The following is a 72,089-nucleotide window of genomic DNA, read 5'->3' as shown; positions in this document are numbered from 1 at the left end:
TCTAGATGTAGGCCAGCTGGCAAAGCACACAAGAGCTTTTACGAAAATGTATATGAATAGATAATGCACAGATCTATGGGGGAGTACAAACACAAAGGAAAGAAAACACAAAGAAAGAAAAAAAGCGCAAGATTTTTAATACGGTCACATTATCATTGCGTTCGTTTTATATTACGATGTATCCTTGTGCCCCCCCAGAAAAAAATCTAGAATACGGCCTTGCTTGTTACCCCCCCCCCCCCCCCCCCAAGAAAGAAATCCTGGATCCGCCCCTGAGATAATGCAATCACAAAGACCATGTGCTATGAGATGCAGCCAACCTGTTGTAGGTACTTAATGGCATATATTAGAAAAACGGAAAATTATAACGTGACATTTGTAGATGAGTTAAGGACACATTCACAGTATCGTAAGCCACTGCCAAAGGCCAGAATTTCGCGAATCCTAGAACCTCATTTCAAGTAGGGCCACGCCAAAGGAAGAAATATGTAAAGTATTTAAATCTCGATGTCAACTGTATATGCGAATATAATATTCTCCATTTATTTCGTATATTATGTTCGTTAGTAAAGAAATATGATTTTTATTGGCACTAATCCATCACTCACATGAGTGTCCATTTCAAATCTGCGCTTGTCTCTCTACTTCCCTGGAAAAGTAACTTAAGCGTGTGCGGGGAAATGAACAGTGCGAGACTCCCAAATAAGGCTCGCAACACTCTCAAACGCCCCAATAACTCATCCGTTCCCAAGCGCTCATGTCATTTTTCGACGGTCCACAGCCACATTTACGCCAAAGGTCAGAAAATAAGCTAATACATGGTTCGAATACGTAATTAATCATTAGATTGGCGGGAATGCGAAGCAAACCATCATTTTTTTCTTCCATTATTTCATTCATTTTCTAGTTTCGAAAGTTAGAACTCCAGTCTGAGCGGTCAGTTTTCGGGAGGGAGCCGTTCATTCAGAGGGCCATGGAAAGCGACCCTTCCAAGGTTGGACCCCACCCAACTTTGGACTACCAGAGACATGGGCCCAGATATTGCACTTTAACCTACAAGACTCCTCAAATTGCGTATTTGCATGCCAATTAACACTCCTCAAAAAATATGCAAAGACCCAAAAGAACAAAATGAAGATAAAGACCAATTTTCTGACTATCCACTTTCAAAGAAGGAGCACTCCCCTGTACTATAACATCCGCGCCCCGACCCGAGTTTTCCCTGTTAGCTTCATCGATTTGTTTATAAGCATGAAGTTCAACTAATTTCATATTATTAATGTTGAAAATTAAACCATATAGACAAATTTATTGAGCATGCAGTGTCCTCTCCATCCCGTGTCCGTATTGCCTACAATTCTCCATCCGTGTTAATCTGTATGTACAGAGAATCATTACAGATCAAACAACTCTCTCCACTTTTGTTGGGTATGAGGGAAAAGCTTAATATTGTAGAGAATGCAAATTGAAGGCATGCAGGTCATCATGATCCTCTTAAGGTACATCGCAAAAATAAAGCTACAAAACTCATTTAACTTCATACTTATTGATGTTATGTTACTACGAAAATATATATGGTGTCGACAAAAATTCTATCAGTATAATGATTAAATCTTACTTAGAATAATCAGTCGGTCCAAGACTACCACACTTAAGCGTTTAACATGGGTGACTGTCGTAAATGAAATTTGAGTACCACATTTAATTAATAAGAGAACAATTTATAACTACTAATTTGCGACATCTGATGAGTAAATTCTTCTAAAGTATATTATAGTTAACTGATCCTTAAATTTCCCATTTAATATTCTTTCATGGTCGTTTTTCATTCTCGTCTGCGGGAAATTTAATTTTTTTGTATCTTTAAATATCTAGACGCAAAAACAGTCAATTGAGTTATTTCCGAAAAAAATGAGAAAATTAATTATTCCAGGAAGGGAAAGAAAACAGCTGAAAAAATAAGTCGAGCCACCGCCGCAGCAGGCACGAGGCACTCTGTCAAATGTCGAACCCCTTCTCCTCCGTCTCCCCGTCTCCTGCCGTTGTCGGCGTGGCTGCAGCTCGTTTGAAGGGCATTTCCCCCAACGAGGACACAACGTCTCGTGGAGCACACGCCTTCCAAGGATCCCTACCCTTCATGGGACCATCGCGGACCAACGGAAGGATGACAAAATTCGACGATCATTAGTCAATTTTATGACAGGCACAAACAAAAACGAAAAATTAATAGCAAGTACGACCGTTTTAGCAGCAAAATATTATTTCATTCCACCCTCTTTCTGCCAATTCTTTGCTTACAGGAACATTTGACCACATTTGCTCAAGGAACACAAAGCATCAAGGATGCGAGCACATATGAATAAAGATTAAAAGCTGAAGTACCGTATAAATCATTGTGATATGCTTATATTTGAACAGGGTGTCCCTTCGGTACCCATCAAAAGCTCTTCCCCCGGAAATTTTGTAGAGGCTCGTACAAAATAATACGATCTTTATACACATGTACTATGGGGGAAAAAAGTATCCCAACAAAGTTTGTGCCGCCAATATCGCTCCGCGAAATAGTGGGTTTCCTTTCCAGTGGGTTGTTATTCTTTGGTCAGTGAGGGAAATTCAAACAAGGCAAACCATTTCCTATCTCCGTCGTCCAGATACGCGACCGACTACTGAGTCTCCCGCAACCCAGAGCATGATTCGCGATGAACTCCGTAGAATTGAGGCGCCTTCGACCGCATCATGTGCGCACAATGGGAACGCTCCTCTGAATTTTCCTTCGCCTATCTCAACGGAACGACAAACATCACTACCCACGTATTTGAATGCAGTTGGTTTCGAAGGAGTTTTAGCTTTTCCGGAAGGACTGACGAGCACATTGCCAGAACGCGTTTTTCTTTCGATCGAGAAGAATATGTTCCCATCTTGATTTGAGATGCCTTTGTCAGCAGGCGAAAGGGGGAAAAGTAGTCAGCTGGTTGGAGGCAGGCTTAACAGTTGCGGAAACATAGCGAAGGATAAAAATTGAAGTACCGTGTGCTACTCGGAGAAACGCAACAGGGAGGGTAATGAGGTATTGAAAAATCGGAGAAGACCTCCACCTGATTTCCATCTGAGAAGTGACCGATTAGGACCGAGGTGTACAACCGCAGATGTTGATACTGACATATAATACATCGAAGTGCTGCTGAGATTTCGAATTTTATAGCAGGAGAGATATTGTCTCAAGTGAAGTGTGAATTCATTGGAGTATATTTTTCGTCCTTTTTTCCTCCATTATTTTTGTTCACATTAATTTAGATATCTATTTGATCCTTACATATTGTTACAAGTAAGCGAAATGTCATGCATTGTTTTGATTTAAAAATATTGGTTTTCAAATAAATTGGAAAGAAAGTGAGGTATCAAACTGCAGAAAATAAATGTTTTTTCCACTGGCTAGGGAAAAATAAAATGTAAGTTTTGTTTTACGATTTATGGAATTTACCTAGAAAAATTGTGTGTCGTCAATTAAATTTGTAGCAATCATGTGCATGTGATTGAGAAAATTTTCAGTCGCAATTGACTTACTAAAACCTTTTAAAGTGATAATTGTTTAGGTATCAGTGGTCACCATAGATTTAGTTCTGTGTACCGTGTAGCATATTGAGCCCTGAAGGTCTTTTTTTAGAGTAGAGAGTAGGGAAGGGTGTAGATATAATGGTGGGTTGATAAATAAAAGGGTAAATTCAGATGTTCTCACAGGTAAAAGTTCTTCAAGAAATGAGAACAGAGTGAAAGAAAGAAAAATCAGCCTGTCATAATCAGCATTACCAATTTACAATAATAGAGGTTATAACATTAAGCATGAGAAACGTCAGTTGAATCATAACATCAAAGGCAGTCAAGGTTAAAGTATGGTGAAACAATAAAATCTGCAGAACCATAAAGCAGGGATATAGAGCCTAAAAATAGTCTAATCGACAGGAGCGAATCAAAAACAGTCCCGAATCGCAATAATACTATTTTCAAAGTAATAACCTTGACATTAATTAATGGCCGTAGTTTAAGGCATTAAATTCCCGAATTCTACCATTTAATTCATAGGACGAATTAAAATGCTATTACGGGAACAAATAGTTGACTAACAGATGAAGATTTAGACGGAAAAATCTTCCCAAAATCGTTCATTGTTCATCGAAAAGATAGAATTAATCGAACTGGAGGCGGAGTATTTATAGCTGTAAATAATTCAATCGTCAGATAACCGGAAACCATAACTGAGACCAGCGTTTAATCTGTGTGGTGTTCAATTAAATATCTTAAATCTAAAAATGTATTAGTAGCTAGTACTACAGAGCACCAAACACAGATTTAACATCAAAGTTAGACTTTGAAACCCAAATAAACAGCATAGCATCCAAGTATCCTGAAATAAACTTGATTTTTGATGAAGATTTCAACACACCTTCTAAGGATTAGAAGACGTGTAGCTTCATTCCTGGTGGGGGGGATTAATTGATTTACGAGGCGTCATTACACATTTTTACATAAAATTCATTGTTTCAAATAGTTTCCGCACCCAACAGAGGAGACAGTATTCTTGATTTATTAGCGACAAGTATACCTCATCAGGTAATAAACGTGAGAACCGCCGAAGGAATAAGTGACCATAGGGTAGTAACTGCAAAGGTTTCTCTAAATGCCACTGAAATATTCAAGAAAGAATGTTAAGTTTTCCTTTTTAAGAGCTGATTCTGATGGGTTTAAGAGTCATCTGAAAAATGCTTTCCCCGCGTTATAAATAATTACTCGAACCTAAGATTATTGCAATTATAAAATTTTACGATTTCATTGGTAGCTTTCTTTACAGCGTTAAAATATAATGTGAAAATAAATGAAGGTATTAGAGAACCTGATGATTTTGTGAAAAAGTTAATCGTAAGGTTATTTTTGAGCCTTTTTTTTTAATTTCAGTGCAGCGTCAAGGAAAGCATTTTCTATATATATGAGAGAACTTTACTACACTTTAAAATTTACTAGCTTTACACCTGAAATTATCACTTTTCACAGTATTTTTTAATGCGAAAATCTAATTTTCATTAACTTTTATCTTGTTTTTAAAAGAGAGAATCGAGAAAAAATCTTTTTCGTGCATGCAGTTTCCTTAAATTTTCCGAAGAGGACTACCGAATTCCCCGGCAAGGAGTAAGGAGTGCCCCACCATAAGCCCTTCTCAAGGGCTCCCAATATACCCAAAACGCCCCTGGATTCGTCAAGCTTTCTTGGAAAAATTTGTGATTGACATAGCAAGAGAGAGGTACTACTCCGCATACGAAATGCCATACCCTTAATATGTAACGAGTATATAAGATTCAGCGCAGAAATACTGTGTACGTTAAATTAATAGAATACAAAGAAAATCCGCGCAGTTAAAAAAATACTGCTAAATCCGTAGAGAAAGCGATACACAAATTATCAGAAATAAATTAAAATTGAAGACGTTAGCCGAAGGATACGCTAATGGCTTATATTGCTTGAGCAATTAAAAATAAATATCATTCAAAGTAACATAAAGAACATAAAAAGAGAATCTGTTTGCCATTTCATGACCAATAGAAATCATTAACGAAGAAAGATGTTTTGCCTAACGGAAAGGTGTAGTAAGTAATTAGTTTTTTTTCCTAGTTAAAAAGGACTAAAATAGGTGATAGGTGGTACTTTGTACACGCATTTGGGGTTATCTATTAATTACGGGTGGCATTTAGGGGGGCAGTGGGTCAAGGCGATTTTCACCCCATCTCATGTGGGGTACAGGGTGGTACTGGCAAATATCACAATATTTTTCCGCGAGAAACAGTGCAAAATTGCGATCTAAGTAATCGAAAATAACAGTGTATAACTAATATTAAATAAAATTGTGTTTTAATAAATCCAACGCAATGAAGCATAATGTAACGTATTGCTATGAAAATTTCCAGATGCCACCAATGTGAAGCAAACATTTAGGCCGTAAATTCATTATTTCGTATTTAGATATTTACAGTAATATTATTATGAGTCTATCAGGTGAAAGATACTCCAAGAATTGGCGTATTCATTTAGTTAAAATACTTAAATTTACTTAATATATTGTTTGGGATGATTCTGGATCAGATGCGTCTGGTCTTTTCAATTCCGCTGTCCTGGTGCAAGTGACTTGGAAATGCTGTGGGCCTCTGCTTACATGGCATTGTGAGCTACCGTGGACCCACCAAAGAGGGGAAATCGGAAGACATCATCCCTCACGGATGTTAGTATCACCCAGGTATCACCCATGTGTCACGTGTTCCATGATGACTTGCGCCAATAAATATTTATAAAATAACCTCTAGAACGAGCATAATATTTATTATTAATAATTATTATTTCGTGTCACTCCGAAAAAGACCGGACGAATAAAAGATATACGATTCTCAACACTGCGAAAACATTTTCTTCTATTTAATCAACGGTGAAATCGTACTCCACTACAAGTTATTGATTGACGTAATAGATCTTTTTCAAGAAAAAAATCTTATTTTCAACAGGAAGTTTAGTTGTTTGCATACTTTTATATATCTCCCATTGCAGTATTTACGGTCTTTTGAGAAAAAAACGTCGTGTCATCGCTAAGATTGATGTGGGTGTTTGTTGAAAATCGGGCGGTACTGCATCCGCTGTGACTACAATTGCTGTTGACGCTTTTTTGTTCCCGTGAAAATTCTTTATTTGCGCAAATCCACTGCCGACGCATGTATGGTTGGATAAACATTCAGAGGCTAAGACTTCCGGTCTCCGGTCGTCGGCGTTTCCTAATGCGTGCTCCCCTGTTAAACACCCTAGACGTGGCTCGCAGGTTATTATGTAGATGCAGCTGTAGCTGTAATGTAATCGGCGCGGCGCCCGTGAGCCTCTCTCTGGCGCAGACTGTAGTCCAGCAGGACTGAACTTACGCGGCACATCCTACCCCCTATATTTTTGGGGAATCGTGAGTTTCTCTTGATTAAAAATGATCTCTTGAGTTGTTTCAGAATAGTTTGAGAATTTTGTTGATCGCAGGAAATTATAGCTTATTATAATGTAATCGCTGAGAAGTGGCTTAGCTTTATTCAAGCCTAGATAGTGCGTCAAACATCCAGATGACTTTTGTTATGTATACGTTGAAATTGCTTTTAAGGCTCAAAGGTGGAAAATTACTCCCTTTTTCAGACACAAGCTTTTTTTGACTGCCTGTTGGGTGGCCAAGATAAAGGATGGGCTCCCCATGAGTTGTGTAGGGCTTCTTACTGGTTGGACTAAGGGAAAAGGTCATAAGGAATTTGCCATTCCCATGATTTGGCGGGTCCTTCTTCAGACTGTTATTTTTGTTGAAAAAATGAAACGAATTACACTGAAGTCAAAACACACAGTAAAATATCCAGACAACTTTGAATCAGCGATACTAATGTTCCCTCACTCTGAAAATGTACAAGAGCCGGAACCAATGGAGTATGTTAGTCTTAGCGAAGATTCAGAAAGTAAATAAGAATAAGGAAGGATTCGGAAACTCGGAGGACCCAAATTTTGGAGCGAGTACATCTGATGGACCTCATTTTGTAGCGCAAGAGAATTTAAATGATCAAGTGCACGGTTTAAATTTGATCAAAAAAGTAGGGTGAAATATTAGGAACACGATTGGTCCTAAGATTGGTTGGAAATTGCTGAATCCACATACGAAACTTTTAATGTCTCGATCTCGCCATGACGAATTAGAATTGATTTTTTCTCCAGAAAACCATTTGATTTTTGCAATGATGTTCTCTCCATTATGTATACTCTTAATTTTGAATTCAACACAGACGATTACGTTTGTTCATTTACTCCTCCTAGGTTATATTAAAGACTAATCTCTTACATAATGGCAATGAGCTCCCATTAATACTGTTAACTCATTAAACTGAAATGAAAGAATGTTACGAGAATATGCAGTTACTTTTAGAAAAAAATCACTACCAAAAATATAAATGGAAAATTTGAGGCCACTTAAAAGTAATTGGAATTTGACTAGGGTTACAGCTTGGTTATACGAAATGTTGTTGCTTCATCTGCGAGTGGGATATAAGAGACAGAAAAGAATTATTACTTGAAAGAAAAATTGTCCGGATCATAAAGAACTCGTTCCTGGATCCAAAAATGTCCTTTGTCAGCCTTTGGTCGATCCAAAAAATATTCTTTTTCCACCTCTGCATATGAAATAAGGACTTTTTCAATTTTGTGAAAGCAATGGACAAAAATAGTGCTGATTTTTCTTATTTGAAACAAAAAGTCCTTCAATTAAGTGAGGCAAAGATCAAAGAAGGGATTTGTATTGGGCCACAGGTTAGGGAAGCGCTGAAGGATTCGGAATTTCAACAGCATTTGAGGTCAACGGAAAAAAGCGCGTGGAACGCATTCAGAAATGTATCTGGACATTCTTTAGGAAATATCATGGCTGAAAATTATCATGATCTGGTGGCTAATATAATTAATTTTACCAAAAAATGAGCTGCAATATGATTTTAAAAAATATTTTCTCGACTCACACCTTGCCTTTTTCCACCAAAACTCGGCGCTGAACACAGTGAGCGTTTCAACCAAGATGTTTTACATTTGGAAAAATAGTACCTAGGAAATTTCAGCAACATCTTAGCAGATTACTGATAGACACTTAGTAGGGACTTATCAGATGCTAAATATTCGAGAAAATCCTATGAAAGTACCATTTTTTCACATTTTTTAAAATCACGATTTATTTGCTTAAACATCCATGAACCCTTATTTAATTCGGTTGTACTAATGAAACTAGACGTGATAGAAAACATCTGAGCCCAGATTTGGAATCAGGACGAAAAGAACCTCTAGGGTGACCAAGCAAAATCTCTAGGACAGAAAAAAAAAGTTTTTTTGACTAGTGAATTTAGAGTAATTCCTGATATTCAAAACCGCTCCTCGCCATTGCTGCCTTTCAGGTTACGTCTAGCGAATTTTTTTAATCCGTAAATTTTCAGAGGCGAGAAAATGAGGCAGTGGAGATGGTATTTAAGTGAATTTTATTACGAGTGCCAGTGTAGGTGCGAAGAAGGAACGGAAAGGAGGGTTAGAGGGATATAGCGGGTAAAAGGAAGGCAAAATTCCTATGGATATCGAATGCACCAACACTCTAGATAGGAGTACGAAATACGTTCGAACCTCGGTCCGAGGCAGGAAAATTCACCGCCACGACCATGGTGGCTGAAAAAAGACCGTATTTGAATTTCCCTCGTCTCATTCCAAGGATTATATACCGTTAGAAAGGGAATCCATTCTCCCGCGAAGCGATGGTGGCGGCACAAACTCTGTTGGGATCCTTATTTCCCCCTTAGTAAGTACATTTCCGCAACCTTCCGCGAGTGGCAAATAATTTCAAATTTTTTAAGTCTTATTACACCGACGGGAGGTAACTTTGATAAATCATGAAAAGTAACGAAATCTCATACAATTGTTCCAACGCATTTACATAGTGAAAATGATAGTTTTCCTCTCCCGTTTTATCTTCAAGTGTACTTGTAGTAAAATGCATTAACCAATGGATCATATTTTTCCCAGCTTGTCCTCATTACTCACTCCAGATCTACTCTGCCAGCATGTAAGGGAAGGGGCGAAGTTTTATTTTCATTAGAAAAATCCACGTTTTCATTAGTTTTTCTTTCTTGCAACATACTCACTGTAAAAGGATAATATAAAACAATAAGTTACGCATCAGAAGATAGAAAAAAACATGATGGTTTTTTTGGAAGGGTTATTCGCAAAGTTTAAAGGTTTTTTTTAAATGTTAGTGCTGTTTCAAGGAAATATTTGTTAAATTTAAAATCGAGCCATAATAAAATATAAAGTTTATAAGTTGCATAAATCTCACTTGTCATAGTATTTTTTCTTACGAAATTGCTATTTTTCTATTAACTTTTATATAGGTTTTAAGAGCCAGAATAGCGACAATATAAATATCTGGGCATGCAATTTCTCAAAACTTTCGGGGGGAGGAACGCCGTATTTCCCCGTATGGAGAGCTCCAGCAGAGGGCCCCCGATCACTCCAGACCCCCCTTGCCCTCTCAGCGTCTCCCCAACTCGCCAGTCCACAAAAGGTCGTCTAAAGCTAATGCTGAAGCCACAAGTCTCTGTTGATCGTGTTGTCGAAACTTTTGGAAGGAGATATGGGGGAACTTAGCCTCAGAAATCTTCACTGCCATTGTTCACCGGGAAATAACTCGACATTACATCACGTCATCAAATTACCTGTGAAAGGAATAAGGCCTTGGATTTTTCGCCATGACTGCAGTTCCATAAGTAGGCAACAGATATAGAAATGGAAAAATAGAGGTCTCTTTATTTTCCAAACTCTGGCATAGTCGACGAAATAGGTGAACCAGTATATTTCGAAATCGTCTTGCGAACTACGAGCCAATAGATCTTGCCGTCAATACCGTTTGATATACATGTTAAATAGTAGTTATTTGAGGCAGATGTGGAAAAGAGGCCTGGTAGGTAGCAGCAGCTCAGAGAAGTTGGCCTAAGATTCTCCTGCTTCAAATAAACCAATGCTTTGGAAAAACCGATCGGTATTTACAGAAAAAAATTATTTCTATCCAAATAAAACCATAAAACAGTATAAATTTTGTTACTACTGGAGATAGGTCAGTATATCGGCAAGAATCAATGAATTCTCTTGCCGACGCTTCGCAAATTTTATTTTTACGTCATCATGAGAATTAGTGAACTTACATATCACTGGCGATATTCTAACCATCTGCTACACTTGAATTTAATTTTGATTGATTGATTTTTTAAATACACACCAATATCCATTAACATTCGGTTAAATATTATTTTTCCATTCAATAAAAACTCGCCAAAACAGATTGGTTTAATAATTACTGATAAATTTACACTGAACCATTGAATAATATTAACATAAAATACAAAAATTTAAACATATTTCTGCATTAGTCGGGAAATGCAGGAAGATACCAGCGGTCGACAAAATTATAAATCATTACCTTCATTTTAATGAATTAACATGGTTAAAAACTAAAAGTACTTAATACTATTTTTAAGACGATATTTAACAAAAAAGCTGGTCCATATCATAAATAATCCATATGAATTTCGGAGAGAAGGTAATTCTGAACCAAAAAAACATCCGATCCCCGATAAATATCTAGTGATACGTGAAAATCGCACGTGCGATTAATTCGATATAGATGTGATGCACGTGAATAAATGCGACATAGGCGCGATGAGAGGACTTTTATGATACTTTATATATTTAAATCGCAAATTTGCCTCTCCGATGGCTAATTTAGTCCCGAGCGCTGTTGAAATGCTCCGCCTACACTTACTGCTTATTGGCTGGCACTCCTTGGGCGCGGGAAGGCTACACCGCCGCCATTCTCGCATGCTTCCGCCGCGAACTTGTAAAAGGCGCGAAATCGGCGAGTTCACCAACCTATGCGACAATTGCAGGAAGATAGAAATGCTTCCATTTCTTCCTGGGAATGGTGTTTTTTTTAACTATGGCCTTGACTACGCTTATTAAAACGCTACCAAATATCGTTAGTGACATATATTTAACGGTAATGACACTTTGTGTTTTGCCTTTCTGCCATTTGGATCTGACATTGAATCGAGTTCCTTCGTGGCGTCATATCGTAGATATTGGCGTCGTCTTAAAAAAACCCGCACCTGGAAAATATAGCATAATATAACTTTATTCCATTTATATTCAAATATATTACATTAGAAAACACTTAAATAATTGTGGAATTTATAGGTACCCCTTATTGAATAGTTTTGGGGCTACCATCTTACACTTTTTGTACAGGTCTGGTGCAAATCAAACATGAAAAGTAAATTTATTTCTTTGCATTCAGTGATTTGTAATCTTACCGATTGCATTCACTTGTGATACTTCAAAAATGAATACAACGAATTTTTTTGTTTTTTTTTAAATAAACAAATATTAATGAATTTCTACGCAGTTACATTTTACGCGACCCCGCCGCATGTGCCGCGGCTCGGAGGAGGGTCAGAAGCCGCCACCGACAAAAATGTCGTTGGCACCCACGTCACACTCATCGATCAGAGGACGCATTTGAACGGTTTTGGACGACAGCGCACGGTATGAGGAAGACCAGTGGGGCGGCACCGCGTGAAACAACGGGACACACGAGTGATCGTTCGGTTCTCACCGCGAGTGTGGATGTGTCGCGGGAAACTCGCGTGAGCGCCGTCGTGGGACGCTGGCAGCGGCGTACCTAGGAATTTCGAAGGGGGGATTTGGGGGGGAGGGGGAAATGTTTGAAAAGCAGGGTACTAAGCAGAGGGCTTTAACTATCTTTAACACTCTTCACAATCGAAAAAACTTCAATTTTCAAAGAATCTTCTGTAAATTCATGGTCTTTCGATATGTTGTTTTCTTTTATGAAAAAGCGAAGGAATTGTTTTTTTTTCGGGGAGGGAGGAGGGATGGGGGCTCGGACCCATCGCCACGCCACTTGACGCTGAGCCTTATTGCTTTATGGCTGGTCGCCTGTATGTTCACCGGCAGACACTAGAGAGGTTGAGAGAGAACTCCATTGGTCTATGCGATGTTAAGCAAATACTTTTTGCCATCATTCTTTGGCAATACTGCACTCCAGACAATCTGGACACCATCTATAGCATCGCGGATGATGGGAGGTTTTTCAGCCATTACAATCTAATTGTTACTGACCAACCGGCTGAAGGAAGAAAGTGTTGAAACTTGTTCAATGTTGATGTTCAACTAGTTAAAATGATATTCAGGCTACTAATATCATTTTTAATTATTTACTTTATATCTTATTTCTTAATTTATTAATGCTCTACCCCATAATTATTCAAACTATTCCGTAAAATTTCAAATAACATCACACTTGGTCGTCAAATACTAATGATACCTTATTATGAAAATAAAGAAAAAAAAGATGCTACAAAATGCTATAAACTGTTATTGAAAGTGCTATGAAATTAAAATTAAAGTGCTCTTTTCAAGTATCTCTACCGATAGCTAATCAAAAATACCCTTATGAGCGACATACTGCTATTATTGTCTACCATAGGGTACACAGTGATCAAATGAGTCGCACTGCTCGTTGAAATGGTGATCGCTTCGATCTTGAGGGATTAATTGATAGTTATACAAGAACACGTACGAATTTGGGAGAGAACGTATGCCCGCACCACAAGAATATCCGATCCTTGATAACAGGTTACAAGAACAAGAGGTTAAACACCCTTCTAAGGAATGGAAAAGGGTTATTATTATAATATTTATGGTACATAGATTACACGTAGCAAAGGCTACCTATATCGGCGCTGGTGATTATATTCACATTGATGTCCATGAGTGACCTCGACCGGGAGTTGAACCACGCACCTCTGGCTTTCAGACTAAAGCAGGAAACACATTATTAACGGCCTATTTGGTTTTCCTCCTAGGCCAGTTTGGTCTCCGGCGTTCGACGAGGATTCTTTAGAGTTAATCTGCATATAATAATCGAGTGCGTCCGTGCATGTTCGTGTCTGCTTGTGTAAAATTTCTTTTTCTTCCCCCTTCTTCAGAACCTTTTGCTTTCCACGTTTCATCGCTTCATACGACTAATCCGTTTTATCGCGTTAGTTAGGCCTCGGGAAATTACTTCACTGCGTAGAACGTGCGTTAAATGATCAAAAACGACAGTAAAACAAAAATGGCGACTAAGCCTACTGTCGTCCAATGAACACCTGCGACGCCCTAATCAATCGAAAAGATAAAACGCCAGCATCACTCGGATATCTCTCTCTCTTTTTTCTCTGAACTGCAAGAGAGTCTCTACACTGGCTGGCTGCGAAAGTCCTCCATTCGCGTCATCTTTGCGACCGTGGCACACTTACTTGCAAACATGACTCTTCAAAGGGGTGGGGGGAAGCACGAGGGAGGGGAAGGAGGGAGGGAGAGGATTGCCAACAAATGAATGAGGGTCGTGCGCTCGACAAGGAGGGAGGCGACCGGACGCACGGGGACACTTTGGAAGACTTTTTTTATTCATTTATTTTTTCACACCGTTCCCTCCCTCGATCCCCTCGCATACCGGCGGCCAGAAGATAACGTGTCGATATAATCGAGGAAATGGGAGATATAGAAAGCACACACCGTGCAAATGCGCCGTGATTTTTCACTCTCGTAAGCGGAACGAGTGACAGACAGGTATCAGCTATCGAGAGAGAGAGAGAGCGTCTATCTTCGGCTGCGAGACCATGGCTGTGAATTCGCTGTGGCTGGCGCTTGCGTTGCTGGCGGTGGGCGTCTGCTCAGCGGGGGCGTCCTACTGGGACGAGAGAAAAGAGTTCGTGGGGCAGGAGGCGGGTCTGGCCGTGGGGTCGTCCGTGGTCCTCAGCAGCCGTGAGGAGGTGGTGAACGAGTTGCTGATGAGCGCCAAGCGGCGGGAGCTCGCGTCCGCCGTGAGTGGCGACGCCCCCTTCCCGCCGGCGAAGCACTTCTTCGAGGCCAAGGGGGACATCGAGAGGTCGGAGGTCTTCCGCTTTATCAAGGCTCTACCCAAAGGTAAAACGTGGCTTGCACGGCGGTGCTCTGTCATTCATCCTTCCGTCGTGCGGGCTAAACGAAGGAGTTCTAAAGTGGAAGCGGGACTTTCCGAGTGATCGTAAGAAAATAGTAGTTTTTGATGGAATAAGATGTAGTTTGAGTGACATCAGGTGTCCCACAAGGAAGTGTGATCGGCTCCCTTTCGTTCATTATGACAACATACAAATGACATCTGCTTCGGAACAAATTGCTGAAGACTCTACCGGCTATCACGAAATTAGCGATCCCTCAGACTTTGAAATTCTATCATCGGGTTTAAACAACGTTAATGTTAGGAGCGAAGAGAGGAGAGGAGATGTTAATTTGAGAAAATGCACGGCGATACATTTCTTGCGCAAGTCATCCAACTATCCCTATGTGCCGATATGTTGTGGACGGTATCAACGTAGAGGTGATAGATGAGGTGAAGTATCAGGGAGTAATGATAACTTCGAATCTTTGTTTCTTGTCCGTTCCTTCGTCACAAAAAACTTACAGATGGTTATTTTCTAACCTTTATCGACAATTTCTATTTTAAGTAGAGCCAAATTGCATATCGTCATCATAGGTCAGCAAATCTAGGATTTGTTTGACGCAACCCTCCTATCAGCTAATCTTCTCACATTTACGTATCTGTCTGCTCTAAAGGCCTGGTTACACGGTGCATTAACCCGTACGGGTTAATGTATGAATGCGTGTCTGTTTGCATGTCTGAATTCATGGACGTTTGCGTGAACGAGGAGCATGAATGAGCGGTTACACGGTACATGCGTTCGCACAAGTTTTCACACATTTTCTCGTAACGCAAGGCGTTTAGTTTTTGTTTATTCCCTTTACAGTGCGCAAACTTTAAATGTGTAAACAGTATCATTAGGTAGGAAGCAGTCGATACCTACCAGAAAATAATTCCCTTTTCATTGTTTCCTGTAGGACCAAGAAATTTCACGTACTGGTAATATATTTGCGCTGCCGCGTAAACAGTGGTGTTCATTGTAGTTGCCGAAGGTGTTTCATTTCGTGCCAGTAATATTTATTTGTATTTAATATTTATCGTTATCGCTCGCTTAATGTTATCTCAAAAGTACTCTATTTATTTCAAACCGTTATCAAAGTTAATACTCAGGCTATACATTTGTAGACGCATCTTGTTTTTAAGCCGTGTTTACTAGACATTTTTCTATCATCTGTTTCACTGAGTGTAGATGATGTATGAGAGTAGATATTTTAAATAATTTGTTCTACTTTTGTCCGGGACGGTTATAAAGTTAAGAAGATATTTGCTGTTGATAGAAAAGATGTTGGTTTAGAGACCTGGAGATCTGGTCGATTTATGAATTTGCTAATGTTAGTCGTCTCTTTGTGGTAAGCCAGTGCATTCCCACCTCGGACGTATAAAAGGTAGAATTGTCGTTAATTCGTATGATATAAATTATGCTTAAATGTGTTCTATTAGTCGTATGATAGCTGTTGTATATCACAAATGTCGTGTTGAAAACTCTGTTATAACCTCATCGATTGCTTTGTTCCGGCATAATACAACCAAAAAGATACCATAGGCATAATCTTGGTATGTCCGGCATACATACCGGGATATTCTATATGAATATTAGTGTAGATGCAAATGGTGAGTCTGTGGTAGGATTCAAGCGCTTACGATACAGTACAAATACGCGTAAATAGCAGCCCTGCAGATGACAACTAATTGTGTCGTTTCCCACCAGGTGGCTCTGTTATCAACTTGTGCGAATGCATGAACGAAATTAGAACAGGTTCTATTTTCCGTTCACGCGTTCATGCATTTGTACATTTTGGGGTTTTTACACGGTGAATTTTTCCGTTCATTCTCGCGTTCATACATTTAGACATTAACCCGTACGGGTTAATGCACCGTGTAACCAGGCCTTAAATAATTCCTGATACCTAGTTCTAAATGACTCAATCGATCTCGCTTTCGTTCTAGTTCCATTATGGGCCGTAGAGAGTCGAATTCCAAGAAGCCCAAAAGAATATAAAGAATGTCAAATATGAGGGAGAACATGCCCTGAGGAAGGTGAATACTAACATAAGTCGCTTTCGGAATCGTCGCAACGTCGTCGACGCCATTCTGTCGAAACATCAGCCGGTGCGAATCCTAGGAAAGATTGCGTTGATCTCCATTCTTCCGGTGCTACCGCGCCTGGTTGCTTGTTGATGACAACAGTTTCGCTAGCAGCAGTGCTAGCGTCTTCAGATATAGCTACTATAGCTACTAGAATACTTGGTGCGAAGGCTTCCGCGGGGCGCTGGTAGTGTACGCTGCATTTTCCGGGTTTCACCGCGTCGTGGTTGCGTTGGTGACAACAGTTTCTCCTGCACCAATACTGCAAGTAGTTTTTTAACTCAGAAAGTGGTTGCATTTTTATTGAAATTCACTACTCCACTACTCTAAATGTAGAAGAGTCTCGTAATCAGTCATAATTTTTTGTGAGACATGTATATGTGTATAAAGAACATTCTGTAAAAATTTCTCTTGTTTCCATTCAATCCCTTTTTAGATATTGACCTGCGAAAATCGTCGTTAAAAGGCCTTCGGCATTGTTTGACAAGCTCTAGAAAGAAAGGAGTGCATTCTCAGTACTAAAAATAATACTGCAAGTAGTTTTTAAACTATTCAACTCAGAAATAAGATTTAATTAGTGAGCCTTGTTTCCTTCAAAAAAATTTATATCGTTAAAAAGTTAGTATTGACAAATTTTTCCCGACTTTTTACGGAAAGATTTTGACTAACTGTATTTTATGATAGAAAATTTAAAAAAACAGTTTCCAATAGCTATTTTTATGATAAACACATAAGTTTTTAAATTATTCTGATATCTTTTAAAATAGCTTCGAAATTAAGCTTTATGCAAACCACGTTTTTCATCTAAATTTGCCCATCCGCCCTTTTAAAAATGGCTGCCAAAAAAAAAGTACGCCTTGTAAATTATTTCAAATGGTGCTTTGTGATTGTCTACTTGTAGAGAACCAAGGATAAAAAATCAGGGTAATTAAAAATTTCGAGCAACAAATTTTATCCATTTTGGGTGACTTGAAATGGAATGACCCGCTCGTAGCACTCTTCGGCAGAGCACGTCTTCGAGCCGTTTTCGGCGGCGTCCGATGTGTGCGAACCGATATATATATATTCGGTACGTGATTGACACCGTGTAGGTAATCACCGCCCGCCCCCACGACACGAATCAGTTCCAGACGACTTCTAAAAGGCACGAATTCGTGTCCACGGCGCACAATGGATGAGTGGCGTTCGCACATGCAAAGCTCAGATTCGTTTTTTGCCTGAGATGTACCAACATCAGCCCATGAGTTGAAAAAAAACCTATTTGATTCATATGTACTCATTGAAACTCGTAATGGTTATCGAAATGAACGGTCATAAAAACATGTTCCTCGAACTTGATCCGCATCACTCAGTTATATCTCCAAAAACACTGGTGAACAATTAATACATTGCTGCAAAATGTAAAAATTACGATCATATGGTTGATTTTTTATTAGAAACTAACTTCTTACTAGAAAATAACTGTAAACACGCGAATGAAATTGCATAATAAGTCGGTAATCCGACCAATAAAAAGCTGATATGAACCTTGTGCGCGTGAAGAGCTTAAATCGTCTTCGCGGATACCGAAAACGAATTGAAAAAGCAGCGTACGAAATATGTGCGAAATAAGCTTTAACTACAAAGTGTGATGACTTCTGAAGGACCAACCAAGTCTGAGCAAATAATACCGCTGATATATTTACTCTCCATATCGAGCCTCGTATTCAGAAGGACATCGGAGACTTGGTCAGTATTTATACAAGAGATAGGGAGTTGTTCACCTAGGGCAGTTTCGAGCCACGTTAAAGTTTTATTTGCACACACTTGAAGGGGCATATTTGCTATCTAAAGACTCATTCTACGATCACTACTCTGTAGAGAACCCAATAAACCAGGCTCAGCGACCACTATACGAAGAAACACAACTCTCTCATTCCAGCGGTAAAAGTGTAAATATTACTTACGTTAAATAAATAATAAAACAATATCATAATAAATAATATCGTTTTTATGAAAAATAAACGCTTTACTTTAGTTTTGGGAGAACATTTCAGATACCAAAAACGGAAAATATGGGGCGAATGCAAAATTCATCATCATCAGTCAACTGTCCTAAGATTGGTTTGACGCAGCTCTCCATTCCTCTCTTCTTAACGCTAACCTTTTCATAGCTACGTACTTCTTCTCTTTTAAATCTCTCCTATGCAACTCATTCGGGGCCATCCCTTGCCCTTCTTCCCTTCCACCTGTCCTTGTTTTGTTTGTTTAATTGATTGCTTTCGTCGGGTCGTCATGTCTCATAATGTGTCCAACTAAGTCTTCTGCTAACAATACTTAGCGGTCGATCCATTTCATCTTCGTCATTCTTCGGTAGCACCACATTTCGACTCTTGACTTCTCTACTGCTCTCAACGTCCAAACCTCGCTTCCGTAGAGAAACATATGTAGCATCTGATGAATTGTTTCCTTACTTCTATGCTTGTATTCTCGGCTTAAAAAAGATTCTTCTATTTGTAGAAAGCCCTCTTCGCCTGCACTATTCTACTGACTATTTCTATCTTGTTGCATCCATCGTTGGTAATTCGGCTTCCCAGGTAAGAAAACTATTTCTCCTCTTCAAGCTCTTCAAGCTTATGCTTTCCTAGGCTAACGTTTGTCTTAGCCTCGTCTCTTCTGCTGAATTCTAACACCTTGGTCTTCTTTCTGTTGATTTTCAACTGATATCTGGCCATATTCCTTTCCATGTTTGTCATAGTCTTCTTCAAATCCTTCTCTGTCTCGGCTGTGACTGCTCTGTCGTTCATGGTCCTAAAGCCTTCGCACTTATCAGTTCTCTTCTTTTTGGGTATGGGAGTGATGATATTCTTCTCGAAGTCACCCATTAAATCTCCTCTTGAGTACATATCGCAGATAGTTTTATACATTTGAGTTAAGACCTCTTCTCCTGCATTTTTTATTAGCTCTGCTGCAATGTCATCTATTCCTTGGGCCTTATTCTTGCGGATGACTCTTACTTCAGCGTCAAATTCCGATCTTAAGATGCTCGCTCCCATGTCATTCTTTTATTCTTCACTTTCCTCTTCGATATTTTTAAGCCGAGTTTGCTTCCATTGAATAATTCCTCCAGGTATTCCTTCCATCTCTCGGCTTTTTTTTTCGTTTTCAATTAGAATATTTCCATTTTTGCCCCTTATGCTATTACATCTATTGCTTCGTTCCTTGAAATGGTTCCTCACTATTCTATAGGCCACTTCCACTTTCCCTTGCGTGAGGTTATTGTGCACGTCCTCGCATATGTTCCTTATCCACGCTTCTCTGGCTTTCCTCGCTTTGCGGCAAATCTCGTTCTTCATTCTCTTATAACAAGCATATCCTTACCCAGTATTCGTCTTCTTATACTTCATCCGTTCTTTAATGAGGGCTATGACTTCATCCGTGATCCATTGCTTTTTCGTAAAATTTTATTCTCCCAAGAACTTCTCTTGCAGCCTCCCGAAGCCCACTTTTGATATTTTCCAGCTATTCTCCTCTGATTTCTTAGTCTTATATAATCCCATCTTGCTCTCCACTTGTTTTTGAAAGGCCTACTGATTTTTTGGCTCCTTTAGTTTTTCTATTTGCCATGAGTTTTTTTTACCGATTTCTGTAAAATCTTGAATTTCAGATGGCATTTCATTATCTCTAGATTACGATCACTGTCGATATCTGTCGATAACTATGTAGCTTTTGCAGTCCTTCATCCAGTTCCTAAATCTCTGCTTCACTAAAACATAGTTTAGTTGATACTTTTTTTTTGTGTCCTGGCATTTTCCTTGTATATCTTCTCTACACGTGATTCTTAATACCTACTTGCTAACTAGTGACTGGAATGAATAATCAGAAGTCATGAAGAGGACGGAGTATGTAGAATGCATTTTTATTGGACATAACTGGTTTTCTTCCAATTTATTTTCGTATCCGATTGATTAAGATCAAATCAAATCAAGTAATCAAATTAAACAATAAAATTGTAAAAAATTATTAATGTTGGAAAATTTACAATTTGTGGTAGGTATATCTCTTTAGAAAGCGAAAACACATACACATATGATAGGGATATATTATAACCAGGGCTATATTTTCAAACTTGAAACGTAATGAAGAAAGCGTAATCGGTAAAATCGATTGAGTATTCCAAGAAGCTTACTGTAATCACTCAATCGATTGAATCGATTTGATAATTTCAGAGAGCTCCTGGGAACTATAACCATCGTGATTGACAAACAATGAAGTCGAAAATGCCATCTCGAGGACTCTACTTGTGCCTTCAGTGAATAAAACAGAAAATAAAAAAAGATAAAAAACACGCTTTTTCCTCAAAAGAATAAAATGCATTAAGAGGTAAAAATTGCTTTTCATCACTCGGTGATTGAAGCGTGGGTTTCGGTGAGGGATGGGCAAAATTAACCGGTTATATATATTGTGGCGGAACATGAAAACGCCACCTATTTTAATGGGTGGGGAGGGCATCAATGGTCCCGAGTACGGAATGATCGAACGATTATTGAGTACTTTGAGACATAAAAAAAATATATTTTCCACTTCAGACATAGCATACACACACACTTATCGAAATTAAATACCCTGATGAGAATGAGGTGAACGAAAAGTGCACAAGATGATATTGTTCAATTGCCCCCCCTCCAAAAGAAATACAAAAAAAGCAACAATTTGTGATTGGTAGAATTCGTGGGCCGAGTTTACAATTTGCCCAAATTAAGTTTTTAGGCTGCTCTCGTGGTAACACTGAATCAGATTTCTGACAAGGAGTCAACAGTTTGATGATCACATACGGCGCACCGGGATAGAGAGAAAGAACCCAAATATTTTGGATACACAGTTTGGGGATTAAATCGGGTCTGGGCGAACGAGCACGGGGACGGGTCGCTGACTGCGACGTTCTTACGGTTTCTCGGAGCCTTGAGCAGTAGGAGCCGTCGATGATGCGACACGTTGGACCCCAAATGTCCGTGGGATCGGGGGCTGTCTTCCTCCCGACCTCTGGGCGTTGGTCCTGCCTGTCGCTCGTCTGCAATCTTGCTCTCCGCTGCTGGCTACCTCCGTAGACAATCTCGTCCCGCTAACAGCACTCTTTGGGTACACCCAGAAAAATGACGACCAATCTGGCACGTCATCAATCCCTTTCTGCGTCGATCAGGCTAGCGTTTCTCGCCCGTCGACCAAACTAGCATTTCTCGCCTGGAGGCTCTCTCCGTCCGCCGCTTTATAGTGATATTGGAGGGGGATGATACACAGGGGATGGGTTTTTTGGGACAAGAGGGGTTACACTTGGGCCTCACTGTTGGGTGGGGCAACCACCGGTCCGAGCTGACCAAACACTGAACATTTGTGAGTCACTTGTACCTCATGCCCGGGGCATGACACACTATTACGCACACACTCAGACATACCCACGCTCATCCACACATATGTGATCATCCCCTACTCGGGTCATTACATAACGAGAGAAAATACGTGACATAAGATCGGTATGTCACAATTGCCCCCAACACGAAGGAATTTTTCATTGCGAGGGATGAAAGGGGCCCCGCAAAGAAAAATGAGTTCGTGTTACATGGATGAACAAAAATAAATCACACAGGTAGAACAAATTAAATTCTCACGAAAAAAAAAATTTTGAATAAAAAAAATACTTCTTTAGATTCCTTAACACCTATAAGGAATTAAAGAAAATGCATTATAAATACCCAGTTCAGAATTGTCATTACGGGCCAAAAGAAAGGCATTTGGTCCCACCTTTTTGGAAATTTTAAAAGGGCCACTAAATAAATGAAAGAATTTATGAAAAAGACCAAGCTTAGTGTCCGAAACTCTCGGCGTTCTAAGCAGTACCAAGTCCCCAATTTGGAAATGGGAATGTGTCCTTCCCTGGCAAGCCCTCCTCCGATCGGCAGAATTCTTCAAATGACTAGTAGCAAATCGAATGATCGATTCCTTATCAATTTTGGAATCATCAGGGATCACCAGCCCGTCGGGAAACCTGTTTGGCGCCTTATGACCGAAATGGGCTTCGATCGGCGTGAGATTAGTGGATTCATGGACCACCTCGTTAAACCATCTGTTTATGAAAGGAACAAGTTCAACCCAAGTCCTGTGATTTTCACTACAGTACACCCTAAAAACTCGAGACAACTCTTTCATGACTCTCTCACTTGGATTGGACTGGGGATGGCGTATGGATGAATATATGACTTTTATACCCAGCCCTGTTAATTCATTCCTCCATCTATCGCTAGTGAACATAGTCCCGTGGTCCGATAAAATCGCAATGGGTGTTCCCGCTAATGGGAAAAATTTATTTTTTAAGCAGGTTAAACAATCTTTTGCCTTCGTCCTGTTCAGAGGATACACTTGGACAAATTTTGAGAACACGTCCACGCAAACGAATATATAACGATTGCCCCCCTTTGCTTTAGGAAGCGGACCATAGATATCCACAGCTATGAGTTCATTTGGTCTGGTGGGAATAATGTTGGCCATAGGGCCTTGAAAATTTTTTGACTTAAATTTTGTTCTTTGGCAGATATCACATTTCGATACAAGTTTTCTGATTTCTCTCTCCATGTTAGGCCAATAATACCTAGTTTTTAAAGCCGCCGTGGTTTTTGTACCACCAAAATGTGCATACATTTGGTGGGCAAAGACTATAAGATTCTCCCTGATACCTCGTGGTAACCAAATCCGATAATGTGTTTGATTATCGGGCGACTTCAGTTTTTTAAACAGAATTCCCTGACGTAAGGTTGCGGATTCCGCTAGCTTTCTTACACGACTGTTCTGTGCGCCGTCAGCTAAAGCGGTTCCACGAAGACACTCTATGATGGGACGCAAATTTCGGTCCTCAAATTGAAGGCGTGAAATGTCTCTGCATTCACCTTCGGGAAAAGGTGCTATGTGAAGGTCGATTTCGGCAATCAGGTATTGCCCCGGAAGGCATTCAGTCCTCGGCAATAGATTCGACGAGTACCTGCTGAGCCAATCGGCCACTACATTATTCTTACCCGGACAATATTCTATCTTAAAAGCAAATTCTTGAATCAGGAGAGCCCACCGGGTCAGACGGCTGTTATTAAAGTGACACTTGTTTAAAAAAGAAAGGGCCTTGTGATCCGTGAGAATAATAAATTCCCTTCCTAACAAGACGACTCGAAATTTCGTTAAGGTCCAGACAATTGCAAGGGCTTCTTTCTCGGTGGTTGAATAAGCTAATTCCGGACCTTTTAAAGAACGACTTGCAAACGAAACGACCTGATCATCACCGTTATCTCCTTTCTGAAATATGACAGCTCCGATACCTACATCGCTACTGTCCGTTTGAACGTAAATTTTCTTAGAGAAATCCGGAAAAATTAGCATAACTGTTTCCAAGAAACATTCTTTTACCCTATTAAAAGCTTCGTCATGAACCTTCTCCCATTTCCAAGGATTGTTCTTTTTCAATAACCTTAATAAAGGAATGGTCAAAGAGGCATACCTCTGTGCAAATTTGGCATAAAAATTACAGAGACCTAGAAATCCTCTCAGTTGTTTTAAATTAACAGGGGGTGGAGCGGATTTAATGGCCATTATCTTTTCGGGGTCTGGTTTGACACCCTTTTCGGACAGGACATGTCCTAAGAATTTAATTTGCTTTTGAAAAAACTGTTATTTAGTCAAATTTAGGGAAATATTGGCTTTTAAGAGCTTATCAAAAAGGATAGCTAATTGCTTTAAATGATCGTCTACATTGGATGTCGTGACTAGTATGTCATCGACATACACGGTCAAACAATGATTATTTTCATGGCATAAAACATCATGCAAACACCGTATTAGAGCAGAACTACTTGTCTTTAGTCCGAATGGGACGCGTTGAAAAACATAACTACACGAATTAAACAAAAAACCGGTATATTTCTGATCCTCTGGGTGTAGCATGATTTGCCAATACGACGCGGTGAAGTCGAGGCTGGAGAAATGCTTAGTTCCATGAAAACTCAGCAAAACTTCGTCAATGCGCGGCGGAATATCGTTTTCTGGAACGGTTACGCTGTTTAGTCGCCTAGCGTCCAAACATAATCGCACCGTACCGTCCTTTTTTTTACTACCAAAAGTGGGTTGATATAGGCCGTTTTTGCTTTGCTGATTATCCCTTGGGCAAGCATCTCATCAATTTTTTTTTGAACGGCTGGTCTGTAAGCTAAAGGAACGGGATATGACCGCTGCACAAATGGCCGATCATCCTTAAGTTTAATCCGATGGATGACTCCCGTGATCGGGTTCGGGATAGAGGAAAATAACGCCTTATATTTCATTAAGAGACCCCGCAAAGCGTCCTTTTCTTCATCATGTAAATGCTTTACATTTTCTATTGCCAATTCTATCTCCGCCTCCCCTACCCTTTCCTCTAAGGCTAAAACAGTAGGAATCTCCCGGGTCCCACGAGCGTTTATCGGGATACTAACAAGTGCCGTTTCCGAACTCCTTAGCAAGATATGCTTTTTCTCTAAATCAATGATGACCTTGTTATCCATAAGAAAATCTATTCCCAGTATTAATGGTTTAACTAGATTCTTCACAACCAGGCAAATTACCTCGAACTCAATGCATTCTATAGTGATCGTAAGTAAAACCTGACGAGTGATGGGAGGAGACTTCCGACTATCAGCACATATGATACAAGATCGGTTCAGAGGAAAGCAAGGTATCATAGTTTTGATATCTAATTCTTTGAAATATTCCTCCGAGATTGCGGAAATTTCGCTGCCCGTGTCTAACAGCGCTTTACTCTGAACGCCGTTCGCGGAACAATTCACGATCGGACAGCAACGCCTCTCGGCATAAATACTTCCTTTCCCTTCGTCCCCTGCGCCTTCTACCTCAATTTCGTAAGTCGCGATGATCTGACATAAAACCTCCGCTTTTTCCGCGTCGGCTGGACACCGGAGGGAGTCTAGACCAGCCGGCGCGAGTTTAAACCTTCCTCCTGGTTTAATGGGGACCCACTACGATGCGGTTGAAGGGAGGATTGTTTTTCTGATGGCAAGTTGCCTCGCCCGCGTCCCCCTTTGAATGTGACTGAGTTCACTCGGTACTCGTGATCAGCTGTCGACGGCCTCGTGTTACTCGACCCGTGCTGCGAACCTTGGGGATTAGCATTACCCACTGGTGGCGCGCTTGACTGATACGTTTGATCATATAACCCAAGCAGCATTATTAACCGATCGACCGTCAGCTGTTCTACAGATTTTAGCATATTTTGCACATTTATGGGAAATTGTCGGATTAATGAATAAATAATTTCCCCTTCAGACATTGGTGGAGAACACAATCTCGCTAACGCTACTTTCCCCGTCGCGAATTGTTTCATGGTGTTCATCTTCGTTCTTACATACTTGCCTGTGATTACTTGCATACGAAAATTGTATTGAGTATCGGCATCCCAGAAATTCGACAAAAACTTGTCTTTACATTCCGCAAGTGAGGCCGGAAGCGGAAATAAGGACTTCCCCCACGTTTTGGCATCTCCTTCTAACATTTGAAAGAAAACTTGATGTTGTAATGCGTGCGGAATATTTACCACCGAGAAGTAATCATGAACTTCCTTTATGAAGGCAATGGGATGTTCGTGACTGAGGGCAGAGAAGCTTGGCTTTGTGAAAGACTGGGCAGGCACAGAAACTACCTGCGAGGTTATGCCCTTTTCTTTAACCCTCTCCGTATTGAAGTTTAAATGCCTCATTCTCCGCTCCGTCCTAACCCGGCCGAAACCGGCCGCCGCCATTTAAGTCGCTCCTTCATAAACCGGCCGAATCCGCCCGGCTTGGTCTGCTCTGTTTGGGGCAGCCTTTTGAGCTTCATAGGCATCTGTTTTATCTTGAGAGTGTTTATCTTTGCTAGCACAAGCATCCTTCCTATCTCTCGTTTCATTAAGAAGAAGCAGAACGTCGTCACCATAAGCTAAAATCCCGAGACAATAAGGTGCTTTGTTCCAGCGTGGCACACTAACTGAGGAGTTGTGTAAGCTCTTACGATGGGATTTTTAGGAGGGCCAGTTTTGAAATGGTGTGATACGAAAACCCTAGGCCTGCCCTGTGTTATTTAGAGTGACTGTCACATCTAATAACGATATTTCTTCCTGTGTGGTCACACACAAGCTCACGCTTTTCCTATCTCACATGGCAAGGAGGCGAAGCTCAGCTGGTCAGCTCAAATGAAAAGAAAATTAATCCCCCTCAGTTCTGTTTGCGGGTGGTCACAGGCACTCTCACACTTTTCCTATCTCATATGGCGAGGAGGCAAAGCTCAGCTCAAATGAAAAGAAACCTAATGCCCCTCAGTTCTGACCATGGCTTGGTTAAGTGAGGATGCTATCGCAGAAGAAGTGAACAGAAGCGAATTTTCGAGTGATTCAGATGGTTCTAGTTGTTTGAATGAAGAAGAAGGATACAGTGATAGTGTCAGATCAAGTGAAGTAGAACTGGAGGATGACGTTAACCCAAGTACGAGTGATTTAAAAGGTGATGATCAGGTGCATGACTCTTGGAGAAACACCCTGATTTTTGAAGAACCGTCGGAGTTCAAAGAAGAGAGAGGGCATATTCATAATTTGGCGATAGGTGAAAATGAATTTTCCTTCCTAAAATATATTCTAGAGGGCGAAGTTTTTTTTCACAACATTGTCAAGAACACAAACAAATATGCAAAACATCTTCAACATTCCTCAGGAAAGGCTGACAAAGACTGGGTAGATGGTACGTGCGATGAAATGGTGGCATACATTGGGGTGCTAGTATACATGGGAATATTCGATTTGCCTGAAAGCAAGGATTACTGGCATAGCCAAGATATTGACTGCTCAATTGTTCGTGACTGTATGACCTTTGGAAGATGGACAAACATTTCAAAATATTTCCATATTAGTGATATAACTCAGGAAAAAAAACAGGGAGAGGAGGGTTTTGATGTATTGCATAAAATTAGGCCGGTTCTTGATGTAATGGAAACTTTTTAGCAAAAGTATAAACCGGTAGAGAATTAAGTGTTGACGAGGCGATGGTTGCTTTTAAAGGACGTCATAAAATTAAACAATACATCCAAGGAAAGCCAACGAAGTGGGGATTTAAAGTTTGGGTTTTAGCAAGCTCCCATGGCTACGTTCTGCAGGTAAATGTGTACTTAGGGAAAAAAGGTAAAAGAAATCGTAAAATGTTTCTTGGGACGCAAGTTGTAATGAATTTAATGAAAAACTATTTAGGGAAAAATCATCATTTGTACTTTGATAGCTTTTTTTCGAGTGTGTCTCTCATGAAATTACTACTTATGAATAACACATACGCATGCGCTACAACAAGACCATCTCGTATAGAATGGCCTCAAATACAAGGCATGGAGTAACACAGAAGAACTTTCGTTTAGCACTTTACAGGCAGATGATAGGGAAATTCTCCTCGCGTAAAGTAGTGGGACGTAAAAGAATCCTTCCGATGGGCACATTTTCACAGAGACAGCAAGCCTCTTTTGTAAAGATCGTGGGGAGAAAAAAAGTGTGCGCCTATTGCAGCTCAAAGAAAAGAAAAACTCCTGCTGGTCGGAGCATAGAAACGTCATGGAAATGCATCGGATGCGATTTACCTCTTTTCAAAATAGGATGTTATCATCAATATCACCAAGAAAATGGATTTGAAGGAGGGAATTAAATTCAATATAAGGTAAGACCAACTTCTTTCAATACATTAATATATTCTTAAAACGTATACAAATTTTAAAACAAATCACTTAAATATATTTCAAGTTAATGTAAGTTAATTAAAGTAACCTGCGTCAGTTCCTCATCGCGGAGAAAAATAGGTCTACCAGTGGGGCAAATGGGTATTTAAACTTCGTGCATGACGGGGAAATGTTTACGGCCGGTTTCGGGCGGTTTAGGAAGGAGAGGGTTAAGAGTGACAATTTCATTTTCAAGCGATTTAATTTTTTCGTCGCGTGCTTTGAAACTATCCTGCTCGCTTTTCTGTGTCGCTACCACTTCCTCAACGTTCTTTTCCAACACCTCGGTACGAACCTTAACATACCCTACTTCGGAAATTACCACCTCTCGACATTGTTCGCGCACCTTCCTGGCGGTTTCATCTATTTTCATTTCACAACGAGTTTCTACCTCACCTATATTTCTATTCATTTGAGACACCTCCTGAGAGAGAGTCTCCTTCCAAGTTTGAATCTCGACTTGTATTCTCTCATTATTGAGTTTAAACTCTTCGCGTAACGCAGCATTGTCAGCCTTCAGCTCATCACGCATTGACTCAGTTTTAAGTTCGATGCCGGTAATTTTACTTGTTAAATCATTATGCATCGACTTAGTTTTACTTGTTAAATCATCATGCATCGACTCAGTTTTACTTGTTAAATCATCATGCATCGACTCAGTTTTACTTGTTAAATCATCATGCATCGACTCAGTTTTAAGTTCGATGCCGGTAATTTTACTTGTTAACTCGTCATGCATCGACTTAGTTTTACTGGTTAAATCTTGGATCAAGGACACGAGGGTCTTAAGAGTGCCATCCCTCGAATCTTCCGGTAATAACTCCCCCATATGGTCACTAATACGGGCGGTCGATGATGCTACCTCACGCTCGTTTGGGGTACGCAACACCATGCCTGCTAAACCAGTTGTTATGCAATTGGTTTCCGACCGACCGCTGCCCGCATCAGACTCGTCATCTTCGCTTTCCTTCTCCCGATACTTTGAAAATGCCGATTCTTTATCCCCAAGTTCTGCCATAGTGGCATGGGAAAAATAACCTCGATAAAACAAAATATCCCTTAAAAATACAAAACAATGCCAACCTTGTGAAGGTGTTCCTTGCCAGGGTTAAGACGCCTTTTATTTATTTTGCGTACTATACGCTTTACCAATCGTGCCGCGAGTTGGGCGCCATTTATATGTGGCGGAACATGAAAACGCCACCTATTTTAATGGGTGGGGAGGGCATCAATGGTCCCGAGTACGGAATGATCGAACGATTATTGAGTACTTTGAGACATAAAAAAAATATATTTTCCACTTCAGACATAGCATACACACACACTTATCGAAATTAAATACCCTGATGAGAATGAGGTGAACGAAAAGTGCACAAGATGATATGGTTCAATTGCCCCCCCTCCAAAAGAAATACAAAAAAAGCAACAATTTGTGATTGGTAGAATTCGTGGGCCGAGTTTACAATTTGCCCAAATTAAGTTTTTAGGCTGCTCTCGTGGTAACACTGAATCAGATTTCTGACAAGGAGTCAACAGTTTGATGATCACATACGGCGCACCGGGATAGAGAGAAAGAACCCAAATATTTTGGATACACAGTTTGGGGATTAAATCGGGTCTGGGCGAACGAGCACGGGGACGGGTCGCTGACTGCGACGTTCTTACGGTTTCTCGGAGCCTTGAGCAGTAGGAGCCGTCGATGATGCGACACGTTGGACCCCAAATGTCCGTGGGATCGGGGGCTGTCTTCCTCCCGACCTCTGGGCGTTGGTCCTGCCTGTCGCTCGTCTGCAATCTTGCTCTCCGCTGCTGGCTACCTCCGTAGACAATCTCGTCCCGCTAACAGCACTCTTTGGGTACACCCAGAAAAATGACGACCAATCTGGCACGTCATCAATCCCTTTCTGCGTCGATCAGGCTAGCGTTTCTCGCCCGTCGACCAAACTAGCATTTCTCGCCTGGAGGCTCTCTCCGTCCGCCGCTTTATAGTGATATTGGAGGGGGATGATACACAGGGGATGGGTTTTTTGGGACAAGAGGGGTTACACTTGGGCCTCACTGTTGGGTGGGGCAACCACCGGTCCGAGCTGACCAAACACTGGACATTTGTGAGTCACTTGTACCTCATGCCCGGGGCATGACACACTATTACGCACACACTCAGACATACCCACGCTCATCCACACATATGTGATCATCCCCTACTCGGGTCATTACATAACGAGAGAAAATACGTGACATAAGGTCGGTATGATATATATATATATATATATATATAAATATATATAAATGTTTAAAAACACAGTCACTAAAAATAGACACAAAATAAAAAAAGGAAACACTCACACGAAAAATAAAACTGAGAGACTTTCGCGGTTGTAGCCGCTTCATCAATCAAGGAGAGAATGAGGGGGGAAGGAGTGTGTTGGAAAAAGGAGTGTGTTGGAAAAAGGGGAAAAGGTGATGGGAAGAGGGGAGGGGTGTATTGGGGCGGGGCTAACTTAACAAGATACATTCAGGCCAGGGAGTTTATTGGCTTGTAGACGCCAGATGCATGCCAATTCGAGGGTGTGGAGATTAAGGGGCGAGTCAGTGGGTGACAGGGAGGCAATGATAGAAACTTTGAAACATAGATTAAAGATGGAATCATGCGATAAACAATGTGTGGGGACCGGGAGAGATGCATGTGGGGATGACGGACAGCAGGAAGCGCGGTGATTATTTATTCTAAGGTTGAGGGGGGTGGTGCATTGGCCTATATAAAAAGCGGGGCAGAAGTTGCATTGAAGGAGGTATATGATGTTGGTGGAGGTACAGGTGGTGGAAGGAGATATCGGGAGGAATTTAAGTTTGGAGAGGAAAGAGGCTGGGGGTGGAGAGAAAATTTTACAAGTTTTACATCTAGGACGGTTGCACGGCGAGGGTGGGGTAGTGGGGACTGAATTCAATTTTTGAAGGGGGCGGGTGGCTTTGAAGATGGTGCTGAGGTTAGGTGGTCTCTTATACGTGATCCGTGGAAGAGAGGGGAAAATTTGTGAGGTGGATTTGTGGTTGGAGAGAATGGGGTACAAGTCCTTCAGGATGTCCTGTAAGGCATGAGCACCGGGGAAGTAAGTGGTGAGAAGAGATGGAGAGCAATTCTTTTCGGCACGGGGTTTATTGGACCTGTAGGGTTTTTTTCTATTTTTGTTGATTAACAGTTTATCGGGATACCCGCGGCGTAGAAGAGAAGTGTGTAGATTGGAAAGGAACTTCTCAAGGTCTTCGGGGTTGTTGCAGATTTTGTGACCACGGACGGAGAGAGAAAAAGGGATTGAACATTTGGTATGTGGTGGGTGGCAACTGTCATAGTGGAGGTATTGCTGTCTGTTGGTGGCTTTGATGTGGACAGATGTCTTGAATTTGTTATTTTCGGAAAGAAGAATGTCCACATCTAGGAAAGTGATGTTGGTGTTAGAGATGGAAGAAGTGAAAGAAACTGAGGCGGAAGAGTTAAGTGAGGAGACAAAGGTGTTAAGGGAATTGATGTCATGCGGCCAGAGAATAAATATGTCGTCTATGTATCTGAGCCAAAGGAGAGGTTTTAGAGGGTAATTTGATAGGAAATTTTCTTCGAACAGGCCGAGGAAGAGATTTGCATAGGAAGGGCTAAACCTACTTCCCATAGCACAGCCGGAGATTTGCAGATAGTGGTTGTTATTAAAAGAGAAGGCATTGTGGGTGAGAATGAAATGGGAAAGATCAAGAAGAAATTCAGTGCTAGGGTTTTGAGGAGTGGGTCGTAATGAAAGATAGTGGCGGAGAGCAGCGAGTCGAGCATAACCGAGTGCTCGGTTATTTTTCTATTATGTGGGTTTTTTCTAAACAACCAGCAGAAAAACAACCGGACGCCTGAACGCTCGTGAGGAAACCACGCTGCTCATCGCTGCGGTATATTAGGTTTTTTATTCAATGCATCTCAACTTGGAAAATGGAACGAGAGCTCACTTATTATTCTCCGGGTATTGCAAAATAGTAAAATCACAAAGGCGGTGGTGTAGCTATTGCGAAATGAAATAGAAATGAAGTACTGGCAATATGTATTATGCTTGGTTAGTGAAAGCATGACTGCCATGTGACCAAATTTATTTATATGAATGTGAATATGTACTGAAAAAGGGGGACTGGGACCCCTCGAAAGTTCAAGTAATTTGTTAAAGATTTAGTTATATTAAAACTAGTGATGGGTCGATTCCAAAATTTTATCGATTCCGATCCCGATTCCGATTCTCAAATTTCGATTTCGATTCTACCGATACCGATTCCATCGATTCTGATGCCATAGGCTCCAAGAAAAATATCACTTAATTCCAGGCAATAAGAAAACCACTTTAAAAAATATTACCTTGTGAAAGAGTCAGTTGACGAAATCATCTTTCATATCATCACTATGTAATTAAAATATAATCGCTAAATTTCAAAACAGAGCATACTTGAAAAGTGGTGTTACATGATAGGTAATACTTTAGAATATTGGCACTCATAATATGTCGACCATATATATGTATCCGAACTACAAGGGAGAGCTCTGAGTACAGAAATGTTCATAGCTGTAATAAAGATTGCATACTACGTATATGAATCATTCTTGGCCCTTTCAAATTCTCAAGCAGAAAAACCAATTATTCTACATGCTTAGCCAGCAGGTTTTGACGCCTCCATGTTACATTATTTCTGCCTGCAGAAAATTGCCTTTTGCTACACACTTGTGTGACTGGGCAAGTACTTTCCTGTCAAAATTGCAAGATTTCAGAGACTTTGGAATTTTTATTAAAAATTATATCAATGATTTTTTTGGATCTTGAATCATCATGGAATTCAAGTGGACGAAGCGAACGAACTAAAGAACTAAACTTTATTTTGTAGAGCCAAAAAAATTCTATACTTCTCACGTCATTTAATCAACCTTAAAATCTCTTCCTTTTTTTCAGTTCAAGAAAGAAACTAAACGCTACAAATGAATATCACATAGGTCGGACGCAGTAATAAAAAAGGCTAAAAGAGCCTTGTGGTGTGAAAACTCCCCCTTCCGCGCGACTCACCTCGGCGAATGTGGAAAGGGAAAAAGGGTATATGTTGCCTTTCACGGAAACAGTTCATTTTTCTCTCTCTTAAGCATGCTGACTTAATCTCTTCACTTTACTTCAATACCCGAGGCATATTTCTTATGCGTGGGATGGATCCGAAAATATCCAATCCTTAGTATTTTCACTCGAGTAATGCGCTAAATGTTCTAGTCGATCTATACATAATCCTTTTTAATATCCTCAGTTTAGTGTTTGAAGTCAATGAAGACGATTATCCATGCTTTAAATGATGATTTTCAAGACTAATGTTTTAAAAAACTTGAAAAATCGGCCTCAGTTACCGAGCCTTAGAGTTCCGCGGCGTGTAGCTGAGCCTTGACGCGCGATTGAAAAATCGCTCTTATTTCCTTCGTCACAAACTTTTTTTTTCCAAGATTTCTAATTAGTAATCTTTAGAAATCTCTACTTTATATTGTGGATCAAATTTTCCGAGTTATATTTTACGTAAACGAAAGATAATGTCTATTTTATGTCAAATTTCACGTGAAAAACGGGTCGGCCATTTTGCGTTGTAAAACCAGACAGATGAGAGTCAAAATCTTAAAAGTCATTGAAAGTATAGGCAAAGCACCAGATCAAAGGAATATTGCGTTTTTTATTCCATAAAACTCATACCAACGCATAACCACTTGGATAAATTGAAAGATTTTTAAAGGAAAAACGATATCTCGCGTGGCATTGAAAAATTGGTAATGTTTGGGCCTCTGTATCTCACTAAAGGTTCGTATTTATGTAAAATGGCATATAAATCTACATCTGGTAATGATTTATGAGTATTTACGCTAAGTTTCAAGTCTCTATCCCCAAAAAGATCATTTTGGACTTTATTCCAGCTTTTTTTCCGATTTCGGACCAGTGTGCGCCGGGTAGGAAGACGATCGGCCGCCGCGGCTGGCGTAACGGCGCCCACGTCGACAACTACAGTGTATTCGGCAAGCTGACACTACCAGGCCAAGGCATTAGAATGACTTATCGGCTTTAAGAACTGCATTATTACATGAGTTTCATGATAGCGCTTCCTTTCGGCAGATTGCTGGACCTACTAGCCTCGAAAGCTCTGTAACCTTAACTACTCGACTCGGCATTCGTAATGCTACTCGAAACGCTCGAGTCGAGTACCAACTACTCGATCGACTTAAATTTTCGAGTACTCGCACATCCTTGGAAGATATGTTTTTTGTTATTACGATTACGTGGCGCGTAAATTCTAATGACTGTTGGAAACGCGGTTGTGTTTTGTTGTTTGAAGTACTACTGGAATCGGAATCGATTTTTCACCCTGGCAAGTACTCGTTTTCGATTCCGGTTCTTGGTCGAGAATCGTGGAATCGAAGAATCGAACCGACGCATCACTAATTAAAACATGTCTTCTCCTAGAGAGTAGGTAGGGGGTTCTCGGCCCCCTCAGGTAGGGGTCCCAGCGACCCCAGAAGGATCGTAGCTTCCTTGAAAAATTCGGGGGGGAAGCCGGGATCCCCCTAGCTGTTTGTAAAGATCAGTTTATGTTAATTAAGGATGTCTGCGACATCGGAGCATCTGGGGGGTTACGGCGGGCCCAGCCCCCCACAGCCTTCGTACCTCCCCAAAATAATTCGGGGGTAGGCCCCCCTTCGTTTTTATTGAAAATTCTGTTAGGAGGGGTCCTGTTCCCCCTAAGGATCATCATCCCCCATAAAATTTCTTTACCCTTCCCTCCATATGACTGGTAGCCCCCCCAAAATATTCTAGTGGTATTACGAATCTTTCGGGGGGGGGGGGGGGGGCGGGGGGGGGGGGGAGCAGGAACCCTCCAGATACAGCCGTGCTTGAAAATAGCAGAATTTGCGACAAAACCTTAGGGGAACCCTCCCGGATTTTTCTGGGTGGCCGGGCCCCTCGTAAACTCCCAGCTACTCCGATGTAGCAGACATGCTTGACATAACCTGATATTATACAAATAGCTAGGGAGGTCCTAGCTCCCCCCTGAATTTTTCAGGAAAGTCAGGACCCTTCTGGGGACGCTGGGACCCCTACCTGAGAGAACGGGACCCCTCTAGCAATGACCATGCAGAATACATGCTTTGATATCTTTAACAAATAACTTAAGATTTTTGAGGGGGCTCGGTCTCCCTTAGAAAATTATTGAAATGACAGTACCCTTAAGACCCCTGTAAAATTGTTAAGTTGATAATTTACTGGCTACGGTATACTTTTAAGAATCTGCAATTATCGTCCAATCTTCACCTAATTTTGGATTTATAACTTATTTCACGTCTGCTCTATAACGTCGAAGATATACAATAAGCAATCCTTCAGGCTGGATAACCTGAATAAAACAGGTTTTTTCATCAGCATTTATTACTCAAGGACTCTACTCACTCAAAATAATCGGTCAATCTAACGCCGGTTTTCTTCTCATAACCGCCCATCCCTGCTTTCGGTTAGGGTGGCTTCATTCGAAATGATTGTAGGAGAGTCGGATCGGTTATTAAGGATTGGCACGCAATATTAATATTAAAACCCAATCAGCACCCGCGGTTCAATAGACAACTAACTATGAGTTTTCTGCGTTCAGCATTTACATGATCAGCAGTCTTGGGCTCTTCAGACGATGATAATCCTCAGATTGCTCTTCGTGAAGGGACTCAGTCCCTTCTGTTAGCCTCCAAGAGTTTTTCTTAACTGGTGCCTTGGAAGCCGATGTCTTGGTTTTTGGCGGCTGCTGTCTGTCGTTTTGCTGCCGGTTGCGTCTCTCCTTTTCCGCTACACAAAATGCGCACTCCTCAGAGTACGCTGCGTGCTACTCCTTGCAGTTGGGGCAGCAGGGATAATTTTCTCGGGTGCACCATATGACAGCCGGAGCAGCGAATGCAGAGTGGCGCGGCGGTGCAAAATAGCTGCTATGTCCAAACCGGGCGCACCTGAAGCACAGTTGCGGATACCTATAGTTAAATAGTGCGATCCTGCACTTGTCATGGCACAGGGCCTTCAGCTTCTTAATGGAACCGATCGCCCATTTAGGAGTGTTGGCAACGTTCACGACGAACACCCCAATTGCTCCCTTTTAATTTGGCGTCATCGTCGTGCGTCGATTCCCATGGACTACATTTCCTCAAATATGTCTTCCGGGTTGTGACTAGAGGCAAATCCCCTGATGGTGAGGGCCGAGGTCTTCTACATTCCGGGGGCCCAGGTGGAGAATCGGGCCTTCTCCGAGATCAGGACTTGCCGCAAAGCCACGTAGTCAGCCGCCATGCGGAGCAGTTACTGCGTTGTCGGAATACGCAATGGTGAACTGCATGTCCTTCACAGCAGTCATGATTAATACATTACACAGGTTAGTTGTCTTGCTACCCGTTGTAATCCGAAAGCGCTGTGGTCCGACTCCCGCGTCTATTAGTTCCCCACTTTTGTCACTTGTCGCGACAAAAATATTCTCTGGGTTGCTTAGTCATTACATTCCAACGCAAGGCAACGGACGCTTGTGTGCAGAGCTCCGGAATTCATCAATTTGTGAGATTTTCTTTGGAAAATATTTGCAATTCTCGAACTTGTTGTGTGTGGGGATGCACGACCGCTAACAAGAAGACGCAAAAAGTGAACACTTCGGTGGATATCTGGAAGAAAACAGGTCCAAGGCTATGGCATGGTGTGGCTACGGTGAGTACCATTTTAGTTGGTAAGAGGGATTGATCAACTTTGGCCGATTTTTTTAAATTGTCTGTTATTAGACGTTAATATACATATCTTGTGATGAGATAACAATTGGTTATCATTCGCCGTGGGAGGAAAGTGAGCACTGGGGAGGAAAATGTGCTGCTGTTACTTCCCGCCAGCAATGGCGGGAAGTGCCAGCTATATGCAATTTGGCTAAAGACCATTAAAAAATAAGATCCAAAGTTTTTAGAATACACGTGTTTGCTGTTTACATCCGAATAAAATATTTTAAAGTCGGCCGGTAAGCAATTAATCGCCTTTTTTACACATCGTGGGGATATCGCGGGCGACTCCATTTTGGCGTCCTTATTGGCATTTATACATGAATGTTCTTCTCTGGACTTAAAGCTTTCTATTTGTCTTCTAAATAAGTGGGATTTAAATAAGGGAAAATCGATGTAGTGTAATGACTTCAAGGCAGAATTGTTGACATGTGAAGGGATCAATTTAATCTGCCATATGCTTCTATTTAGATGATGCATATGTCTCGCGGATTGATGCGCTGACGCAATGGCGGAATAGGAACCTCTTCGCAATGCCTACGAATTTATGTCCGCGCCAGTGAATGCGTTGTGAAAATAGGGCATCCTCGAATTAATTTGATATCTTTTCGTTTTATAAAGTGAGTTCTCTTTCCGTTTGAAACATAAAATCGCTCTTTCCGTTGATAAGAGATATGTTTGTATTTTTTTATGATAGAGTTCTAAACTTTCACTGATCGGTAACTAGAAAATGTTCTAACATTTGTAATGAGTGTTAAACTATTTCTTATAGTGTGTTGTATTGTCGAGTGTGTGTTTCATCCTTTAAATCAGTCTTCTTACATCATCTGTTTTCTACCTTTTAGGTGGAGTATTGCTGTGGTTTTGCTGTTTCGATTGCAAGGATGCTGGGCCAGAAACGGCCGCTGGAGTAGTGCAATTGGTGGGAGCGAAGTTAAATTAGTGAAAGTGAAGTGCAATTAATACTATTCTGGAGCAGTCAGTGTTATCATAGTGCAATTAGGTTAGTGTAGTGCAAGCGGTGGCGGCGCGTGCGTATACGCATGTTAGCAAGTGCACACCCAAAGATGAATGAATTATAAAAGAAAACTATTCCTTTGCAACGAGAAGGATAAAAATCCTGTCTGCATTTGCAAGAAACATGAAGCTCCGAACGCTACAGCTATCTCCTTTTCGAATTCACCGCTCTACAAGTGTGCGGTCCCGTGGCATCGCGCTGGGCGCATTTTCGGTCTATGCGATCGCTTGAGGGTGCTCTGGCGGGACGAAGTATGCGGGGGGGTATGTACAGTTCAAATGGGTGATGGGAGCAGACTCAAAACGATGCGAGTGCGCACGCGCATATTTTTGGCGAGTGATTCGCAGGTAGTGTAGTGGTGTAGCCGCCACCTACACTACCTGACCCCAGGATCCTAGTCCGTCTACAGAGTCATCTGTATGGCCGTTTTCTACACTACTTCCTCATAAGGTGTAAGGAAAGGAGAATGAATTTCACCTACCGTCACTTGTAAAGGCGTGTTTATAATAATTATTTTCATGCATGCTAATATTATTTCTGTTCATGCAATTTTAAGGGTAGAATATACCAGTGATATGTTTTGCTTGCTATGTATTCTATTACGACGAAATATGATGCTAATGGATTATTATTAACATAATGTAATTAAATCATCCTGTATCTGCTCTAATGCACACCCTAGATAAATTACCACCAGCCGCCACTGAGTGCAAGTGATTTCAGCGATACAAGGCTTGAATTTTTGTATCAACTGTTCTCAGTGTTGTTTCATTATTTATTTGCTGTGCTTAATCATCTTAAGTTTAAACTGTTTATAAAAGGAAAGTTATTTTACGTGGTGTGTGACTCACACAGTGAATAGCTATAATTTGATATTGGACTAAAGAGATTTCTGTTTTACATTTGAAACTACATTTCTATGTAAGTTACAATTTTGGCAATAAATTTCTGTTTGATGTGATTATGAACAATAATTGGGATATGATTATTTAAGTCTACAATGTAGACTTAAATAATCATATCCCAATCTACATGACATCCGGTCCACGTTTCCCGTAACAGCTGCAAATTGAATGATTTCTAATGTGTGTTACAGTTAATGTGAGTGCCACCCCATCAGAGGCAAGTATTTGCAAATCCATGCACAGGTGAGTTTTGTGTTACAGTCATAATAAAATGCCAAATTTCAATTCTGTGAAGGACAACTGTTTGATAGGGTAGCGCTTTTTAGTCAATAGCATTCTTCATTCTTAATCTTGCACTGTGACATCCGTTGCAAATGCAATGAGCATTGTTAGATTAATTGCCATATCTTCAACGCTTTATGATGCATCACGTCCGAATTGTTTGTGGTTGTGTTCGGTGCCTTTTTTTCTCGTTCCTTTTGAAATCAAAAGAGTTCGGGGCTTAGTGGGTTTTGAGCTTTATCTGTACCAATCGCTTTCCGTTGATAAGAGAAATGTGTTTGTATTTTTTTAAGATCGATTTCTAGACTTTCACTGATCCCTCTCGTGCAAATACTTTCTATAAGTCATACTTTATTTACGCTTACCCAGACGGCACAGGAAGTTTTCGTACCTGAATACGAGGGTGGACCATCAAGATACAAAAATCGCGCTTAGGAAGTTACTAAAAAGGTTTTGTTTCTTTATTTCCTTTAAGGACGAAAAAAGATGCAAGAGGACTGGCAAATTCATATGCATCGATAAAATTGTATCTCATCGATAAAACTGTATTCGGTCTGGGACTATTTTCTTTCGCGGGTGGTGCCATCGTGCCATATCCTCCTAGAAAGATCATATGCCTTCACAAGCTGGCACAAACCGTTGGAGATCGCATCGTTTACGTCACGTCTAACCACATTTCAGGGATTTTTGTGGTTAAGTTTGTGAAAAATAGAGTGTCTGGTAATGGTGAAGTTTCCCTTATTCTTTAATTTCATTCACTGGGCTTCAGAAACGTGTTTGTGAGATATTTTTGTTAAAAGTGCCTTTCGTGTGTGTATTGTCGGGATGTAATGGAAACTCCGGGACATGGTTCAAGTTTTTAGCTTTCCAAAAGATCCTGAGTTGAAGAAGAAGTGCATTTGGGCGATAAGAAGAAAACATTTCACCCCTACGAAAAACTGTGAGGTATGTACTCTTTCTCGCTGTAATTATTTGGATGTAATTTTAAGTTAGAAGTGGCTTCGGGATGTTGCCCTGTCGATTTCTGAAACAACAATGCCTGTTCGCTGTCCGTTTGAAGTCTGTTGATAGCCTGTTGGAGATTAGTGAACAGAGTATAAACAGCCAACGAACAATCTCGGGTCACTCACAAGTAGGAACAACTTACGAACAGCCTACCAACAGTTTGTACTCTGTTTGCAGCTTGTTCCCTAACAGGCAGGCAACAAGCATTTCGGGAACAATAGTGAACAAGCTTTTAACAGGCAGGGGCCGGTTGGTAGTATGTTTCACCGAACAGGGAATGAACAGACAACAGTGAACAAACACTTAACACCCTATCGATTTACGTAAAAATGATGCCTGTTCGCTGTCAGTTTGGAACCTTTTGGAGATTTTGAGAACAGATTATGAACAACGTACGAACAATTGTTTTAAGTTTCGGAATTTGGACAACAATTTGGATTAATCCAAATTTAATTGAGTACAAGGAAGTTTGATTGAATCCAAAGAAAATATCATCTACTTAAACAGTAATTATATACGGTTGAATTCATTCTCACGATTACCATCAACCACGGATGACGGTTATTGAAGTGAGCACGCAAATTATATTAGCTATCTGCTCGGCTTACGCACGTTAAATACTTTACTTCGCCAATTACAGGCTGGGGCCGTATGTTTCAGCCAAAGAGTATGTACTCTGTGGTTTCAGCGGACTGGGAACGAACAGACAACAGTGAACGAACAGACAACAGTGAACGGACAGTCAACAGGCAAGGGCCGGTTCATAGTCCGTTTCACGGTACAGGGTACGAACAGAAAACAGTGAACAGGTTCTCAACAAGGACGGAAAGATAGCGTGGTGCTGCTACCTACCTATAGAAGATAGCAAACGCAAACAATGACGCCAATAACCGATACCGTTATACGGACAGTTTACGAGCACATGGTCGACTGTGTTGTGGTGAAGTTGTTGGATGCGGAGAAAACAGTTATTTATTTGATTATTATTTAACCTGTGCTAAATGCCCGCAGTGACGAATTAAGTAATTCGTGCATCCATTCAGTGATAGTGAAAGTCGAAGTGACATTTGTTCTTGATGTGTGTTTATTTAATAATTTATTGTGTCTCTTAAGTTTTTGAGCAAGTACTGAGATTTGTATTGTATTTGTATTATGCGTATGTGCGTTACGTCGCCAATAAGAACCAACAAACATTGTCAGAGGACTGTCTTTCTTGTAGGTTTGTTTGTGAGAAGTGAAATCATCGTGTTCATAAATATTCTTTAAAGGCGTGTTTCTCTTTTAAAATCACACGTATTATATTGACATAGTGCAGAATCCGAGTTGTATTAATTTAAGGAAGTACATATTTCTTTGATGAAGGCATGTGAAATATTTGTTGATGTAGTGGTTGTTCTGTTAATGATGACAAAGCTTGCTTTTCTGCAACTATTCAAGATTTTTATAACCAATGGAATATGTGGAAAAGCACAATAAAAGTTTTTCTTACAATCATTCAAATGAATTTCAACTTTTAATTCTATTTTAACATAAATCATCTCTTGTCTATTATGTCCAACTTAGCAACAGCGAACAGTTAAGGAACAAAGTATGCGCATAGGGAGAGAACAGACAAATAACCATCTTCCCACATTGTCACAGACAAGGAACAGACAAGGCGTTCCAATTTACATTCTACGAACAGTCGCCTGCCTGTTCTCTCTTGGTCAAGGAACAGGGAACAAACAACCTAAGAAAACAGGCAATGAACTGACAGCGCACAGTCCCCTGCCTGTTCATTTTCTGTGGTCCAACAGGTAAGGAACAGAGAATGCCGCTTTCTTAACAGGGAGGGAACAGACAAGTAACCCTTTTCTCACAGACAAGGAACAGACAAGGCGTTCCAATTTACATTCTACGAACAGTCGCCTGCCTGTTCTCTCTTGGTCAGGGAACAGGGAACGAACAGCCAACTGACAGACAATGAACAGACTTTATTGTTACAGAAATCGACAGGGTGATGCATCAACATCCCGAACTATTCAGTACTGAAGTACTATAGTACTATTCAGTACTAAAAATGGTGATTCAAAATATTGTAGCAGCAATTCTTTTGAAAATTCTTGCATTTTAGTTGTCTTTTTTGTATTAATTCATTCGGTAAACGTGTGGTTAAAGGAGAAACTAGGAATAAGCTGCCAAGTTTATAGGATCAAATATTGCTTCTGAGCTTGCCCTATGGTGTATTACACGTCGGCTTTCATTATTTCAAATTATCTTATGCTATAGTTAAAAACAATAAAAATATCAGGCATACAAATATTTACTATATTTACGAGCCTAGTAATTTGATTTCTCATGGAGAAATACCAAAAATTGGAAATGATTTGACCTAATAAGCTACATGGTATTTTATTTTTTATTAATTTTAGGTGTGTGAGCTTCACATCGCACCTTGTGATATCAGAAAATAATCTATGGCCTTGGACGAGAAGACGAGGAGAAAATTCTTGCTGAATTGAAGGTGCCCAGATTGGAGGAAGGTACCATTGCTTCACTGTTACCTGTCGCCAAGAAGACAGACATTGTGGCAGAAGTGACATATTTGTGGATGTGGATTTGATTTGTGCAAGTTGATGCTGTGATAGTGGACGTTCATCGGAGAAAGTATTGAAGATAGTTTGTATGTATCGACCAGTCCTCTTTTAAATAATTTTCTATTCGAAAGAGAATAAGAGTAATTGTTTCGCTAAATTAGATGTGGGATAGAAGAGAAAATTGGAAATATTATTGTGGTTGACAATAGAAAATACATAATATATGTATTGTATTTCTGTGGGTTTTTTCTTTCCTGCCTCTTTAAAATTTCTTGTAGTGGTGACTTCATGCGAAGTAAGTATAAAATCGGAGGTGTGATCTAAGAGATACCAAGTTTTATTTTACAAGTGTTTATGCTGGTGACTCATCCCAAATAATTTTTCAAATACTTTAGCGCCTGATATGGGTAAGTTTTAGTAGCTGAGATTGAACTATACGTTAATTTTTGCTTGCATTTTGATGAATTCGATCATACTAATAGCAGATGTGTCAGCAATCCTGTTTCATCGGCAATTTTTATTTAAAAATTTTATTTCGTCAGGCTTTAGGGTAAGCTTTTTAATGCTCGTGGGCTATGTGATGTCTTATTTAGTGTCAAAATTAACAAGAATTTACTCTTATTAACATCTCAAGGTTTCCATGTAAGTACGAGCCACTTAAGAATGCTGGGGATGCGTGAATTAGCCTTGAGAATCTCATTTCTCGCAGTTATTTAAGTGGCCGAGTAAGTTTTGTAAGTTCTCAATAGGTAAATAGTACTGTATCATGGTAATTAGAATTCATGATATAGTATTATTTACCTATTGAGAACTTACAATTCATAATGATTCATAACATTCTCATCGATTGAGATTAGCCTGAGTGCTGTGTTCCTGCGCGCTTTGTATCCTATCGTACGTGCTTCGTAGCGGACATTCACATGCTGCGTACGCGCTTCGTCGACAGGCCGCGAATGGAAAGTATCCATTGACGAAAAGCGACGAAGCGGCATAGTATCCCCGTAGTCAATGGGTACTATGTACATACGAATTATATACGGAGGGTTCTGTGCCGTCTGGGTAGTTATTCTGTGGTTTTCTTCGCGGTGCCTTATGACAACTAAAGTCAATGTCATACTCCGATAAAATTACCGATATACATCGCAATAAATAGAGTAGGGGAATCCAGAAGTTGCGATGTTCTGGCATGTTAGGCAGGTATAATTGTGCACTGTGAGAGGCGTCGTATATATTACGGAATACGTCGTCTGCTGGTCATGGAGTTAGCGGGAAATTGACAACAGGACGATTTTTTGTTCAGTGATTCGTTGAAATGTATTTATTAACGCGTAATGGTGAAGTCGTAAAGTTAATTCAGTTTTCTGTCCGTCCTATTGCCCTTTAAAACTATACGTTTCCCCATGCAGCGACCCTTCAATGCAAAATAGGCAACACTGCGACTTTTGGCAACACTTCGTTAGCTCGGGATGCTCATGGCAACACCTAGTGGCAGTCTCTTTAATCTCCTATATAATGTATTCTCCATGACAGCAGTCATAATAAGGGCCTTGGAGTCCTCTACATCGTAATGTTCCACTGCCGGAGGCGGTATCAGTTCTCTTTTGGTCCTCATTTTCGGGAGAAGTCGCTTGTGCTGTCTCCATAGCGTCTGGTGTTCCTGCGTTGTCCTGGTGGTCGTCTGCTTTCTCGGAGAGAGCAGAAGACTTGTTTTCCGTCGTTGGGATGGAGGCGTCGCTTGATGACCGGACCCTCTTGACGATGGCTTCAACGCAGGTGACGAACGGGCGACGCTTGATTCCGCCTTCTTCGGAGGAAAGCACCGAAACCACGCGAGGGAAGATGCAAGGCGTCTCTTCCGACTTCGAAGTCGTGGCGGCGATGTCAACGTGGGGGAATCCATATTGTGGGTTGGCACCCTTTTCAGGATCCAATTAATTCCTTTAGTCAATGGCCAAGAGGTGCAGCAGTCGTCGTAATGAGGTAACCAGGTGAGCAGGTAAGCAAGCAGCACTCGTACATGTACACTTGGGATTAGCCGATGATCTCTAAACTGGACCGATTTACGCTGATCGCTTCAATAGACCACTGATAAAAAGCCTCTATTTTTACTTTATAATGCGTTTATATGCTGTTTTTGGAAAAAAGCGTGTCCTATTTATCTTTTTATATTACTTGATTTTACTAATAACTGATGGCGAAATATAAAAAAGTTTAAATTTGAAAAACAAAATTTTAGAATGAACTGAGAATAAAGTCGTTTCTTTCGACAACTTTCTGACAAAAACATGGGCTTACCCAACGAAGGGCAGGAGGGGGCAGCTGCCCCCCCCCCCCGCCACCTAGAAGCAAAAATCGCCAATGCCTTTGAGGAAAATAATATTTTTTCAAGCAAATCATTTTGAAAACTAATAAAGAGCTGTTAAAATTTCTTTAAAATGTTGGTTTCATCCACCTTTTCCATGCTTAAATCTTACCTACAACTTGAACTACAAGTGCTTGCCCCCCTAGTTTTGATCCTGGGTACGCCCTTGGACAAAAGCGACAAAAGTTCTACAAGTACTAATGCCATCTATTGAGAAATTTTAAAAACTATTTTGACGTGTGGAAATTTAGTTAAATAATAATTAGGGCACAACTGAACGAAATTTCAAATGTCTTATTACTGAACATTTAATAGTAATCAGAAGCGAGCACGTGGCAAAATGTCAGCCGAGCCGGCAATGGCCATGGGTGAAAAATCAATTACAGGATCCTTCAATGATACAGACAAACAGGAAGACGAAGCAAGTGAATAGCTAGCAACGAAATAGCTTGTGAATACTCATAACTCTGGTAACTAAGTGGTGATATTAGACTTTCTGTCGTATTCTACCACTTGAACTACCAGTACTGCGGTGGTTCAGATAAACATGTTGGCGGGAATACATTATATCCTGGTTCGAATCCCGGTCTGGGCGAGTGAATTTCCCCCCGAGTTATTGGACTTTGGTTAAAACGATCTACTTGCGCGTTGGGAGATTGCGCATTCAGTGGACGACAGTCCTGAGAGACCTCATCAACGGACAACTACCTCACTAGTATGTATCACAATCGGATCCAAAGAAAAACGCCGAAGAAGTCTGAATTTACTGAAAAACATTCACCGAGACACACATGTATCTATACACTTAAATTTAGCTATTTGCTGGCAAATCATTTACTAATTACGAACATTTACCTCAGAATGTAAGTTAGAGCTTGGTAATCATCATATGCGTATACGTAGGAATGTGCAAAAAAATCTCAACCCCCAACCATTTACCGCCTAAATAAATTCGTTGCATGTTAGTGTAACAATTTTCAATTATCCCTGAAAAATCTTGAGGCATCTCTTAAGCCGATACTTGCTAACTAGTGGCCAGCATGAATAATCAGTTAGAAGCCCTGAAGAGGACGGAGTTTTTGGAATGCATATTTATAGGAACAAACTGGTTTTCTTCCAACATTACTTCGTATTCAAGATGATTAAGATTAAAATACAATAGCGTAGGAATCAAATTAAACTGATATCAGGGCACCAATGTGGGTCCTCTGAGGGTTACAACGCACCGGGGCCGGGAACCAAGTCTGAGACTTCTACGCCCGCGCTCCCGGGGAGGGGTTTTGGATGGGAGGGAACAAGGAAAGAGGCGCCGCCGCGATAGGAGCCCGACGACCCCTCTGGGATGGGGATAGCGTTGGAAGGGATGGGACGGGGAAAACACCTTACCGCTATAGAAGCGGAAAGGGCCAAGTTACTAGCAACCCGGGAATCAGTCATTAATGTGCCAGCGATTTTGGAGGATTTTTCTATAAAGCAGAAAAATCCGGCGATCAAATCGTTGGATAATCGAATCAAACATTAAAAGCATGAAAAAACGGGCAAACCCACTTTCATCGCATAGCCAAATGTCAATGGGGCCAACTGAGGATCCGCTGCAGTGGAAATGACATTGATTGGTGGATTCTTTCGCAGGAGCTGCGCTTCACGGCCATGACACCTCCATGGCGTCTCTCTCGTTCGTCGTGGGCAACCTCACGCACCGCCCTGACCTCTACGCCTGCGCCGCGCCGGGTGCGGAGGGTGCGGTGCCGCTGACCCTCACCGCCCTGCTCTTCTCCGCATCCACCCCCACATCCGACTGCACCCCGGGATGGCAGTCCGTCCAACAGCTGCGCTCGCGCTTCGGATCGGACGCCATCGACCAATGGTTCAACGCACAACTCAGCCTCGTCACCGACAACCCCAGAGGTAAGGACCTCTTTCTATTCTTACCCCTGGAGCCACCTCTAGTATGTATGGCAGGGGGTGACCAATCGCAATTAAGCACTGGACGCATGTAATTTATTGCATTGGAGCGTGAAAATATCGATTTAAATTACCATTTATCAAACTATTTCCGAGGAGTCTTCACTCATGGGCGTACCCAGCGAGGGGCAGGGGGGGGGGGGGGCAGCGGCCGCCCCAACCCCCACTAGCAGCAAAAATCGCAATAGTCTTTAAGCAAAATCAGTACTGAAACGAAACGAAAGCATTCAACAAATTTTCTTCAAACCCACGAAAAATGATATGTATTAGTATAAGATATGTAGCTAAAATAAAACTGTTTTTCAAGGAAATAATCTCGTAAACTAATGTGTCAACTTCGTTTGCCCCCCCCCCCTATACCATGGCTTGTCCCCCTAAGTATGATCCTGCCTACGCCCTTGTCTTCACTAATATTAAAATTCGGTTCGTTCGGCTAATTTAAGTGATAGGTGAGCTTGGTAGCTCTCCAATGTTTTTAATCTAGCCTCCAATACAGCAAATTGTATTTACATTTGTGCAATATTAGTAAATGGCCCTCTCCTTCCCCGTCTATCGACCGCACTTCAAAATGGCCATTTTTCAGTGGTCCCTCACTCTGGGTGGTCCCTCGAAACAGCTTTCACTGCATATGTATCAGCGGACATCAATTTCTGATCAGGGGACCAAGATTGCAACGGCAAACTCGAAGATCACGAGAAGGTTACGAGTGGCTAACTACGACGTTATAGTTTCTTTCCATGTTGTTACCGTCGACTGGATATTTCATTTACATTAAATTTAATACTCGTAAAGAAGGAAAACTTTAAGGATTTTATTTCTATCCAATTATAGGAAAAATAGCAACAGCCCTTCGCAGGCCCTCGTAGCCTAGGCTGGGCCGAAAAATGACTTTTTTCAGGATCAAAATGTCCTATGCGGGAAATTTTCCAACTCACATCAGGGGCTCCGATCCAAAATTTCTCAAAATCGAATATCATTAATCATCGCCACCCGAGCCCGGAAGTTAAAGATTCAGGCTGAATTTAGATAGAAGCAACTATGGAGAATAAATCTCTAAGCTCAACCACTGGCCTGTTTTGGCAATAAACAGTGATAAATATAGAATTATATCAAGGTTATATTGATAAAATGTTAAGTTGGAGACGAAGTCTAAAATCTAAAGAATTTTGTGATTTTACGATAGGTGAAAATGAGCAACAAATGCTGAGAGTATGCAACCCGCGTGGCGCCCAAAGTGTCTGCCTGGGGTGGTGCTCGCTAACTCTTGGTGCGATATCCCGCGAACCAAAGGACACCAGAGAATGAAGATATTTGAGGTTATACACAAAAAATGTCTGCCGAGTCGTGAGAAAAAACATAAAAGTGATAGAATAATCCGAGGGCGACATAATCTTCAGTTATGTCCGAAAAACACCCAAAAGAAGCAAAATTTCAAAAATTAAAGTGCGATGCGACACGTTTTCATGGCATCCGATAGCAAAAATAATTTTCACGATTTATTTTCTCACCAAATGGAATAAATATGGGGGTTGTCCAAAAAGAAATTCGAAAACTTAAAAAATAAGGACCACCCTAATAGACACCTAATTAATGCTATCGCAAATAGGTAATATCATAGAGTAAGTATGTACGTATATATAAAGTATGTATGTAAGAGAAATGATTGTAATCCAATCGATAGTCATAGGATCCAAACTTCTAGCAATTTACGAAAATTTCGAGTAGAATACTTGATACCTAGCATTCAACATACATTGAGATATCCTATTTGTGATGGTATGGATCAGATTAGGGATATACTGCAGAACCGCTAGATTTAAGAAAGCCATTTTTTCTGCGTGTAGTTAGGGACCATATCGCAAATAGGTAATATCATAGAGTAAGTACATACTTACTCTATGATATTACCTATTTGCGATATGAAAATGGCTTTCTTAAATCTAGCGGTTCTGCAGTATATCCCTAATCTGATCCATACCATCACAAATAGGATATCTCAATATATGTTGAATGCTAGGTATCAAGTATTCTACTCAAAATTTTCGTAAATTGCTAGAAGTTTGGATCCTATGACTATCGATTGGATTATAATCATTTCTCATGCTTTGGGTTTATTAAAATGATTTAAACTACGAGTGTGTTTGGTTATTTATTGAGTATTTTCGATACTATGAGTAGAAATTGTACTTAACGGATATTTGACAGTAATTCGCCCTAAAGACACGAATATACAACCTGTCCTGTTCACATGAAGCTCTTAGGTGTACCTGAAAGGTTATCCCTGACTCCAACATCATGCATTTTTGCCTAATTTTCCATTCCAAGGTAGTGAATGCCAGTTAAGATTTAATGTCTTCATGAAGGTAAATATTCCATTCTCAGTTTAGGTATGCCAAATAAGATATAATATTTACATGAAACTATAGTGAAGAATGTTGTAAATGGCTGTCTGCTGCCATTCAGCTACCCTAATCAAGATCTTCACGATAATTTCGTTTACGTATCTTCATTTTTACATGGAGGGTAAAGTTAACCATAGCATACGAAAATTGATCTTGTATCGCTCTTTTCCAGAAAAATATACCAGCGTAGATGTAGTGTGGGACTATTTCAACAACGTCTTCGGAAGAATAAACGGTTTGTTGACTTACAAACCAGTTTTTGTGGAATACTACAAGAGGATACTGGAAGAATTGAGGGATGATAACATCATCTATCTTGAACTGAGAGGGACACTACCCAAGGTAAACAAAGAGTACATTATTTCTGTTATATTTGGTATCGACTCGAATGGATAATGAAGGAGCCAATGCTTTTATTGTCAATTGTGTTTGATGATCAGATAAGTAAACTTTCTAATTTCTCTAGATTTATTTCAGACCATGCGTTTCACCGCGCTATGGCATGGTCGTCTGCGCTGCCCCACTACATTGGAGGGGTACACATGGTCGAGGGTGATTTATAGATTGAGGTAGGGTGGGTTGGAAAAAGACGGTTTACGTTTAAACGAGTATTTTCGCGGAATTGGTGGCACAACAACTCATGTGAGGAGCACGGGTGAGTGGTTGGGAAGAGGGCGTTTACAAATCAGCGAATACACTGAACACATGCGTAACAGAAAAATTGTAGCTTATTTAAAAGAAAGCACGAGTCCGTTGAATCCCGTGATGCAGCGCAAATGCCACAGCTGGATGAATAGCGTGCTCGAATTTGAACCACCGACCAATTGTTTTATTTGTATTTTTTAGCAGACTTTCATGCCTACAGTTATTATTTTACGTAAGCATGTCGTGTACTGTTTAATATTTATACACCTTTGGAACTTTTCTAAAATTTTGTTTGTGTCGTTACAAAATTTAAATCGAGTTAATAATTGTGCCTACCCCCCCCCCCTCCCTTAGAATAACTCCTCCTCCTTCCCTCCCACTCCCCACCCCTCCCTCCTCCCACTCCTCACATGAGTTGTTGTACCTACTCTCGATTTTGCACCCCTAGCAGTTACAGTCTCTATCCAACCCATCTCCCCCTCGACCATGTGTAATCCCGCATTGCGTATGATCCAAACACAGTGCGGTGAAACACGTACACCTAATCGGAGTCAGAAATAATCTGTGGAAATAGCAAAGTCTACTTCTTCGATCATAAATACACAATGCCTCCACACGTAGATAACAACTGAACTAATGAATTTTATCCTCATTGAGATTTAAAAATTCATTAAATCAATTATCTTTCCGATATTCATTAATGTTTCACGACATTATTTATCACGACGATATCGAGTTTTTGTTGACTAATCTACACATTATGCGAGCATAATTTTTTTCCGAATTTTCGCTACCCAATGGAGTACCTATCCGAGTCAAAAGGTACTGATTTGTAAACATACTTTGGTGCAGAAGTGATCGTAATGGCTACATGTTGGTGTCACGTGATTTTGGCATTAGTCTCATTAAAAAATCAATTTTTTCCGAAAAAAGTCTCGGAACAAGAAAATAGTCCCAAAATTTTTCAATAAAATACGTTCTATATCACAAATCGGGCGAAGAATTTCTTTTAAAACTCCGAAAGTCACCCTTTCACAAAAATGCAAAATACTTTTTTTCCACGCCCTATTCATGATACACATAACGAAAAAAGAAAATAACTTGCCTTGGATCAAATGTATTATTATCATAATTTGATGTACATTTAGCTATAAAATTTCTACGAGCATATAAATCATAATATATTAATGGTCCTTTTTCATGCTTAAAAATATTTAATTACAACAGTGCAATGGATTTTTTGTTAAAAAATAATTACTAATAATAATAACAAATATGTAGGCATTTATATTGATTCATAATTTAAGAGAGATCTTAGATTTCACCGCTCGCGGTAAAGTAAACTATGCACCTACTATGAGAAACAAGAACAAAGAATAAGGAACATTATAAAATCGTCATTGGAAATGAATGTCATACATTGGATAAAATAATCCCCTAATAAATCAGATAGTTTAATAAAGTGTCTTCAAGTTTTTCAATCCTTCGGTTCGGCTCCGTTCCAGCTCTACGATCTGAACGGAAACACGTGGGAAGGGTCTGAAGTCTTGAAGATTTACAAGACGGCAACAGAGGAGTTCATGAGCGGCAACCAGGAACATTTTTTCGGCGCCAAGTTCATATACGGACCAATCAGACAGGTCGATAATGGCACTGTGGACCAGGAGATACAAACGGTAGGTGAAGGCAACCGTATTTTCATCACCTGTGCTGAAATGGTCTTCCATCCCTGTGTTAACCAGTTCACCTAAGATTGGTCTGGTCGACTCAGTCCGGTTGGTAAACTAGGCGATCCGACCAATGGGGTTATTCTCTATCTCCGAATTTAAGATCAAATTCGGACTGCGAAACAGATTTAACCAAATACTTGCATTTTTGGAAAATTGGATGAGCGAAAAGGACGGCACGGCGCGCGATTAACGGTTCAGTTTCCAGGGCTCACATTCTTAGAAATAGATCATTTGGAAGTATCAATGAGTGCATCCGCACTCTGCTCAGTGATCGGGGACGCCATGATTACTCGGAGAGAGCGTACCGAATACGGCTGTGCGTAATATGAGTCTCACTTGTTTTCCTCTTTCCGCTCCGTTTCAATCGGAAGGCTCCATGGCGACTGCTCAGTACAGAATATCACAAAACTGAGTCCTTAAGTCGGCCTCATAACGTGTTGTCGTTTTACGTCGTTAACAAGCGCGCGAACCGGCTAGAGCAGGGGTCTCCAATTTACTAGGCCATGAGGGCCACATTCCAAGTTCCGAATCGCCCCGCGGGCCGGATAGCAAATTTGCCGATGACTGAAGTATTCGATACCAACGTGCCAACCCCAACGTCTACTCAGCGGCGCCGACTCCATGGGGCCTTAGGGGGCTCGGCCCCCCTCAAAATTCGTTATGGGTGTAATGAAAAAATGTGCCAGGCCCTTCGATTTTCCTCGGAGTGTCCGCATATCGAGATTCGAGTTATCAGGGTTCTAATGTTAATCATATGACTCTTCTAAAATGCTTAAAAACTTAAAACTCATTACTTATAAAATTTACCCGTGCAAGATCCCCGGTTTGGCCCCCCTCAATATTTTTTGTAAGTCGGCACCCCTGCGTCTACTGAAGAATCCGGTGGCGTATTTCTTATTTACGAACAGTTGAAGGCGACTTTGACGTGCAGTACAGCGCTGCAATGCTCCTAGCGGCGTATCACAGAAGTAAACGAGCGAGAATCGCGCGCTACTTGAAACGTGTCCGCGGGCCGGATGAAAGCCCTCTGCGGACCGGATCCGGCCCGCGGGCCGTATTTTGAGACCCCTGACCTGGAGCATGATATTTCGGACCGACACGACGCGTGAGTTGCGTGCACATCGATGTGATCCAGCGAAATTGCGCATTGCGATCCTCGTATCTGTCACCCAATGGAAGAATGCGAATAAATAATTAAAATAAATACATTATGACAGATTAATTTCACTTGAAGGAATGACGCGCCGTAAATAAGAAAAATGAATGACTATCCGCGATACATATACTGAGGAGACCAAAGCACTCACCCTGGAGCACTAAGACACTCTATGTTTACGTACTGTTCCATTTCATAATGCCTGAAAATAATCAACGATGATCTTAACTTTTAGCATTGTGCGAACGAAACATATAGCTGATTTAATGAAATGTTTGGTTTGCTTATGCGTGCGAATCGACAACAAAATTACAGTTGAGGTAACCGCCAACTACCCCAGCTCCACACGATTCGATTCGTGAAGATCGATATATGAAATCCGATACGTGAATATCGATATGTTAAATCCATGCTGTTGAGGGAAACGGATGCCTCATTCACAGCAATCGTTGGAACTATCGTGCATTCACACGACGCTAGTTAACACCTGTGCTGTCCTCTAGTGCTGGCATCTAAAGTGAACGAGAAATTGTTCGTTAGCAAATCTGTTGAGGTATGCAGAGTCGCGATATTACTGTGCTCAACGTGTATGTTCCGAATATTTTTTCTTCCGCTCATATTCTTCCTTCCTTGGACAAATCCATGAAAAAATAGAGTGAAGAGAGCTTCACGAACTTTTCGTCTTTATCTTGTCGCTTCCGTTTCCGGTCTCCCAGCGCCTAGCCATCGTTAAGTGGCAACGATCGGAACTAGGGTAACTACTGTCAGGATATGCATTCACACTGCTAGTTCGGCCAACTATCGTTAGGACGATCGCTCGGACAATCGTAATGTGAACGAGGCAGCACCGAGTCAGCTCTCCATCTCTTTTAGATCGGTTTGAGTGCAGTAAGATGCAGATTTTTGGTTGGCAAACGTAATCAATGATACGGTGTTTGTTTTCCACGACAGGTACTGGACCTGCATGCCAAGTACCCGGAGTTTTTGGCGGGCTTCGACCTCGTTGGCCAGGAGGACAAGGGCCGGCCGCTCACGGACTTCGTGGACCGCATTCTAGGCCTCCCTCCCACGCTGCAATTCTTCTTCCACGCTGGTGAGACCAGTGAGTATGCGGAGTCCCAGCGGAAACTCATGTCGTCTGAATGCGCAGAATAGGGGAGGGGATGAAATAAGTGGGAGGGCCAAGCGGAGGGGAGAGTGGGCACATGGAAATCAGTGTGGCCAACTTATTAATGGAATTTATTTCGAGCCGTATTGGGTGGGAAATTCGGCTCTCATTGGAGCATGGAACAGTGGAGAAGACCATTCCACGTCGCCTATTATGTCTATTACTGGACACCGCCCCCTCCTATACAAAATATACCAAAATATAGCAGGAGGCATTCAAATTCGCTGAAATCATATGACAAAATTCACTGCTGGCCACGACCATTAGAAAGGGGAGCCGAGTGGTGTCACCCACACAGCTGCGAAAACGGGTTTTGCGGAATAGTTGTCAACGGCTTTCGGGAGCAGCTGCGTGTTGCGCTTTGTCGAGGGAGATTTCGCGTCCATTGCAGCAGAGTCCTCTGGATGGCAGTTCTCTACACTACTACCTTACCATTGTAGTGTATTATTGTCAATCCAGAGGACTCTGCATTGCAGGTCGCATCTTCAGGCGATGAATGAATAATCGGAAAAAAGGTTGTCAATTAGAACTCAGCCCTGTCCTTGAAATTCTGGGGTCATTTCTCAATTTCAATAGCCTCCCGAATTAGTCGTCCATGATAAAATTTTTATTGGGCTAGCACCTACGTTTCGTCGTTTAAATTTGATGCCCGTCTTCCGAGTAAGCATGCTCAGCTACGGCCGACTTCTCCGTGTCACGATGTAATATCGCCCGTTTACGTTCTTTAATACGGGTTTCGGGGAATAGACCACCCTCCTGGCAATCGTCTACTGCTTAACGCCGTCGGCTTTCTCAAAGACAGAAATTAATGCGTAAACGGTTGACGATGTGTATTTGTATATATGTACATTTCAAATAATTAACTTCGTCCTGTTTACCTACGCCTGCTGGCTAATTCATTCTGAAAAGCATAAAACTGCTAACCATATAAATTTTTTACAGCAGGGGATACAGAAAAATCACAATGGGGGCGCAAACGACATCTTGAGCTACCTGTACTTTTATCGAAGTAAAAATAGTAATCAAGTCACTTGCAAAGTGAGAAATTGTTATCTAAACTGGTTATAGACATATACAAGGCAATGCCATCTTATGACATTAAAAAGTTGCAATTGCGTTTCTGCAATGTTCGGCAATGCGGGCGGCCCTGCAAGGGGGTGCGAGCCTCCCACCCCCCTCCCGACCCCCACTCGACTGTTTACAATGTATTGACATACATTTAGAATGAATTAAGGGTAAACAGTTCACCTGTGCCGGATGGGTTGTTCATTCGAAGAAGCCTTCGCACCAAATAGCGATTAATACTGATTCGCAATTTCCCTGCAGAATGGCAAGGGCTGACAGACCAGAACCTCGTGGACGCAGTTCTTTTGAATACTTCGCGAATCGGCCATGGCTACGCCTTGCTGAAGCACCCGCTCGTCATGAAGACGGTGAAGGAACGGGGCATCGCCATTGAAGTCAACCCCATCTCCAACCAGGTACACCTAGAACCTACAAACACGAATTTCCCGAGTTGGCATTGCCCGCAGCACTCCTGAGAACTCGGAGAAATATTGATAGAGGTCATTTTACCGCATTATGGGTGAAAATTATTTCGATTGCGGTAGGTTCAAGTATGGTGGTTGGAGGAGATGACCGACAGCTTGAGACATTAGCGCCATGAGGGATAGAGTGAGGAAGGAAGGGTGGAGAGAAAGTCAGTGTCGGTCCTCCATGCGAAAGACGCTTTGGGGAGCACGGCTTTAAGTGTCATCCCACGGACGCAGTGCTGTACGGTCTGCTTAAAACTTGGGCGGCCCCTCAGCGGTCGTCGTGCGGTTTCGGGAATGGGCGAGACCAAGGGAACTGCATAGAGGAAGCCGAATTCCATCCCATAGAAGACTCATTTCCGTTGTCATTTCGGTCGCATTTCAATCAGTTTTCAAAATATCCGCGGTGCAGTGATGAGAACCAATGCGATCCAGTATTTTCTCATATTTTTCTTTAGACTGTTTTTAATTGCGAGGAAGATCATTGAAAAGTAATGAATTTGATAGATCTGATCATCATGTGCATAAATTTCGATTAATACCCCTAATTATGCCTTATTTTCCCGTGAAACTCGGATCAATTTGTCCGTCAGTGACACGAGTGGCGACTTTTAAAAACCTTTTGTAATATTCGTGGGCGAGGCTATAACTAAGAGGTGGCGAGACGCGGAAGTGAAAAGGTTGAAATTCCCATTTTTTTCTCGGGACTTGACTCCATGCTATGTATACGTCTATAATACTTGAGTCAGCCTGAAGGGCTTTGTCTCCCCTACGAAGTTCCCCCTCCACACCTACTTTCCCCTCCACTCGCTGCGCAGTCGGGGGGCCACCAAGTTTTGAGTGGACTGTACTTGAAGTGCCCTCCGCAAAGCACTCAAGTGGGGATCGAGTGGACTCTGAAAAATCCACGCCACCGCTGAGATTCGAAGATGATAAGCTCAGGTTTTAACGTCTGTTTTGATAAAATCCAATTAGTGTTTCAAATCTCGTTCACAAACAGACAAAAAATCACGTTTGTGGTTTCTCCAACTGTGATATTAATGAGCTCTAAATTTGAATTATATTCCATTGCATATTACATGGTTAGTAAGGAAAAAGTCAAGCAGTTAGGATACTATAAAATTATGAATACCATGTCATGCCTAAACCAACCTTGGGGAAATCAAGGAAGTTTCAATTCTTCCAAAACTACATTCACGCAGTGGAAATTTGTAATAAAAATTGAAAGGCATGCCTTTTCTCTTAGACCCTATAGGCGTCTATACATCGGCCCATCACATGGAAAAATGTTTGTTTATAGTATTCTCAGTTAGTTTTACTTTTATACTAGAGATACTGTGTATCAGACTTGATGAAATGGCCTTTCCCTCTGCAGCTGTTCCATATAAACTAAACAAGTACCCGTCTGAAGTTAACTCATTATCAAAAATGTTAATTATGTTCAATGACAATCCTCCTTCAGGTTCTCTGTCTAGTTGATGACCTTCGCAATCATCCGGCGGCGGCGCTGATGGCCGATGACTACCCCGTGGTCATCTCCTGCGATGACCCTTGCTTCTGGAACGCCACGGCGCTCAGCTACGATTTCTACGAGGCGTTCATGGGAATGGCGAGCGCGGACGCCGACCTGCGACTCCTCAAGATGCTCGCAGTGAACTCCATAACGTGAGTATAGCATGCGCGCGGAAATCTCTGTTGATGTACTCACTTCCTGGCGAAAATATAGCGTAATGGGAGCGTCAACGAAGAGTCGAACGGAGCGTGAACGAAGCGTTCTTCAAGCGCCAACGGAGAGCAGAGGAAGAGTCAGGAAGCGTAAAGTGGAACATCGAAGAGAAAGCGAAGCATACGCGGGGAGCGTTAGCGGAGCGTAGATGGAGCATTAGCGGAACGTCAATGGAACGTTAGTTTGACTCCCGCGCGGGAGTAGAAGGAAAGTAAATCGAGTGTAAATGGGAAGTGAGTGGGGAGTGCTAGGGGAGTAGAGGGAACAATTGAAGAGTGAATGAAGCCCAGGGGGCGTAATCGGAGGTTTTGTCATGCACTCAAATATGAAGCAGTCTTTATCAAAAACAAATCGAAACACAATGAAACAAATATTCAAGTTTAATTGTGTCTAAAATGAATAAAAGCAAAACAAAAACATAATTTATTAAAGAGAAGGCATACTATCCAAATATAAGGAAGTAAAAAGGCAAATCGTTCATTCATCAGCAATATACACTTTTCTGTCAAACTGAAACGTTGAATTATTTTGTTTTTAACATGAAATATTGGTCGCATTAATATAAAGAAGATTACTAGCACGCCACTTAATGATCTACCTTTTATCTCTTACTACTCTATCTTCCCTTACAGGTAGGGTACTAAGGAAATAGATACATTTAAGGCAAATATGAGTTTAATTCTATTCTATTTTAATGAAATATTTTAAAAATACTCTGGCCTCATAGCGAATGAAAATTACTGTAAAATAGAACTGAATTTCCAGTGAAAGCAAGGTTTTTGCAGTTCAAATCTTCCATAAACTCAAGACAATGATTATATTAACAAATTAGTCCAATAAAGGAAATGGTGGTGCCCCACTACAACACAAATATAACTGTACAACTGTATTGGGGTAAATAAGGAAAAGGAATCGATGAAATGTCTACTCCAAATACATAATGCAAATAAAACGGCCATTACCTGTATTGAGCAATAATTAACCTATCAATATACTAATATCACATCTGCAGATGGCAAGATTCAATGGAAAAATACTGACCTGATTACATGAGTTTTTCTCTTAATATTGAAGTAAAATATGAATAATTGGGTGCAAATCTGGGCCGTAAGTTTTTTACGTTTGACTTAAATTAAATGCATATGCCAATACAACAGGCGCGTTAAATTCTTTCCAATTCAAAGATGTCCATTAAGCCCATCAAAACAATAAATATATTTATTGCAACGTTACATTATACACACATTATTAAATTACATTGCATGTTTTCTATATACACCAGGCTATATTTACAACATTTAAATTCACATGGAAACAAACTTTACATACGGTTCCATCCAACCTGCATTTTCAGGAATTTCTGTTATATTTCAAATACATCTATTCCCTCTTCAATAAATACATGGAGCTCCTTGCCTTTATTAGGATCTCCACTGCTAATTTAGAAAAGAACAAGCTATTTAGAAGATTGAAATAAGATACTGGGCTGGAGTCCCATTATGCGACAGAAAAAGAAGTAACAATTTACCTCTTCTTAGACCCATTGCCAAATCCTAGGTCCTACTGTATAATGGCTGAAGTCATTGCTATACCTCTTGAACCGCTGAGGTCAAGTGAACGATCGGACAAATAACTGGGCAAATCTTCACCTTCTGCTCCAGACCTACATCATTCTCTGCATGTTTGGCCATCTTAATCAGTCTCTCTCTGTACATAGCTGGAAATTTGAATTTCATCATGTGTATTACATTAGCAGTTTCATATGATAGGAGAATATTGAGAACCAAGTGACCACAATATCATACGTTGAAGTTGAGGTTAATTTCACGGATATTTAAATACCTTTGGCAATTGTCAAGAAGGTCAAGGAGAATGGATCAATCCTTTTTTCCTTGGGTATATCCTTATCTTCCTCCCCAAAGACAGCATCTAAGAGGGAAATAGCCCAATTTCTGTCCTCTTCTTCAGTTTGCATGCTATTGTATGCAGATTCAATGCAGTATACCATTGCCAAGGTGTACCTACCTCCAATCATGAGCTTATTGAATACGGCGAATCTCGGCGAAGGAAAGATTAGATCGAAAGCTATACTGAACAAGGAAAGATATGAATGCAACTATGTACTGTTAAGAATACATTCTTCTAATATATACCTAAGGGTTCTTAGGGGAGTTGCAATAACTTAATTAAAATAAAAGAGTTAAATAACTCACTGAATTCAACGCAATATTCTCTCTTTTGTCGTTCCGGACCGTATCAATGTTTATTTATCTAAGCAAAACTTCATAGCAACAATGCAAGAGACAGAGGGAGCGTCAACGGAGCTCAGACGTACCCTCCGTGCACTCCCGCCAGGGAAGCGTGTTTGGGGTTCAGGAATCTCGGAGAGTGAACCGGGAGTCAATGAAGCCACACGGAACGTATGGAACTCTTCGTTGACGCTACCTCTACGCTCAGGCAAGCGTTCGATTTTTACCAGGGCTGGTAACGAAATTACAGAAAAAGATTGTTGGCGCATAAATTTTCATTTTCAAGGATTCGTTTTCTCCTTGAAAATGGCACGATCAGTCGTTATGAAATGAAATGAAATAACGTGGCCCATACAAACATTTTTCAGTCATTGTCTTACCCATTTCACGGTTCCACACAATATCCACCTACTCTTTATTTAATTTATTAATTCTCTATCTTACTTTTTAAATGTGGTTTGACAGCGGCAGAATAGCAGTTAGTTGATAAATAAAATAAGAGCAAAATGCAATGAAAGATATGAAACACGATGAAAATAATAAACATTCAAGTGGAATGGATAAGGGGTTTGTGGTTGCTAGTTTCATGGGGCCAAGATCCAGCCAGGTAGATATATTGGAACCAAGCATTTTTGTTTCATCGCCACCCTTCCTCCGAACCCTTCCTCGGGCTCTCAGAGATAATCCGGGTCCTCGGGAGAAGCAGCATGTCACAGCATGAGCTTACCCCTACAAATGGATAAGGACATTCACTTCGTACGTTTTAAAGGATTTTTTTCCATTAGAAGCAAAGAACAAGTTAAATGCTTTTACACTTTCCCGGCAAACAGAATATTTAAACTTTTCTAGGGTTTCCGCGCGGGTAAGATTTTCGAAGAGCGCCGACGTTTCGGTTTTAAGGTGGGATGACACCAGAGTTTTATGGCGATCAAATCAATTTTGGGATCGTTTAACTAAAGAGACTATAGAGATAAGACTGGAAAATAATATGGCAACAGAGATACCGGATATTCGATCAGAAGTTCTTGGAATCGAATTCTAAAAAGAATTATGATTGAAGAATTATGAGCTAAGTCCACGGTCCTCCGCGACAACAATCGGGACTCGACCAATCCGGCCCCTCCTAATGCTGAGATTCAACGGTCACTTCAAATATTCATTCAGTAGCCTTGAGAATGGGTTTTACATTACTTGTCACTTCGCCTTCGTTTTTAATCCCATCCCATGCCCAGAACCCCATAGCAGCGATGGTTCTATACCATGTACTCTGTGCCATGGCTCTAAAAAGTAAAGCCGCAAACGTCAAACAACATAGAAGTAATACTTATTTTCAGATGGATGATGTGGGCTCACTGATCACATACTGCGGTGCACTACAAGTTTAATAAAAGTGTCTACGGACGGATCAACACTTTCAAGCAGATAATTTAGTGTGGTAGGCTGGGGCCAATCAAGTGAGCACTTAATAAGGGATAATCTCGAGGTAGCCGCATGGAGCACTGAGGTACCTAAACGAACGTATTATTCCTTGTGATATCAGCACAGTGGCACCCAACCCCAGCCATTTGTGATTCCTTTCAAATCAGTGGCACTTCTGAGAACGAATTATATGTAATAAATTTTGAAACCCTCTTAATTATAAGTAGCAATGTTTATGGGGCTTAAAATCCATTAAAAAGGAAGCAACATGACACCAAGTGAGGGAAATGTTGTGACAAACTGACCGTATCTATCTACAGCTTATCGTCAAGAACTCTCCTTGCTAGAAAATCTAGCATTTATACACAAGTGTTTGAAAATGGATGGTATACAGCATTCAATTGCTACGTAAAGTGGTCTGTTTTTTATTATAAATATGGATATTTACGTCAGACTTTGATACTGAATATCCCAAAAACCCCCTTGAATATCCACGCGAATATTTTCAATGTAAATTTCAATCAAAACTCCAATGAAATATTTTCGGCAAAGTTTTTCTTATCTTTTCAATAATTTCAATTGAAATATTCTACCGTTTAAGACATGTTTACATGGAGTATTTGAGAATCACTCTAGCCGTCTCCAATCACATCATGAACTTCTATCATCTAAAAATCCTATTCTCTCCCTTCCCATCCCTCGTTCACCCAACATTCTACCCTCAAACACTGTTCTCAACATCCCCTCCTCGCTAAGTACTACTGCCTCCACCCATACATTCTGTCTCCTCCGTACCTCTGCTAGAAGCTTTATTTCCTCACCCACCATGTCCAGCACATCCTATCCGTCCACATCGCCTACTCCATTCGAAAGCCCTCAAAATTTTGAAAGGGATGGCGATGTTAATTCATCACTTTTTATTTTTACAGGTGCAGTTCTCTAGCCGCAGAAGAAAAAAGCAAGGCATTCGACCTATGGAATAAAAAATGGAACCAATTCATCGATGAGACGATTGAGAGGCAGCACCCGAACGCCGGGATATCAGTCAGCCACGTGTGAACGAGTGCGTTTGCAAAGTGTCTAAAATTTCAAGACTAATAAATGTTTTTTTATTACCATTAAGAACAGATAACATTACTAATTTACATTAAACTATTCCTTTATTCTTTATCGAGGCACCAATTAAATTATGAAAAAGTTGAACATATGGTAACATGCTGGTTTTTGTCAACATGTGGAAGTGAACCATAGTATCGCTCATGATGAGCTGAAAAATCATAGAATATTATTTTAAATATGCGTTTATCAATTTACTCACGCTTTCATCAAGTATGCATTAAAATCTCACATTAGAATGGTACTTTGGTGGCGTGGAGAGGGAACGATGGCCGTAAACACGTGGAAGAACTTCATCTCGATCGGGATTCGAACCTCAGATCTTCCACTTACCGGACTAATGCTCAGACCACCACGCTACCGAGATTATAGTTAAATCACCAGTGTCATTGGCGGAGTGCCAGTGTCTCCCGGATTTAGTCAATGTGTTCACCAAGAGATGGCTCTGGGGATCGTTCCCGTACCCAGGGAAGAATTGAGCTCAAAAGAGAAAATGAAAGATAGACACAATCACACATACACATATGCGGATCTATGGGGGCACGTGGTCCCCCCCCCCTCCGCCCCCAGACCCTTCAAAATTATGCAAGATTTTTTATAAGGTCCCAATATCATTGCGTTCGTTTTGTATTACGAGGTATCCTTGTGCCCCCCAGAACAAAATCCTGGATATGGCCTTGCTTGTGCCTACCTGAAATCCTGGATCCGCCCCCGCACATACAACTTCATAGATGTACAAAAAAATGCTTTAGAGAATGCTGCGTGAAATATGAACGATTATAAAAGATTTGTGAGTGAAATATTGTTTTGATGCCCTTCACGAACTTTTCCTTGCAACTTCAAAGAATGGCAGTAATTGACCGCTATTCCGATTTTAGATGTACAATCGTTTTCGATAGTACCTACATATGTGGACACGCACGATTCCCATTTAATTGATGGGACCGGGTCGGTGCAACTTGGACGGATGGCATTCAATGCATGCTGCTTCCTTTAACTTGACGTCGCCAAGGAAGGACGCGGGTGCTGCGGGGCCATCAAAATGAAGAGAAAGAGAGGACCCCAGGAGAATAATAAGCCCGAGCGGATGGAACGCTGCGAGGAAACTCACGTTCACGCGCATGTTGGATTGCTTTCTTCTTTCTGGCTCCGAGGCGACTGTTTATCCTCGCAGATTCAGACTCAGATTTGCACTCACTCTCCCTGTCGTAGAAAGGCGCAGCTGAATAGGTTCATTCTATATCAGAACATATAAATTAATGAAGAGAGATAGGCTGTAGAACAGACAGATTCAGAATGTCTTTTTTTCCACGACCAATAACAGATTATAACGGCAGCGATAGAACTCATAAATAGATTAAATGACTTGTAGTGTAGCCTACTAAATTATGTATACTTTAATGCATGTTTCTTAATTTTATTATTATTTCTAACAGCAAATGGTAGTATGATTTGTTAGTATGCGTGACGTTTTTTGGACTGTGTGGTGTGCATGTGGGAGTCCAATTGCATGCTGGTGATTGATCACCCCCTGCCAAAAACCTGATGTTGCGGTGGTTCTGGGTGGGTTCGAATCAGTAGCGGATACATACAACACTTGAGGCGGGGTGTAAAAGATATCTTGAGCTATATTTACTTTTATCGTAATAAAGAAATAATCGAGTCACACACAAGTTAAAGAAATTTTATCTAAATTGTTAATAGATGTATATGGGCATTTCCATGAAAATGTTAACTTTTTCTCTCAAATAAAAATTTAGTTGGGAAATATTTTATTTGGATATATCAACAGTTAAATGCAGCCCCGTTTGTCTTCGTGCGCTCCGATCGTCATTTGTCCAAAATTCGTGTCGCAAGTTAATATGGTTCCTAATCCCGCCGATGGCAGCGCTGGCCATTGCGTGTAGTCACCCTCACCGCCATTTTACCATTACCTCTTATGGGAGATAAGTGAGCGTCTCTTCTAAAATCGAAGATTACTCAGGAAGAAATGGGTTTACGTAATTTTTGGTAGCCAGGATTCTTTTGCGGAAATTCATCTGCGAATGTGAATAATAAACTTCAGGGCAGGAGGTTGTTTAAAGACAAAGTAAGTACACGTGAGTCATTGTCGTCCGCCATTGCGGTTGCATGAAAATTTGAAGTCATTTTGCTCCTAATTTTGTGCCTTAAGTCTCATTATTCTCATTATTTTAATAAATATCGAAATTTAAAAGGGTATTACGATACTTTTTCAGATGGAGTCCGAGCTTGAGAAATGGATGAAGGCTATTCCAAGGAAGGATTGCGCTTTAGCACTTACCGTGGTTGCAAATGTGTTTTTGAGTGTGTGACCTACACTTTCGCCCTGAAGATATCACATAATTAATTATTTTGGCGTATAATTATTTTTATTTGTGATTAGTAGTGACAGCATTGATTTTATTGTGTCGGTGTGTATCTTTTAGCGTGACTTGTTGACATCGATTGCTTTAGTGTTCGCTACGAATCTACGACTTCCGCAGAAGTTTTTATGTTGTAAGAAAACATTTCTGTGGCTTAAAATCACATGTGGAACGGTTAAAAGGTCATTCGTAGAGAAAAAATGATCGAGTGTTGTGATTGTGAGTTCGTGTGATACAATTCTCTGCTGATTATAATTTCAGTGTTTTTAGAAACGATTGTTGAAGTGTAAATGTTTGCCTTTTGATATTATTCGTATGTTACTTCAACTGCCTTTGCAAGGATAAGACTCTGAATTACTGAATAGACTGGATCAGGGTAAAATTGTGATATATCGCTGCTAGTATGAAGACTTTGCCTTGTTCTAGTGCAATGTATGCTGTTTCAAGATGAGTAATTCATTAAATTTCTTTTTGTCTCGAGCAACCATTCTGTTTATTGCCCGTTTATTCCGTTGGAATGCAAGGTACGTATTCGGTGATCTTAAAATGAAGAAAATCTTTTAAAGTCGTTTTAAGTGTTCGGTTAGTACCTATGGTGAAAGAAATAGTATTGCTTGATACAAAATCCGTGCGCACCGATATCGGCATCAGTGAGGGTGAGAGTGTTGTATTTTCAATGGGCGATGCTGTCTGTGTACGTGAAAGAATGCCCGCTAAGGTATTTTTAGTACAATGACGGTAAGAAAGTTTAAGGTATTGTCGTTTTAATTCTATATTCTGCCGGTCACAGCAATTATTGAAGTTACGTAGAAAGTGAACTGAATGCATGAAAATTTTTCAATAACAATGCATCGATCTTGCGTAGCGGAGCAGTTGTTTAAGTATACTTTGATTTCAGAACCATTTACTTATTCAATCGTGGATACCTATGGACCGTGTATACCTCTTTTTTAATGAGTGATATGGAAGCAATTTGTTTCAATCGTGAAGTGAAGGAATAAATATAAATTCGTAATGTATTCATATGACGTAGTGTAATGTGAGTGTAAAATTAGAAATTAGTAAAGTTAATCACTGCTCCCACAACGTAAATATTATATTTCGAAGGTTAAATCAATCATTTACTATACATACCTAAAATGTGAGCGCTTCCATGTCTGTATAGCGTCCGAGATAATGGTTTAAAGTCATCAGCTTGTACCGAAAAATTGTAAACAAAGATCCGCCATGTTTCAAATGTGTCGGTAGGCTGCACTATCACCTGAGCTTTCTCGTAATATTCTGTCAAGATATCATGGCGAACAGAGTTGCATGCTGCAAATTTCTTGTATATACATTCATTTATCGATTTCCTTCCTTGATTATATCGTGCACCTGAGGTTCATTGGTGGATTTTCGACTTTTTCAGACAGTTAAAACAGTTTCTTACGGATGGCACCGGTGCGAATATAATTTCACTTCGCTGTACTATCACAGACATCTGGGTTTATTCCATCCCATCAAATAGAGATATGAATATTATCTAACTCATCCTATCAGAAAAATTGGTAAAACTCATCATTGTTCGCCGTAATTTGGTTAAACAAAATTGAAAAATAACATTGTTTCCCTATTGTAACGTCTGCTACCAGTCTCGCATGCGGTGGGCGGCGCCACAGCGGCCAAAGTAGGAACTTGAATTACTTGCGCAGCCATTGAAAACGTATTTCAGATAGGACATTACCGTCCTTAAGTAGGGTTCTTGGTTAAATGATTGAATTTTATGAAATCGGTATTTAATTTGTCCAAATAACTTAGTTACTCATTTGTTGATTGTTGAATTCAAGATGGCAGCCTAGGATTGGTAATGAACTACTTTATCATAGTTTAAAGAGAAATATATATCAACAAAGAAGATAAGCTGTTTTTTATTGAGCTTTATGTTTTATGTTGTATAGCTTTGGCAACGTTTTAAAACAAACATCACCTTAAATATGCAATGTATAAAGACTTTAAAATATGTATGTATGTGCAGGTGCATAAATGGTAATTCCGTCACAAAAACTCGAAATTGTTTTTATTCTATCACTATTTATTATCAAAGAGGGATAATTTTCCTCCTGGAAAGGTAGGTTCTGACACTCTCTAAGGTTTTAATTTTAGATTCTCTCAAAAATGCTTGTTCTAGGCCATATGGCAGCGTGACGGAATTACTGCGATGTGACGGAATTACTGTGACAGAATTACCTAAAATTAGGTGATGTCTGTTTTTAATAAGCATTATTTTTAGATAGCTGTGTTGAATAAATTACCTTATCTCCAACCTCTAAGCTGATATTTCATGTTATATATTTAACTTTATCATTAGGTTATGTTAGGCAAAGGGATATTTTTTTTGTAGGTGAACTGTTAAAAATATTTTAAGTGCGGTAGAATATATAGTCTCCTTATCTCTACCTTGCGAAAATATAGCTTGAAATGGGCAACGTATATAGTAAATGTGCATGAGTAGGCTTTTCAATAAGAATCAATGTTTAAATTTCCTTATCGAATCACAGAAATGGAAATTAACCTTTAGAAACTGTCCTTAGAATCTTTACCTTATCCACTTAATTCTTTCCAGGTATAAGTGTAATACATAAAAATGGCTGAAACACCTGCAGAAAGACAGCGTGATAGTAGAAAGAGAAGAAAAGAAGCAGGATTACATGAAGAAATGAAAAAAAGGATAGGGAGAGGAAAAGCAGAATAAAGCAGCAGATCAATAAGAGGCAAATGAAAGACCAGAGAGAAAAAAATAGTTTAGCTCAACGCCGCTTCAAACAAAAACTGAGAGACAGTGCATCAGAGAAACCAGGAGACTCAAATAGAATATCCACAACCCAACCAAGTTATGAAGCCCAAACCTCTTCCATTTTAACATCTCCATACAAAAGTAGGCAAAGTCTAGGAAAAGCTGTAAGCAGAATCAAAAAATGTCTCCCTAAGAGTCCGCGTAAAGTGAAGAGAGTTTTGCAATATCTCAACTTACAATATGATGAACCCTCTCCACCTAAGACCCAAAAGGTAACTCATGATCATTTTGTAAACATAATTCAGAACTTCTATTTGCAAGACTCAATCAGTTGGATGTGTCCAGGACAAAAAGATTTTGTAACTTCAAGGCAGCCAGATGGCAGCAAAATAAAGCATCAGAAACGGTATATGCTTATGACATAGAAAGAAGCATACTATTATTCAAGACAACAACATCCAGATCTCAAATGTGGATTTTCGAAGTTCTGTAGCTTGCGTCCTACCTACATAAAATGTTTGACGGATGTACCTCACACGACTTGCACTTGTAAGTATCATGAAAATCTAAGATTTTTGTTGAAGGCCCTGTCAAAGTCAGGAGATGCACAACTCGTTGTACCCACTGAATTCAGACCTTTTTTGGGTGCTATTTCATGTGACCAAGAGTTAGAATCTTGCATGATAGGTGAATGTGAAGGATTTTTAGTCAAGTTAAGAAACTTCTGTGATTTGTTTGAAAATACCCAGACTGAAATCAGGTGGGAACAATGGGAGAAAAGAGGAATCAGATCTGGAAAAAATATCCATGAGGGTACAATTGAAGATTGTTTGAATGTTCTCGAAAGTCAACTGATTTTTTTCAAAAGGCATACACTCATCAAAAGAAAGCAAAGTTCAGCCTTCAAGGATGCGAAGTTAAATTGCGACAAGGAGACTGCTGTCATTCAAGTTGATTTCGCAGAAAACTACCATAATCGACCAAAATGAAATTCAAGCGGCTCATTGGAACCACCAGCAAGTTACTCTCTTGACGGCTTGTATGTGGACCCAGGATGCTTGTCAGTCGTTTGTAATCGTTTCAGATGAATTGACTCATGACAAATATGCAGTAGATGGTTTTTTGAGATCATTACTTCAAGAACTACGCACCATGCATCCAAGCATCAATAAAGTGAGATGCTTTTCTGATGGGGCAGCAAGCCAGTTCAAGCAGAGGTACTTATTCGAAAACATTGCTTTTTTACATGAATTGTTTTCTCTACAAGAACTTGAGTGGAATTTCTTTGCTAGTAGTCATGGTAAAAGTGCAGTGGATGGAATTGGAGGTGAAATTAAAAGACAAGCAAGACTTGCCATATTATCGGGAAAAGCCAAGATTTCATCAGCCAAGACTTTGTTTGAATACTGTTGTGCAAAAAATGAGAAAATTAAAATCAAGTATATTTCAAGTAATGAACTACAGACCAATAGAAAAGAAAATCAGGAACGATGGGAAATCTAGCATATTGGGTACCAGAAATACCCATAATGTTGTAGTAGTAAACAGGCATACTTTCTTACTCAAACCTTATACCGAAGCAATAAACTACACGAAATTTCATTTGAGCCATCAGAAATCCATAAAAAAATATAATAGGTGTGATATCGCTTCAATGAAGACCTTGGCAGTTGGAACTTTTATATTGGCCAGCTATAGTGGCAAGAAGAAAAAACTTATGTATGTAGCACAAATAGCTTCAGTACCAAATGACGATACCGATTGTTATGAGGTAATGAACCTACGCCGAAATGACGGCAAGGGGATGGTGTACGTATTTCCGGAGAGAGAAGACAGATGCTGGATTGACAAAAGGGACGTCGTTCACCTTGATCATCAGCCTAAACTTCACATGGCTGGAAAGCGCACTAGTTACGTTTTTTATAATGCAGTGAATGGGCAGTAAAATAAAAATTAATGTAAAAGAATAAAAATATTTTTCACCTTTAACTATTGCTTTATGTCATTACTTGTTATTTGATTATGCAGAAGTTACATTTTTTGCTTTACCTTTTCATAATTATTGACTATTAATTCAGAACAAAATTCACTAACTCTTGGTTAACTATGTGGTATTCCATTATTTCCTGGATATAGACAGTTACTTATACCACTTATTTTATAAGAGCGCGACCCGGGTTTCAATGAGTAATCATCATCATCAGGCGCTAATTATAATTTCAAGTAATTAATAATAAGTAATAGTAATAGTAAGTAATTTATTGTGCTTTGGAATGGAACTGATCGGCAACTGGATATGTTCTTGAGTTTTTTGAATGACATCCATCCTACAATTTCATTTATCTGTGAAAGAGACTCCAACCATTGCTTAAATTATCTGGATCTTACAATCAAACTCGATACATGCCGGCATTCCTTCTCCATTTTTCGGAAACCCTGTGATTCCCATCATGTCATCCCAGCAAGTTCAAGACACCATTACTCACACAAACTTATGGCTTTTCATTCCATGATTCATCGCCTGTTAAGCATACCACTTTCCAAAGAAGACTTTAAGAAAGAAATCATCACCATTAAACAAATTGCTTCTGCCAACGGTTATTCTCAAAATTTAATAGATAAACTGATTTTAAAAAAACAGAGAAGATTGGCTATCGACCAAATGTTTTCGGCGGACGAGGATAAAAAGAAGCAGTGGTGCACAGTGACGTACCTCGATGCACTTTCTCTGAAAATGGCTCATCATTTACCCAAGGACAAATTCCGCTTGGCTTTTAAACCTTATTCCACCTTAAGGAGACTGATCGTTAAATGCAAGGACCATATAGACCGATTGGATATATGTGGAGTTTATTCTTTGAAATGCAGCGATTGCAATGGTGTATACGTGGGACAGACAGGAAGAAGTTTTGAAATTAGGAAAAAAGAACATTTAAGTGCTTACAAACATAATAAAGATGAAAAGAGTAATTTTGCTAAGCACTTAATATGTAACTGCCACAGAAGCGACTTTAAAATGAATATTTTAAATTTTTGCAATGACCGCCGAGAACTGGATTCTAGGGAACGGTTAGAAATTTTAAAAATTATTGAAAATCAAGATAGTACCCTTATAAATGAATACCTCTACTCATCCTTTTCACCTATTCTGGCGTCCGTTTTAAAATTCATCAAGTAACTAGGTAACAACAAGATTAACAACAAGATAAACAAATTATAATTAGCGCCTGATGATGATGATTACTCATTGAAACCCGGGTCGCGCTCTTATAAAATAAGTGGTATAAGTAACTGTCTATATCCAGGAAAAAAGTATTAATTCAGAGTTGTTAGAAGTTAAATGGTCCTATGCTTTGAGTTTGAAACAAGTCTAAACAATTGGTTATTCCGTCATGGTAATTCCGTCACAGTAATTCCGTCACAGTAATTCCGTCAAGGTAATTCCGTCACGTGTTTGTTTTTGACTGTTATATACATATTAATGATTTCTAGTTTTGACAAACTGTGCGATCATAAGCAATGCCTTAAACATTGTTCATAGCCATATTGAAAGTTTTAAAATTCATCTTAGATTCACAGAGTTTGAAGATGTTTGAAGTCATTACACCTAGCAGGTTGACGTGGGAGTAATTCCGTCACAGGCACACTTTAGACAAATTTAGAAGATATTTGGTGATTAATTTCTTTTCTCATCATCTTCATAAAAGACTTTTGACTATGTCCAGTGAGAAAGGTTTCAATATTTTATTATTTTACAATTTTATCGAAATATCCTATTGCACAATTCTCTCCAAAGGTAATTCCGTCACGCATGGAATTGCCCATATACAAAACAATACCCACCCTACGATACATAAAAGTTAAAATTGTGGCTCTGCAATGTTCGACAATGTATGTCCATATGTATGCGCCTCTGGTTCGAATACGTAGTAAATAAGTATACTTCTTGTATTTTGTGAAAGAGTTATTCTTAACATCAAGGCAGTAGATGCAATTGACTCAAGAAAAATTAATTTTGGATTTTTTAAGAGTTAAGTTTTTAAAATAATTATCTAAGTTAACACATATATTTCTAAACATATTCATTCACAGAGAGGGAATAAGCTGGGGAAATGGCAGTGGTTGTACTTCATGTCCTGGCGGCTAATTAATGCCAAATTCCCGATGAGTAAAATTCCTACTCGTAGTATCGACAACGCTCAATTAATAACCAGATATATCGTTTTAATAATCCATCACAGCATTAGGAATGATTGTAAATCAATCGATCATCGTAGTATTCAAACTTCTAGTGCATGGTCACGAAAAAAACGTGGGAAGTTACCATGCC

At 40.3% G+C, this 72,089-nt stretch overlaps 1 protein-coding gene and 1 long non-coding RNA gene across 2 annotated transcripts; one reads left to right on the top strand and one right to left on the bottom strand.

The window, feature by feature from the left end:
• The first annotated feature begins 14,046 nt into the window (after positions 1 to 14,046).
• On the top strand, positions 14,047 to 62,613 carry LOC124154719 (adenosine deaminase 2-like). The gene is made up of 8 exons (XM_046528604.1): positions 14,047 to 14,613; positions 47,127 to 47,402; positions 50,034 to 50,203; positions 52,012 to 52,182; positions 54,344 to 54,494; positions 55,887 to 56,041; positions 57,555 to 57,757; positions 62,416 to 62,613. The coding sequence occupies exons 1-8, from the start codon at positions 14,307 to 14,309 to the stop codon at positions 62,543 to 62,545; spliced, it is 1,563 nt and encodes a 520-aa protein (XP_046384560.1). The 5' UTR covers positions 14,047 to 14,306; the 3' UTR covers positions 62,546 to 62,613.
• On the bottom strand, positions 59,028 to 59,803 carry LOC124154720. Its single transcript, XR_006863996.1, has 3 exons — positions 59,661 to 59,803; positions 59,347 to 59,535; positions 59,028 to 59,254 (listed from the first exon to the last, which is right to left on the bottom strand). It is a non-coding gene; the product is annotated as an uncharacterized LOC124154720 (long non-coding RNA).
• Positions 62,614 to 72,089: the final 9,476 nt, after the last annotated feature.

The sequence above is a fragment of the Ischnura elegans genome, chromosome 2, assembly GCF_921293095.1.
Source record: "Ischnura elegans chromosome 2, ioIscEleg1.1, whole genome shotgun sequence".
Lineage (NCBI taxonomy): Eukaryota > Metazoa > Arthropoda > Insecta > Odonata > Coenagrionidae > Ischnura > Ischnura elegans.
This window is presented reverse-complemented; position numbering and strand designations above follow the sequence as displayed.

Bases quoted from the DNA above. Each gene is read 5' to 3' on its own strand.
- LOC124154719 (XM_046528604.1), top strand. From the start codon at position 14,307: ATGGCTGTGAATTCGCTGTGGCTGGCGCTTGCGTTGCTGGCGGTGGGC. The intron at 14,614-47,126 runs GTAAAACGTGGC...ATTCTTTCGCAG, and splicing joins TATCAAGGCTCTACCCAAAG to GAGCTGCGCTTCACGGCCAT. The intron at 56,042-57,554 runs GTACACCTAGAA...ATCCTCCTTCAG, and splicing joins TCAACCCCATCTCCAACCAG to GTTCTCTGTCTAGTTGATGA.